The following is a 71,845-nucleotide window of genomic DNA, read 5'->3' as shown; positions in this document are numbered from 1 at the left end:
TTGGTAAGCCTGTGTTTTCCCCCTCTCTGCACTGTTTTAAGCAGAGGGGGACAAGAGCCTGAAATAAAAGTATATTTGAAAAAGGAAGTTCAGCATACAGATACAAAAGTTTTGCATTTACATAAAGAACAGTTAAGAAGAGGATCCAAATTCAAGAATTTTCTTTAAGGAATAAATAAGAAGTGGAAAATAAGATGAATTCCCTAACAGATACAACAAATTGGTCTCAAGGTGCTTTGTTTGGTCTGCGAAAAAGTGAAGTATCCATCTGGAAGGCTTAAGGTATGAAGTTATTGATCTCTCATGGGTTGTAATCTTAAAAATAAAAAAGTCCAATTTATACAATATCTTTTATTTATAACCTTTTCTTTCTAAATAAAACCTAGTGGCTCGCATAAAAGCTGGGATTATCTTTGCATTAGCCATTCACTTTCCTGGAGTGCTGCACAAACTGTGACATTTCTCCCAAAGAACATAGGGATTGTGGCTCAGCTCTATAGCTCGCAATGAAAGGGTCTGCTGCTGTGTTTTCCCTTTGTGAACAATTCTTCATACTTAAAAAAACAACCTTGAAACATCTTTGAAAATCACAATACCGGTAATTAAAAACGTTCCGAGCACATATCAATAAACCCTATAGAATTTTGCAATATCAGTAACTGAAAAGAACTACCATTATGGCGAAAATATGTATTTTTTTCAAATGAGCATGATGGTCTCACTAAATAAGTGAGTGAGTAAATAAAACATTACAGTTCATTCAGAGTGGTTTGGAACTTCTCAAAAGGTGGGGGCGCATTTTTTGTGTACATGGGTTTGGTCTGTTCCTGCATGATTATGGACTATATTTGCATTTTTATTGTAAAGGACAGTATTGCTTATACAGTATTATGCGTTTCATCCTTGGAAAGAGTTTGAAAATATAGTATTAAAGGAATTTTAAAAAGTAAAACACAATACTTTCTTAGTATAATAACACAATGGGCATTCAATTGGTTATTAACCCTCCTCTATCTCACAGATTGATATAATTGAAAGCCCATTCTGGTCTTGAACACATCCATTCCAGTTTAAGACAAGGTCCAGTTTATTGTGTTATTTCTGGGCTGAGTAAAATCTCCTTGGCGACAATAAAGCAGCTCAGCTGGATGACTTAACACTCTGCACCTAAAACTGCAATAAGCACAGCTGGACTGAACTGCAAACCCATCATACTGCCTGACAGTTTGATAGACGTAGTGGAGTAAAGAGAAATATTGATGGATAGAGACAGCAGATAATTGTTTTTAAGAAATGACTCTTGTGTAGCCGTATAAAAATCCGTTGAGCTCTGCTCATCAGAATACATTTCCATTTCATTACACTCACACCTTTCGTATTCCCATCTTTCTGAGGACAACCCTTAGACTCCCACCATGTTTTTAATTGCAACTCTAAAAACCAAACAAACTCCCAGTGGAGTGAAAACAGAGCCCAAGACAAACTTTGTAAGTTTGTTTCTATTAAAACCAAATTCCATTGTGGACACAACTCAGCATCATCTAATTGTCAAGTGTAGCTACCTGTGATTTAACTACCATGCTCTAAGGCAAAGGATGATCAAACTGTACTGGAAACAAACACGAACTGGAAAACAAGACTCTATTTACGAAGTGCATTTACAAAACAAAACAACAGAAATTAGCCCAAAACTGAAACTATGCAGTAAACTCACCACTGACAGTTCTTTCTGAATCAGAATGTTAAGAAAACCCAAACTCTGGAATAGCACACAGGTAAGACTAGATTACAGGTGCAAACAATGACTGAGAGCTGCACCATGAGTGTCAGGTTAAAATCCCAAAGCTCTGCCCCCAGTTTCTCTTGATTGACAAGTGAGAGTCCATTTTAGCCAGGGTCTGCGACTCCACCCCCCCCCCCCACACACACACACACAAAATGGTGGAACAGACAGGAGACATCGAACACACAGCCGTGAGAGTCATAATGGATCTACAAAAGGTCATTCCTAAGAAATAATGGACACAACATGCAGAAAAGACACATTCAATACACAATTAAGAAATATAGCAAGGTAAATGGGCATATTAACAATTATTAATGGGAAGATGGATGGTGATGAACCTGGATGTTGATGATACAGAGCACGTGAGTAAACAGTCTGTGTAATGTGAAAGACCTTTTAGTAGGATGTGTACTGACGATAAGAAGCACCCCCTCATCACACTATCTTTGGGCAGAAATTGTCTCACATTCTGTCCTGTTGTTGAAAGTAACTCACGATCCTGCACACTTAGGTAGCTCGAAGATATGGCTTCTATGAAGCAGGCAGGTCACACAGAGATGAGTCTGATATTAGAATCATTGGCAAAACAACGCAGACGGCTTGATGTTGCCGAACTGAATCGAACACGAAAACTGAAAAGGTATCAAAACAATAAAAGGTGTCTGTGCTTATGAATTCATAAAACTGGCAAAAGAATGGATTTTCCAGGGAAAGAGTTAGATGGGATTTTCACTCCCTGCAGTGCCTTTAAAAACATTTCATATTCTGACCACTTCTGGTCAGAAGTTTTCCTTTCTCTTAGAGATCATTGCAATTCATTGAATAAAATAATTCAGGTTCAATAGTTTTGGGAATGGAGCCTCTGATCATGCCAACACCAGGATAACAAGGGTGTATCTGTGTACACCGTACACTACACATGCTTGAATTCACTTATGGTAGATGATGCTCTTTGGCCTTAATTGTTCGTAACAGAAAAATGACTCATGATAATGTCACATATACTGTATGTGGTTGTTGTCAGTAGGTAGTGTTTACAGCCAGCTACAAATTGATTCATATCCCCAGTGAAAAAGTAACAAAAAACATACAGTTTTAGAACAAGTTTTTTTTTAATTCTAATCATAAGTGTTACAACTCATTCAATTCTGAGAACTATGTGGGCCACACCACCAACTTCCTTTTAATAAAATCTGACTAAATAAACCCTCAATAACATTTTGTTCTTTGGAAGCCTCTGAAACTGTTTGATGTGAGAGAGAAGCAATTATTCTGTAAGAATTACTGTAAGAATATTCAGAAGGTATAATATTTATTTCCCTTATTTTTCAGGATGAAGTGTTAATCAAATCTTTCCTTCTGTAGTTGTTTTTCTAAAATGTCATATTCTTAAATGGTATCTATTCTGTAGTTTTCCCTCACAATTATTATTTCTGCTTCCCAATAAATCTCGCTGTGTTCATAATTATGTTGTCTGTAACCATACCATTTTGATTAAAACAGAAAATGTGTATTTTAAACATACAAAACCTTGACATAATCCCTACCATGGCAACTTTGAAATCACAAAACTTAAACCGCAGAGCTGAGTTATTGCATGCTACTGTGATACACAACAGAGTCTCACATAGATAGTGGAGCAGAAGGCAAATAACTTTACAACAAGTGTAGAAGGTCTTCAGGAAAAACTAAAGAATTTTTCTTTTAATGTAGCTCAACTCTGATTACCACAAAAGTAATTCAGCACACAGAAAAATATCATTCTGTATTAATGTGGAATTCATACAGTAGGTCTTTGAATTCAGGATCAAACCTGAAAATACATTAAAAAACACATTTTATCTGGAATCTCTACTGTAGCATCCACAGAACTAATCTTCTTTAAAGAATGTGGAGAGACCCAGGGCAAATATATGAGCTCTTAATGGAGAAAAGGCAAAAAGGCTGAAATTTATTAATTCAATAATTTAATAATGGCAGACCACAAGCTTTAATTTGAAATATTTGAGTAGGCTATTTGCCGAGTTAATGCAGTGCACTTACATGAATTGTTTGCTGGTTTCGTTTAGTAATTCAAAGGGCTTGTACCTGCCATATTAAAAACTCAAGAAATTATTTTATTTCAACAGCTCTTCAGCTTTAAAGAGCAAAGTGCAAACATTCATTTACTTAGAACACTTCCTCTGCCAACATTACCCTCTTGCATAATACTTGCTGTAGAAGAGTTTTTTGATTCGGTGGGTGAAATATGTATAGATAGAAACTAACCCATTTGATTTGTATTGGGTAATGGTTAGCACTGTCATTTTGTGGTTCTGGGTGTGAATCTGGCTCTGCCTGTGTGGAGTTTGCATGTTCTCCCTCACATGTTCATATGTGTACCCGTGCAGAAGCAAAAGCAGCTCACAGAAGGAGTGTCTGATACAGTGCCGTTTCCCACCTGAGTCTGTTCATCACCAGCTGATCAGCTGTTATTCCTGTGTATTCAGAAATAATTGGCAGCAAACTGAGGGGAGGCTGTGTGAAGTACTGTAGGCTGAAAGTTTTGGAAATGGCACCCCACTTGAAGTCTAGTATTTTTGACATTCAGGATTGATTTAAAAACAAGTTAAACGTCTAAAGAAACAGTTTTAGAGCTCAGCAAGAATTAAAACCAGCAGGTACCATGGTGCTTCAGCACCAGGACTAGGAGTCACAGCTCTAAGGACAAAGTGGTGAATAAAAATAGGTGAAAGGATGGAAATTTGTTTTGTGGGAAACACTTAAACATTGACCAATTTAAGTTTTAAAAAGATCTAAGTGCTTGTTGTTTTAGATGTTAATACGAGTTTCTCATTATCCATTTTTTTGTCATCCAGACAAAAAATACAAATTTTCATCAAAGTGTTAAGATTTATGGTAAAAGTGAAGAATTTAATCCAAATTAAGTTGCTAGAATTCAATTATTCAGTACTATTCAGATCCTTCAGAATTTGAACAAAAAAGTTCGGTCACTCTAAAATCAGGAATCAGTTAAAAACACTTTAGATCGTTCCTAAAAGAATGTCTTACAAAAGCAGGTTAAAGGAACTGAACCCCTTTAGTCTTGAACTGAGGAGATAATGGAGTGACCTGACGTATTTCAAATCCTAAATACATCACGAAAGTCCCAGACCCAGAGTGCTGCTTCTGGAATGACATGAAACTGTAACCTGAGGGCATACTGTATAGGACTCTTAATCTGGAGTTGTCTTTACAAAGGCCAAGGAGCTCTTGAACAAACGCCTCAGGCTTGTAGGTGAGTCAGAACCAGTGGGATCCATTAGGAATAGCTTGACTAGTAACAAATTAAGTGGAATCAATAGCCGGCTTTTTCCACTTTTAACTTTTCCTGCGGTCTAATTTCTGTTTTACAGGTGAAACAAATTCATATATATTTCTATCGATCCATTTTCTAACTGCTTAATCCAATTCAGTGTCAAGGGGAGAGCTGAAGGCAGGGTACCCCCTGCACGGGATACCAGTCCATCACAGGGCACACACAGAGACAGAGGCAGACAAGCTCACAGCAGGGTCAATTTTCCTAGAAGCCAATCCCCCTACCAGTATATTTTTGGACTGTGGGAGGAAACCAGAGCACCCGGAAGAAACCCACGCAAACATGGCGAAAACGTACAAATTCCATGCAGATCGCACCCCAGGTCTGGAACTGAACCCAGCGCTGAGAGGCAGCTACAGTATGCCAACCATTGAGCCACCATGGTGCCCAAAAATATATATTTTGATTTCCACTGTCTGTACATAGATGTGTTTGTACACCAGTGTGTGTATGTTTGTGTCAGCTTGTGCAGTCATGCACATTGTTTCTGCTTTTTATTCTTTGCTGTTTTGAAATATATGGTCTTTGGGGGGGGGGGGGGGGAAAGTGTTTACTACATAGCAAACATCCTGCATTGATTACCATTAAACATCACATCGTTGCTCATATGTCTTTCCTATGTGCAAACCTTGTTCTCTATCAATTATCAATTTATTTTCACTGCTGCTCAAAGTCTACTTTCCTTTAATTGCCTCCCCATTGCATTTGGCTAGCGGCTTCAATCATTATGGACCATTATTTCAATATGATTTCATTTCTATTCCCATCACATACACTTTAGAGTGAACTATTCAACTCAGCAGTGCGGTTGATATTATGTCTATAGCGGGCTTGTTAAGATTTTAAGCTTTTTCGTAGTGTTATTACTGCCCAGGGAGACACCACGTGGCAGACCAGCACTCTTTGGCTTTGAACAACACACCTTGTTTTTTAAGACTTTCATGGTTTTTGTTACTGTCAACGTAACAGCGTGAGTGAGACAAATCATGGGGAGGAAGCAAATTTATGTCGCACCACACTTTCAAAACGGTGCAACCAAAAATACTTCCCCCTCATAATGGTTCCTCTTTTGGGACTTATCGCAGCTGCTGTGTTGATGTTCTGTGGGCTGTAAAAAGCACAGATAACATGGCCAACAGGTGCAGCAATCCAGAATGAGCAACACAACTGACATGGCTGTTGTTTCATATCAGGAACTTCTCTGCTTAATGCTAAACAAGGGCCAAACAAAAGATGACAGTTTTGCTGAGTTTTGGGACACGTCCTTGAAACAATTTCTGAAACCAAGATTTGGTCTGTGAGCTGACCTAAATGAGCATTTCGGTTTTTTTTTTTTCTGTTGTGGGTTATGACCTGTTATATCACATGTTATCTATTAGCTTTCCAGCCAGGTCAAGAAGAAACATCCATTTCCCACTTTAGTCCAATTAAAGCTCTTTACTTATTATGGGTTAACCAAAAGATTAAAGTTTCCCACTTCAAAAAATCAATTTTAAATGTAAGAAGTGCATCTCGCCTTGAGGTGTTATCAATTTGCTACCAGAGAGGATGATGCTGCTGAAACTTCAGCTCTTAATGCTTCAGTTTTCATTTAATTGCCCTAGAATGAACAGTTCATGTATCCTTACAGAGTGCATCTACAGGATTGAGCAGTCGGTTTCTTAGTTAAAGGGCCTCTTTCAAGCCTTACATTCAGCTATTTCCATCACCTGAGTTGCAGAAACATGAAAAGATGATGACACACAGCACGCACAGTGTAGTTTTGACTTGATGAAAGGGATTTTGCTTCATTGCTTTCAGGAGGAAAACAATGGTTGTTATAGAATCCCACGAGAAGAATCCACTTTGCGCATTCAGAGACAGGCTAAATGAAATATGAGGTGGGTATAAGAAACAAGAACACTGAGAAATACTGCACTCAAAAGAGACTGGAGGTGCAACATTTTTTTTTGCATTCTTGTTAAATCCTTAATTAGTCCAAACAAGCAAACCAGGATAATTCAGAGAGTCCCAAAGTAATTAACCTTTCAGATATCTGACTTGCTGCTCAATATTTATTCATCCTGAGTGCAAATGCACTCAGAAAAGGTTCAGTGCATAGGAGAATTTGAACTGTTTTGGCTGCCTGGACCACATGTACAATGTAGTTTTGAAAATGCCTTATATCGAAGTAAAATGGCTTGGATGTTTTCTGGAAAGTGATGCCTGGTGCTCTAGTCCTTGAGCTACTGTACTAAGCACACCTTTCACTAAGTGTAAGGAGGACGCAAGTGGTAACTAAGGAGTAGTGTATTTAGGACATATAAGCACAGGCATGTCTTTGCACAGAGCATTGTGGGTGTCTGGAACAAAGTTGTTCACGTTCTCTTAAGTCCTCATGTTCTGTAGTCATTTGTCCATTTTCAATCCACTTGTCCTGGACAGTGTCACAGCTCTGTTCTAACACAAAGCAAAAATTAAAAACATGAAAGTTCAGGTATAAGCAAATCTGAAGGCATCCAAATCCCTGCCAAAGGGATTCACTCTGTAATTCAGAGTGAATTCACTCTGCCAGAAATGTGCCAGAAACTGCCAGAAATCTTTGGGACATCTTGAATGATAGTGAGCCAATTTGGAGGTCACTTCAAAATAGCTCTGAGGAAGAGTAGATAACAGTGCAGGGTGCTGGTGAAGACCCTATCTGGGTGTCAAAAGAATCATTGCATCCAGTAAGATCTTCTCAATTTCAGTCAAATCTGTGTAGCAGTTCCAAGGATAGTTTGAATTGTGAGGACAAAATGTCAGACGTGGCTGTCTTCATGTACAAAGGAAGGAAAGATACACTCAGTAGAACAATACGATTAAATTTGAAGTTAATTGTCCAAAAAGTTTTTAAACATCAAGAGATAAGTGTTGCAATACTGACAACAGAGAGACACCCTGGATTACGCAACAACCACATTTCCACGAATATTCATGTTATATGACACTGGACCCCAATTTTTGACACAAATTTAATCTGTCAAATTAAATCTGATCTAAATTGGTATCTGGTGTGGCATGCATTGTGTTCCTAGTATGATGCTATCACATTGCCCATTGTCATAAAATCCTTACATTTTCTATAAGCTAATGACTGGCAACAGTAAGCGTTTTTAGATTTATATTTGGGAAATGGAAAAGTGATTATTAATATGACAGATGTAGGTGAATACTACAGACAGACACACTTGAAAGGAGAATGTATCTTTTCCACAATAGTTTTATATAAGAAACGATACCAATAAGAGGAGCTAATTGATTCTTCTTCAAAGAAGCCTTGGTATCAGCTTCCACAATATGGCTGGGAAGCTTGCACCATACTCCCGCCACTCTCTGTGTAAGGAAGTACCTCCTGATCTTGCATTTAAATGCACTTCCATTTAGTTTCCACTTGTTCCCTCCAGTTTGTATTTCACTGTTCATTCTGAAGAATGTGCTGGATTGACTTAGTTTGTCTTCCATAACTTTGAATACTTGCATCAGGTCCCCTCATAATCTTTTCTGTTCAAGACTGAAAAGGTTCAGTTCCTTCAGCCTGTCAGTGTAGGACATTTGCTTAAGTCTCATAATGTATCTGGAAGAGAATGATCTCCAAAGTAATCTCTTTTCTTCAACGTGCTAGATGGAATTGCACCCAATATGCTAAATTAGGTCAGTAGTGTGTGATACAATTTTAACATAACATCCTTTGGCTTAAATTCTACACTTTTAACTATATGTTTCCTGCTCCTGTAGTGTTTACTTAGTCTTCTATTTTGGCATAAGCTGCAAATTTGACTAGTCTACTAACTGTACTATAATCAAGTTCATTTATATAGACCATATACAGTATATTTATATATACTAACAGCCCTGGTCCTAGTACTTACCCCTATGGTACTACACTAATAACATCACCCCAATTTGAGTTGTGCTCTCAGATTTCTACTTGTTAACCAATTCTCCATCCAGTCATCACAGGCCTTATTGCATTCAGCACTGATCTCTTGGTGTCATTAGTGAACTTGACTAATTTACTAACCACCATACTATACACCAGAATTGAGAGCACTGATATAAATTCAGCATTGTGGTGGTCCTAATACAGGTGCAAATGGTACTCCGTGTCTTCTGAATTTCAGCATCTACCTTTTAATGCTATGTTTTATTTTATCCAATATTTAGTTCAATTCAAGTTAATTTAAAGATACTGTATTTGAGAATTAATCTTTTATGAGGAACTTACTGTAATAAGTCAATCAAATACTCAAATCCTTCTAAAAATCTACAGTAAATACACCATATCATATATTCTGCGTGAGTCCAATAATGTTGTTGCTTGTTCAAAGAACTCTAACATATTGTTTAGCCAGCACCTGTCTTTTCTAAATCCATGGTGATTATTCTCTAGTATCTGATTTCCATATAGGTGAACTTTCCGTTTTGCCCTAATAATTATGTCCATAACTTTACAATAGAAGCGACACTTATTTGTCTGTATTGGTTCAGTTTCCTCACATTATGATGCATAATACACCAGCAGTTCTCCAGTACCTGGCTATGAGCCCTGTCTTGAAGGCTGTTGGATGAGTTGCATCAATGGCTTCTGAATGACACCACTCATTTACTTGAGTAAAGTTGGTAGAATAACATCAGGCCCCTGAGATTTATTAATCTTGAGTGCTCCTGTACCTAAAACCCTTCTGCTTATTCTCGGCTGATACCATCTGATCCAGCATATTGTACTTCCTCTGCCTGAGGCATGTTAAGTTCTTCCTTAGTAAGAACTTGAGCGAAAGACTTGTTTAGCACATCAGCTATTTCCCTCACATTGTTAGCTTCCCGTTATTGTCCAGGGTACTGTAAACTTTATTTCATCCTGGACAGTTCTTTTGCTGTTGTAGTACTGAAAGAACTTTTTAATTTTTCTGTTTGCCTCCATTGGAATATTCCTTTCAATTGTTCTCTTGGTATTTCTAATGACATTTCTACCTGTGCTTGTAATGTATTGTACTTTTTTTAACTAGATCCCTTATAATTTATATGTGCTTTTGTTTACCTTATATTTTTCCCAACTGTTTTGTTGAACCATTTGAAATACTTCTTTTTAGCTTTTGATTTATTTCCTCATGGGGTACATTTGTTGTGTGCCAAAAGACCACATTCATTTTCATACTTATCCTGTCCCATTTCAATTCTTTTAAATTGTGTGATGACACAATATGATCACTTTTCCCTGATGGGTCTTTCATATCTGTTTACCTCACTATGTCTCATTTGTTTAATAACACAAGATCTATACAGGAATTTCCTTTTGTAGGTGCTCTGACAAACTATATAATAATGCCATAATTTCACTTTCTGTTGATTATTGTCTATCGGCCTTTCCCAGTCTATGTGAGGAAAGTTGAAGTTTCTCATAACTAATTTATCTTTTGCACATGATTATGCAGAGCTGAACGAAAATCAGCATCTCCATTATGTGGTCTATAGCATACTTATAACTTTACATTTGGAATGATTTTTAATACGTCTGCCCCACAGAGATTCAGAGTCTCTTAAATTGCTCTAGTTTTATTTCCTGAGTCTGAATACTCTTTTTGTACGTAGTGCTACCCCACCCCCTCTTCCGTATCTCCTGTCTCTCCAGAACAGTGTGAATCTACTAATATTTCATTAATCTTGATTATTTTTTTGGCTAGCCACATTCCTGAGTTTTCAATAACATCATAATTGCCTGCTTTCGTGCTTTAAAATGCAATCGTTAGATTACCCTTTAATGATAATCACTGCCATTTGTTTTTGATTGGATATTAGAAATTTTCACTTCTACACACTGGACAAAGATGAGACACTAACAGCATGAGGCAAAACACTGCTTTTTTAGGAAAGGAAAATAAATCCAGCTTTTAGCTTAACCACCTTGATGAATAAGAAACACGGGGAGAACCCCATGAGACAGCAGTCACTTTAGAAACTAACTCCTGCTGCTGTCTTCTTCGAGTATTTACCATAAGCACTCAGCATGCTTGCCAAATTGTCCACTACCCAAATGTTAGGAATGGCTGACAGGTGATATTAATGAGGGCAGCAGAAGACTCATGGAAAATAAGCTTTTGCATGCAGACATATTGATTTGGACCCCCCATGTCTTTTGTTTTGGCCTGTCTCTGGAAGGCAGTTAAACACGCTTTAAATACAATTCACAGCAGACATAGAGAAGGGGAGTGTGGAGACTCATTTACAGGCACACAGAAAATCTTTTTTGACATCCAGCAGCAACCACTGTGTTTTAGTCTGACCCCCAGAATGCTTCATACAGCACTTTGCACTCTTAAGTCCAGACACAATACTTAAGGGATTTTCTTAGATGCATGGTGGAACCCTGGTACCTCACTATATGATTTAGCTATTTCCTCTATCAACACTGTACAGGCAGGAGAAAACTTCACTCTTTCTCTATGTGCTACCTGCACCTTTACTGCTGCGCCCTGGTGAGTCAGCACATCGTTTCATATGTGCAGTGATGTGAGGTTTGCTAAGATAACGCAGACTAGCGCTAATAAATGTGTCACTTCTTGCTGAGAACAGGGCAATCGTCTCTCTGCTTGTGTGCGACTTGGAGAGATCTTAGCGTGACACATTCCCTGTGGGAGGAAAAAGCACAGTCCAAGGAAACCAGACATATCTGAGAAGGCGAAGGCAAAGTGAAAACAACGACAAACCATCTGATTGGACTGAAGAGTAACGAAAAATATAAGCAGTTTAATTAGAGGTTTGCGGACTCAGTGCTAGGATCGTCTTTGTTTTTTAGCTTCGCTGGAAAAACATTGCGATGAGCAGCTTTCTCAGTTCTTTGTTTTATTTAAGAACAACACTCGGATTTCATTTAAAAACACCACTCGCAAAGTACAAACATTGCAGTTGATTGTCTTGTGTTGAACAGAACCAATACAGTATGTCTCTGTAGGAAGTGAACAGCCTTCTTCAGTATGCTTTCTGTTTCATGTTCTTAGTTTTAAATGCAGAGGACACTTGAACCTTCAGATCGCCTAATATTCTTGTGAATGTTTGAGGTAAACAAGCCTTTTTATTTTTTTATTCCTATGATGAGACAGATGGCATTTTCATGTGGCCTTCACCACCCGAAGCTCTTAATACAGTGAAAGGGCATACCGGGTTAAAAGGCTTGTGAGATAATTGTGTACTACTCTTTCTACTCATTTATTCTAAATAACGTTTCTAATGTGAAAATAACCAAAGAGACAGAGATCCTGACAAACATGAGGTCAATTAGTTACTAGCTATCGAATGGACTAAGTGGGATGAATGTCATTTGAAACCTTTGTCTAATTTCTTATGTTCTTAACACTAAAGCATCTTAATGTTAATATTTTTTCAGTTTTGCTCTATTTTGACTATTTGCATGTCTTAAAGTCATAAACGATTACATTGAAGGAGATGGCACTAATTTAAAGCACATTATACAACACAGGAGAAATAGCCCCTAGACAGAACAGTTAAATGAGAGACAAATGCAAAGTGAAAAGTTAAAATATTTAAGGCCTTTTTTATTCTTTCTTGAGTGGCAACTTGTACTACTTTTTGCTGTGTGCCAGCAATTACCCATCTAGCCTGTATAACTCCAAAACTACAGAGGTCTTAAACCTTTTTTGTAATTTTCATTTTACAAAAAAGGCCACCCAATTTGAAATCGCTCTTTTTTGTCTCAGTTCACAGCAACAAGTCTTGGAGTGCATGTGGAGAATGAGGACAGGCTGTCATGCCACTCTCACCCACTCTGACCCAATCAGAGCCACTCATCTTGGGACAAGCTGAAAGCCCCATAATAGCAGACAAGAGAGCTCATGGCCCTGAATGGTGAGGTGGTTTGTTTCTCACTGACACTGCCAGAACCACACACCAGTGACACCTGAGTCACTGAGCACAGCAAGCTCTCAAAGTGAGCACCTTCACTGCTTCAGCCACTCAGCACACCCAGTTCTTCTGACTTCATTGATTTCTTCAGGCAGTGTCTAGAGATCATTTTAAATCTGGACTCCTTGAAATAGAAAATCGTTTTAATTTAAGTAACTGGGAGGTCACTTGTAATACCAAGTTGAAAGATGCAGAGGAGCTCTGTCAGACTAGGGCTGGAGATATCTGCTACAGACAATATAGTCAGATAATTTTTAGATCTCTGCTTATGGAGTCAGAGATTAGGCTGGTTTCCATAATTGTAAGCAAACTTATCCACCCTGGATGGGATCCCAGTCCACGGCCAAGCCTAAACTGAGCAAAAACTGGTCCCCGTTCACAGAGCTGGGTAGCCAGGTTTAACCAAAGTACTATACCTTGCTCAAGATACAACAGCAGTGTCTGCAGCAGGGTCTTGAACCTCCCAATTATCTATGATGCCTCCATATAGATCATACAAAAATCAATCAGTAGCAAAAGACAAAAAAACAGAACATCAAAAGCACACAGCAAGCTTTTTTTAGCAAGACGACAGTGTAATTTGCCAGACATCAGCCTAAAAACAGGGAAGAGATGGGAAAATAGCTATCTGAGCACAACCCTTTAGTAATTCAGAGGCTAAAATACAACCAAACTTGTATTCTTCAAATCCTTCCAGCTCTTCAAATCTGCCTCAATCCCCACTCAACACCCCCAGCCTTTCAAACAGACTTTTTAATGAGAGTTCAGGAGAGGACGGCAACTATTTCCTTCACCTAACACTATTCTAATTTGTAAAGTCACTTCATCACCCATACCACACTAAGCCTCTCTCTTGCTCACATGTATCTTTCTGCATCCATCCCATGACCACCTGTGCAGCTCTCGGTCACTTCTCTCTCTGTCTGGGGGGTCCTGACTGTCTTGACCTTACATCCAGGTGGGTTAAATTTCTAAGCCTGAACTCCTCAACAAAATTCCTGAATGTTCTCATTGGGTGATATTATTCCTCAGAAAGTCTTGATTACACACTAGTACACAATGTTTTGCTTGCTGAGGGCTGTTTAACCTGTCTCACTTGTTACCTGAATAGAGCATTATCCTACCTGAAAAATAACTGCAAGTCTTCAGACAGATTGTTGTGCAACACATAAGGCACAAGCCACTTTTGGTATAGTTATAATATTATTATGCTGTATAAGATGCGCTACAGGTCTATCTGCTGTTATCTTTCTGTAGGTGGAAGAGGATTAGAATGCTTTTTGATCTACTAATGTAGCCACGTTTTGCCGTTATTTGTTTTAGTTAAATATGAGTAAAACTTAGCCTAACAGACAGATTGAAAAACTAATAAAAACCGACAGGTCTCAGCGGAAAATATGGAACAAAGTGTAACAAAACCCAACGAAAATGTCGGTCCCCTCTGAGGGCAAACGGAGCTTTGCACAAGCTCTGTTATTTGTGGAGGAATAAAACTGCCTCACTTCACAACAGAAGCTTGAACAAATTGGAACCTGGGAGGACAAACCTCTTCGCAATGTTTAAAGTCATCCATCAGACAGAAAAACCCACACACCACACCAACCCTTCCATGTCGGTATGATTAGATGGCATTTTCCTTCAGTTTCCCCGGCGCTGGGCGAAGTGAAGTTGAGGTAATTCAATTTATGAACCAGGACTGCAGGGGGCCATTTGGTCCCGCGGACATAAGTGTATCATCTTTATGTAAAGAATCGTTTATGGGTTTAAAAAATAAAAAAAAATCAATGCTTCAGCAGGAAGAAGGAATTGATTTCGACCAAGAAACGGAAGAAATCGCTTGTGCATATTCTCTAGGAATTAGTACAATATTACTAGACGGAGATCTTTTCTAAAAAATGTAAATTTAATACTAATACTAATCGTCCCAGTGTAACCACCAATATTAAAATGTTTGCACCACAGAGGCGTACAGCAAGGACAAGCCATAAGGGCTGCAGAACACGTTTTGCACAGGCTCTCCTCCTGAGACCCCCCTGTCGACTGTCTTCAAGGTACTCTCAAACTTTCCATGTCTTCAAACGAAACAAAAAAATCCTCGCAAGTACTGTGCAGTGTATTTCGATCACTTTAAGATGCTTTGGTTGAGGTTACCCCCCTCCTCAAATGAATTTATATGTGAGGGAATAAATATTTGTACCGTTTATCCTCCAGAGAATGTTGCGCTTGTGTAAATCATTGCAGGGGAAAATGACCAAGTGCGGGCGAACGAGAGGCAGGTGGCTCTGGCTGCCAGCTTACGGGGGCATTTTCGGTCGCAGTTCCACTTCTTCCGACTGCCTGATTATTGACGGAAAGTACGCTGTGAACTCAATTTCTTTTTTCATTTCCTCCCACCCCATTATAGCCGAGGCCTCTGCAAATTACAGATCTAAAAATCTGTAGGTCACGCTGCAAAACAGGCTGGAAAACATTTTCAGTTTCTATTGTGACAAAAGGTTTGCCGTACAAAATAGAGAACGTGAAGATGGCGGTATAAAGAGATTACTACTGTCATTTGTGTAGTTTTGCGGCATTGTAGATTCAACCCCCGCAACAAGAAAAATAAAAACCGAATCAATTTTAATAAAAAAACTTTTTCCATGACGTTAGTTCAGAGACTGTAGAGTGACTGTAGATTGTAGATCATATTTCCCTAATATAAAGCGCTTTCTGAAGGCGATGTTGGGGTGCCGTACTAATTTCACAGACTGGGCACAGACTTTTTCCTTAGTCTGTACACGAAGGACATCTTCTGGTCACACCTGGTTATGTCCAAACTAAAGAGCCGCTTCTCTAAATCGACGAGAAGCTTCGCATTGATGCGCTGGGTGGAACCCCGTGCTTGGCCAGTGAGGATTGCGTTTCGACTGACAGTACAACCTATTTTACAGCTCCAGCCAAAAACCCGAAAGGTGACCATGACCATCTCCCATGGTTTCATCTTACCTGGCCAGGCCATTTTAAAATACTCTCTATCATAGGAACCCCTTTCTGAAGACCACTTACTGACTTTTTACACTTCAAAATGTTTTTAATGAGAAACGGCCTTGATATTACTGCTTGGCATTGTCGGATTCACTCCAACATTACAGCAATGTAGAGTCTGGAATAAGCTGATGCTTTCTGTCATGAGTTGATGCTTATATACGGTTATATGAAGGCGACCTTATTTGTCATCTAGACCTGGTGTTTGATACAAGTTTGGAATAGCCAGTTTAATTCCGGATGCTGACAGAACACAAAGAGTTTCTTGATCGCTGGATGTTATCTGACGAGAATCGCTGTTTTAGCAATTTCACGTTAACGGCCCGTGATGTTCAGCCAAAGCATGTGCAATTATTGCTTCACAGTTTCGCAAACGAAAATTCGGATTTGCTGATTTTTTTTCCAGTCTATCGACATAGAGCTGTGATTCTGTCCATAATACGATTTGTGAAAAAGTATTGGTAGAATTATTGTGCAAGAAGATTATTCTGAGTACATGTAGTAGACTGAGCTTTGCAGATCTCTTACAGAACGTGTACAGGTTGGAGCAGTTAGGGTGGCTTACAGTATGTTAATTAAGCATTTCCCTTATTTCCATTTTAGAGCTACTGGTACATATCGGCCACCGGTTGGCGCTGCAATTGTAGATAAACTGAGTGTTCCTATATACAGTACATGTATAACTGCACGGAACTGATTAGCCGGCACCTTCGTGTTCTTCTATACTTAAAAAAATCAAAACTATAACTTACCAATTAATCGTAAACTACCATTCGAAATCAATCAATTCGAGTAGAATATTAATAGGAACAAGAACAATAGCGATTAGCAGGATAGGTCAAAGTTTTGATTTAATAGCCGTAGAACAGAAAATGAAATAAATCTGAAACTGTTTACGTCAGGTGACTAACAATTCTATCTTTATCATATTAATAGCTATGTGTCAGAATACAGTCTAGATCTTCCTTCATTTCTACGTAAAAATGTGGAGAATTGGTGCGATATCTTTCCTGCAGGGGGATTCGTGTTTCATAAGACTCTTCCATTCATTCGTGTTCTGTAAGAAGATTCTGCAGAGGAAAATAAATTCCTAACAGTAATCCGAATACGTATCCATATGTGTCGTAAGAGCTTTTTTGAAAACGTCTTTATCAAAAGCGACTTTAACAATTACTGTTTGCACAGTTTAATGAGCAACTACGTTACACAATACAGTGTTATACACAACATGTACAGTTTATTTAGTATACACATTCTGAATACAGTATCAAAAGTTACAGATGAGATTAAAAGAAACTAATAAATAGAATCCCAAAACAAAGTTAAACCTTGGTAATATTTATTCAGACTGTAATGTAATAATGTTACTGTAATTAGTAATATAGTGATATTTACATTCCTACACAAAATAATTTCAGACTACCATGACACTAATATAGCTGCTAAGCACAGAAAAAAATAATGCAAATGTTACACTCCTCCTCTGTGAAAAAACAAAAGAACTGTGTATCAATGATGTTCTGTCTTTGAGTGTAACTGAGAGTTTTGAGGAGGTTCTGTATTGTTTTACCACACAGCCTACAATATTTTTAAAGTAACGAGCCTGTGGGAAGTTTTGCATAATATTCATGGAAATGTCTTAAATTTGCCAGGGGGGTCACCTGGATACGACTGTTTTAAGGTATTGGAAAAAAAAGAGGATGAGTTTCATCACCGTGTAGTAGACCACAGTCTCCCCTCTGCCTGTCCTGGCTTTTCATGTGTGTGTCAACTGTTCATCTCCTGTTCATTGTCTTTCAAGGGCTTGACCATTCTGTTTGCTGTTGACTCGAGTGTCAGTGCTGGCTGTGACTGTGCTAGATGAGACTAGTGTCGACATTGTCCTGAGGCCATGCCCACTCTATCTCCAATATTGTCTTTCCATCCTCTTTTCTCGCTTCTCGCAGATCTTCAGAAATACCTGAGAGCAGCCAAAACAAAATAAAAAAATAGAGTCAGAATGTGAAGGGGGGACAAAGAATACTCAGTGTTTGTCACTTTTGAACCTGAATGACATGTCGTGACAATAAGAGCCAGAATTCGAGAACTTGTCCTTCCCATCAGACACCTCTCCAATAGTCATGGCCAATTACCAACATCATGTGAGAGGAGAGTAAAATGTCTTGGGAGCTCACACAGTGCAAATTACAAACCATTTCTGCCTTCCCAAACATCCATGGAACAATTCTGACGTAGAACGTAAAACCTTAAGCTGAAATAAACATTTTTTTAGAAACATCAACATTGCAGACATATGCTTTCTAGTTAAATTTAAGATCCTGCGTTCTTCTGTACATTTAACATTCTGAACTTGGTTTTCACAACATTTATAAATGTAAAAGTGGGTAATAGTATAAGTGAGTAATCTCTACATCTTCTAGGAGCATCACTTTATCAACACCTCCAGAATTTGAGTCTTTTTGCTTTGCCCTTTGCTTAAATCCTTTGCCCTGATTTAGACACAGAAGCTCGATTAAGAGTGAAGGAACACCAGACGCCATGACCAGGGTTAAGGAAGGAACAGCACACGTGACAATGGCAGGGGAGCGAAACTAAAAGGGTCATGTGACCTAGGGCATTTGTACCTTGTTACCTGCACAGTGAATGAGCTCTTGCTTTCTAAACTCCTCTACAGTATTCCATTTCTTTCAGTAAGAAGTGTTCTGATCTAGACGTGTCTTTCCGTATTTCTAAACAGTCCAAAAAACGCAGACCCAGAATGTGAAAAAATACAAATATACACACAATTTTAAAATCCCATGAGGCAGCTCTAATCTATGCAATTAATTCTTGGAATACCAAAAGGAGAAAATGTGAAAAAGTGATACAGTGCACTAATTCTGTAGTGCCTAATTCTGGTCCTGGAGACCCCCAGAACTGTTGGCTTTCTTCCCAACTGAGTTCTCAGTTACATTATTGAACCCATATTTGATCTTAAAAAAGGATTAAGAGATTGAACTCATAAATTGGTTTCAGTTCTTTGGTTTGCCTTGTAGCTATTGCTTTTCGTTAATAACTCATGATGTGTTGCTTGTGAGTAGAGAAAAAAACTTACGGAAGCTCTGATCTGGTTAAAAGACCTGATGAATGGTTGAAAGATCCAATCGAAGCTTTAAAAAAGAAGGTCAAATTAAAGCATTGTGTTGGGGTCTACTGATCTGTCTGGGGTTAGAAATGCAGATGACTGCTGGCCTTAATATCTGCAATGAAATTCTAGGGACCCTCATAGTTCTCTGGACCCCTGATTGTAAATCGGCAGCAGCAGACATCTATTTCCTTTAAGACCTGACAAAGGAACTGACAAAGGAAATGTCTTATGTAGAACCTGAGCATTATCAGAGAACATCGCCTAGGCTGCACTTACCGCGACACAGGCAAAGGAAAGGGCTGTCTTCAGCAGGCCCACAGCTGTGAAACCAAAGACCACCACAAAGGATGGCACCACTATCACCTGGTCACACAGCTCAGTGGAGTTCTCTTCCCCAGTCAAGAAAGTTGTGATCATCTGTTGAACAGGAACAGTGGTGGACATGATGGACGTCACACACTCTGAGGAGACACCCCCCCCATCACAAACAGTAATTACTGGCATGTTACTGTAAATAAATGTTTCTTATGCCAGGAACAGGGCATATATTTGTACCACCATGTACAACTGCAACAGCAAGGCAGGTCAGTCTCACACTATACTGTCTTTCCTCCCTGAAAGCTCTGCAATCAGTTCTGATTCACTCCTAGCTCACAGTATGAGGTACAAAGTCATTGCTGTCTGTCTGGGTCTTTCTAAGATTCTGTAACAAAACAGTGGAGTCTTCACATCTTACCTCCCCAATATCTTTCAGACTGATTACAGCCAGCCTTCGGTAGGATTGTCTGTCATTCATTCAAGATAATGAAGCTTGAACTATGAAGCAGTGCCTCTTGTTATAGCTGTACCAAAGACACTCATACTGTTCTCTAATCACCATTGTGTATTCGCATAACAGTTCAAATAGATACTCAGTCTAAAGAAGTTGTTTCCCAATATAGGAGCTGCTCTGTGGTCTTATTATATGATATTACTTACAAACCTTCCACTTTCAAAGTGATGAGTGAGTCCTGATTTTGGTGCCCCAGTACTGCGTAGAGGGAACACTGATAGATCCCCGACTCCTCAGGTTTGACACTGGGAAGGACAAGAGCTTCTCCAGAACCAAGTCTGGCCTCCTTTGCCGAGGCGTAGGGCTTCACTTCGTTATTCATCTTCCTGAGAATCCCTGTCCGGTTGCCATCAACCTGCGCCAAAGCAAATCAGCAGCACATATGTGATTCTATTGTCTATGTGTGTGGAGACTCGAGCACCACCTTGTAGGAGCGGGAGAAGACTACCTTCAGATTGGTCGACCTCAACCCTCACCTGAACTACCAGTGGTCAGCTCATACCATCTTTAACATGCAAGAGACTATTCCATTTTCTATGCTGCCAAGGGCCATGGTGACACCTAAGTCACGAACAGGAAGTTAGTCTGTACACAGTGAGTGGTGGGTATGTGGAACAAGCTTCCCACCACACCGGTGATGCTGACTTGGCACGATTGTTACTTGATCTGACCCACAGCCAAAAAAATAAGACCAAGCTTCCACTTTTTTTAATTCTGTGTCCTGCTCTTCTAAGCAAACTACTTTGAAAGTTTAATCATATTACACAAATCTGAAGTCTAGGAATAGGTTATTTTGCTTCTATGGTGGAATTAATTCTATGCTCTGTACATCCCCTGTTTTTCCACTTCTCTTTAGATTTTGCACACCATCAATTTATTCTGGAGGAGAAAGAACCTCTATACTTGCCTGGGAATAAGGAAAGAGCATTAAACCAATAGGCTTTAATATCAGTGACATTCTTATTTAGCAGATGATCGGCCAGTGTACAGTAAGCTACTATCTCAGACACTGTCAAGTGTCCAGATTATACTGCCCAAGAAGTGACAAGCCCACAACAAGAGACTGATCCCTTGATGCAGGGGGTTGGGATGGACTTGATAAATCTATATAATATTTTAACAATGTAAGTAGGGCACCCCATTAGTGTGTAGGTTACGCACAAAGTGAACACTATGAATTCAGACTCTACAGTATATCAGTATATCCTCCTCCATATTCATTCATGTTCTGCAAGTAACCATTCAAATTCCACATTACAGTCTGAAGCATGTGGGGTGATATCCAAACCAAACCGCATCAAACAGAGTTCCTCACCTGACAATAGGTTTTAAACTGTGCAATATTATCTGTGAATAAGAGCACTGCACTGGGTTGTGGTGTATTAACTTTTGATAATTTCGCCAGCTCTCTTTTTAGCTTTACAAAATAGTCTGTACTTCTCACCTCAAACTCAATTGTCAGATGGTAAAACATTAAGGTCAAGGAGTCTGAAATATCTTTTTGTTCTTTTCTCAATTCACAAAACATCATCTATAACTATTCGGTGTTCTAATCTGATTCACTTCCTGTAAAACCATATTATTAAGAATTAAATTATTTTGACAAAGATGTTAACTTCCTATTCTATGAAAATGGCCAGACTGACAAAAGTTAAGCTACACATTGTGCTTATACTCGCTGGTGCAGAAATGTGTTATGTTTTCGTCACCAAAAATCCCCGACCTAGAATTTTGAGATGACCAGAAAATACTTTCTGTTATCATTAGAAAGGACAGGAGTTTCTGGACTTACAATTTGCATTTTTTTGTATTCAAAATAAAGTACAAAATTAAAATATTCAAAATATACTTAATTTTTCAACCCAGACTTTCTTTCCTGTTTGTCCCTACTTTTAAATGGCAGAAAATCTGCACCCTTTAGCTGGTGAAATGGCACACTGAAATGAGATGTGATTCACGACACTAGATTGATGATTTCTACTAGTGAAGACAGATCCAATTGTCAATTTCTTTAGTATTGTTGTGTCATACAAATGACAAAGTTCAGGTGTCTGTGAAGCAAAAGTCTGTTTATTTCATATGCATATGGAAGTCCGGGTTGCAACCACCAGACTTAAAAAATAAGTAGGTGAAGATGGTCCTTTATACCTTAAAACAAAAAGAGTTACTATGACACATTCTAAACAAATGATAAGACAGCAACACCTGCCAATTAATTATATCTATTGTAAGTTGCAGACTGGACAACAGTTAGTTCTTTTCATGTTCTGGGCGTACAGCCAGCTTACCAAATACATATCCCTTTATCTTACTGACCAAGGACAGGCAGCATCTTTATATATTTGAGCGCAAAGCCAACTTCAAGACACTGGACTGCATAGTTTGCAAAAATACAAAACCAAGAAATTATATTATTATCTCACTTCCCAGTGAGAGCATTATTTTCTTGATAAGTGTGATAATTTCCTGTTCTCTTAAAAAGCACAAACTGACAAAGGAAAAACTCTACTTTTTGTTTCACTCATGCTAAGGGACAGGGATTAAGGGCAGAATTGTAATAGTATGTGTGCTCATTGCTCAGCTTGCTGCCTAGAGATGTAACACAAGTAGTTTTTTAATTTTCTTCAGGTGTTTCTAAACAGTAGATCTGCAGTAGTACTGTGTGATGCAATGAAACTACAATTTGAATTTCATTTCAAAGCCATTTCGTCTTTCGATTTAAGAGAGCTGACTTTTACGTGTCCCCTTTTCAAACAATCCCCTCGAGTAATTAAATGGCTTTTTGAACCTATTACCCTGTGTTTTGCGGTGCTCATTCTGAGACCACAGGAAGCTGCTCCCCTTTACATCAGGTTGTAGGCAGTTGAGCGACGACAGTCAACAGAGATACAAACTGAGCTGTAGAAACACTTTTCTTAATAACGAGGGAGGGCACTTTGAGACATTTTTGGCATTTTGCATTATCAGAACTGTAATAGTTACTGTAGTGTATCACATACACAATGGTATTTCTGAGAAGGTATAATTTATTTTGACTTTGTTATATAGAAGAACAGATTCTGGGCTGCAGTGTGGCACAGTGGTTAGCATCACTGCCTCACAGCACTCGGGCCCTGGGTTTGATTCCAGACCTGGGGTGCTGTCTGTGTGGAGTTTGCAAATTTTCCCCATGCTCTTGTGGGTTTCATCTAGGTGCTCTGGTTTCCTCTAGCAGTTCTAAAAAACACACTGGGAAGTTATTTGGCTTCTGGAAAAATGAGTCCTACTGTAGGTGTTAGTGTGTGCCTTGAGATGGATGGTGTCCCGTCTAAGTGCACCCTGTCTTGCACCTGTTACTTGTCGGGATAGGCTCTGGTTCCCCAGACCCTCAATTGGAAAAAGCAGTTAAAAAATGGATGGATGGGTAAAGGGTGCTTTTAAAACACAGGATGTTTTTACCCTGATCAAATAGCATTGGAATTAGGTAGAAATCCAGTGTACAATGGCTGTTCACACCAGGAGGCTCTGCAGTACATTAGGTTAATATTACTACTAGCTGGTCCATAATGGTTTGCATGTATTAAAAGCCAAGCGCAGTGCACAGCTTCATTGAGCTTTTCATTAATAACTTCTAATGCGCTGCTCGTGTTTGTACTAGTTTTCACATTAAGTAAAGGCCCACTAACATTATAAGCACCTGATATACAGTATACCTCTGGTAACATCATTCCATGCTAGACCACACTGAAATGTATTGATATTCTTACATACCATTTTTGGATCTGCATTCATTTTCCATTGGACTTATGATTTTTACATATGCCAGGAAACAAATTAACGAAAATATCTTGAAAAATAACTATAGCTAAGATCAACTGTGCTGTGAAAAGATCTTAGACTTTTAAGACATAGTCAGGAATTATGATAAATGCACATTATGAGCTTCACTGGTACTTTATATTATTACAAGGAGCCAGGCTATTTTCCTAGTAATTATATTCCTATTGATTGGAATCTTTAAAAATACCATCACAAACTATACATGAGCAGTCAATTTGAAATGTTTAAGTACTAATAGGCCACACTTACCAATCAAATCTTATTCTCGCGAATGCCTCGTCATTAATATCATTTGATCCTTTTTACACATTCATAAAGCTAAAATGCTGCTTTTTAAACTGAACTATGAGAAAACTCAATATGGATTAACTGATATATTTAACAAAATGGCTAAAACCTTCATGGAAAATCTCTACAGAGTCATGGTACTGCTTACAAAAACAGTAAAGCCATCTAAAAAGTTCTTGCTAATCATATTTTGTTCAATATAAAATGCATTTATCATTTAGAAACAAATTGTTTTACAACCTGTGAAACCTCACAGGCCCTATCGAATGAAATTTCAAGTTTCAAGTACCTTATACCAGTGGACAGATCGGTACTGGGTGGCTCTCTGGACAGCAGTGCAAGGCAGAGTGGCCTCTGTATTGCAATCAGCCACAACCAGATCCTGGGTTTTGCCGAATGGTCTCTGGAGCACCACAGCCACACACAGAATCGCAGCTGAAGGACACAACAGTGGAAAAAGACTTTAGGGTATTGTCATGTTTGTCATCTTGGAAGCAAAATAAACACAGCGAACTCTAATCATTGCTTGCAGGCTCAATGCAGAAAATCCAATGTAATAAAATTATCCATCTGATATCAGAAAATTCACCTCTCATAGGGGTCACTGTGACCTAGAATCTATACCAGAAGCACAGGGTGTAACGAGGAACTAAGTCATTGCTTAGACACACACAGGCCATACAGACACATAAAATAACTGATTTATAGGTAACTGAGGGACACAATTTAGAGATACTGTGACAGCATGTCTTTTGGTGGTGGGAAGAAACAGGAGCAGCCAAGGAAAATCCAAAAACATGCCGGGAGAATGTAAACACTTCACACAGAGGAATCCCAGATCCCAGACCTCAACAGCTAGAAGGCAGAAGCACTCACTCTCAGTCACCACACTGCACCCGCATCTATAAATCTGCTGGTTTTTCTATAAGAATACTTAGAATGCTTTAAAATGTGATTGCTTTTAATACCAGCTAAAGGTAAAGACTGTATAACAAGAACATTACACATCTTCTCAATAGATATTGCTACTGTATTGGCAGCAACCATTATACCTGTGCAATTGTTTATTGAATTAAAACACTCAAGCATTGTACTTTAAAATACTGTTACAAATAGGAGATAACAAAAGTAGTTAAATATCAGAAATAGGCTGATTGGATTGATCCATTAGTAAATTCAATAATCATAACCCTTAAATGGAAAATTATTTAGCAAATAATATGCTCAAGAGGTTGGTTTAATTAGAGGCACCTGAGTTCTTTGCTCTCTGGCATAAACATAAACATTCAACATACAAGTTCCTCTATTTTCAAACTTACCAACAAGGCATCCCAGAGGCCTATGTCCTGACCACCCAGGAAAATCCCAGACTACTACCAAGTATTATACTCTTACGTAACACCTACACAGGCCTAGTCTGCCTTCTAAACTAAACAGCAAACAACCTACAGTTAAATCTCTCTCTCTGTAAACCTGAACGGCACAAAATAATTGGGAACGTATCTCCCTATTCTAAAATGCATTCACTCACTAGGACAGTCTCTTTTAACTGAGGGATTCGCTATACAGGAAATCAGAGGTTCCTAAAAACAACAGAATGCCTCTTAACAACTTGAGTCTGGTCTTTACCGATGATCTGGACAAGGACCTCCCATCTTCTGTCTGCCTCTCCTCTCTCTTGTCTCTTCCCTTTTCTCCTCTTCTCTCTCTGTATCTGCCTGTTTTTCTGCTGTGTTCCTATGCTGTCGGTGACACTCTTAATAAAAATTTAATTAACAAGGGTAAACCAAGATAAGCCTTAGGATTGCTTTGGATCAGGAAATCTCAAGACCCCTACATCTCAGCAACTTCTCCTTACTTTGAAGCTCCTGTGAACAGCCAGGTGCCGACCATTGTCCCTTAGATTCTGACACCTCAATAGCCAATTCCCAATCAATGAACATGACAGTATTATAATTCACCCACTTTTCAAATGTTCTACTTATTTTACTCATTTAATTCACTATAATTGGGTTTCTTTCTAATTAGATGTGTGATACTCCCGTTGATTGTCTGACAGGTAGCAGGAATGACAAGAACGTCTTTCTGTTTGGGCGCATTTCTGAAAATCTCTCGTTTTAACATGTCCTAGAATTGTGGTGCTGGGTGATGATCCAGTGTAGGTGAGGTAAGGCAACTAGATTTACGCCCTGCTTTTGTAGTTCATCGAAAATAACGCACTGTGGTTTAGACCTTCTTCAGCCTGCCATTTCCTCTCGTCCCTTTGTGCGTGGCATTCAGGAGGTTGTTTCACTTTGCTTTACAGACGTGTCGAGTAACTGCTCTAACAGTAACCTCAATGGAACCCACTTTCAATACATTGTGTAATAGATTACACAACTTTTAATGAAGTTAGGACCCAAAACTGTTGTGTTGTGTTGTTGTTTTGATGTTTCCTCTAGAAAACAATTTGTCCCGATTTTGAAGGTGCTTACCTAAACAGTGGTATGTCTGTGGAAGAAATGTAAAAGCTACAGTAACTCACCTAGGATTGTTGAAGAAATCATATTTGAGTTCTTGATTTTTAAGTCTCTTCCATGTATGTGGTTGTTTGCAGCTGTGTGTTTGTGGATTCAACCAAAACAAATTGGCTGCCATAAAAACTACTGCCAAACACAGCCTGGGACACTTCTGGAACGAGATGCGGACTAACTGGTTTCTGGGATTAGTGATCAGTGTCACTTCTAAACTCTGCTTGTCTATGTCAAGTGAAACGCTTTTCTCCTTGCCTTATAATTGTGAGACATTAAGCAATTGTCCAAGGATATGTTAAAAGTGACACTGCACGATTAAAGAGAAGCACCACATGATGAGGAGTCCAAATTATTCAGTACACGAACTGGCAGTTCCAGTTCTGCAGGTTTACTTTTTTCATTAAGTAACTGACTTTGCCTTTTGACTTTGTAGCCTAATAATTTGATCAATTAAGTACTTAAAGGGGAAAAAACAGTCAACTCCATGTAGGGGATCCCGCTGGCAATAAAATAATATGCAAAAAACGGATCATCATGCTTTTGCAAAACTTTTATTGGAACCTTGCATGAATCCAAAACATCTGGATTTGAATTAATACACAAATATTAATGCATGCAGTTCTCAACTCAGAATTCAATAAAATACTGAAATAACCTCCCGTTCCTCCATGCCCCTGGCATAAATGCCATCCTTCTGCACAACAGTCTGTGTCAGACCCTGCAGGTTTGGAAAACTGTAGGCATCTGTCTGTCAAATCAGATTTCCTTAAACCTTTTCTTAGCACGGGTTCTTAATATAATTTTTTTAATCTCTTTATATAGTGAAAGTACTGTATATAATGAAATTATGTCATATATTTTGTATATAATGAAATAATATAACTGAATATTTCAAATCATAAATCTTTTAGCACGTCAGAAAAAAAATGAAATAAGCAGAAATAACAGAAAACATGTTCTTAGAAGGCATTAAAAATTAAAAATCTCCTTTGAGAATTCAATATACACTCATGTACATTTTGGTCCTGAAAAGATTCCATTTAGTTCTGTAACCTACTGTAACTCCCAATACAATTTATATGATTTCCTATTTTTGCAGGAGTAAAAGCATTTTAAAGATGTAAAATTATTCCTGCCTTTTTAAATTAAAGAGGAAGCTTCAGACTTTACCTAAACAAAAAAAAACACAGAAACTGCTTCAGCAAAATTAAACTGAACAGCTTTTGGGTTTCCCTGTTTTCAATGCCACTTCTACAAACCTCAGCAATGAAACGAAACCCCCTTTTAAAATGGAAACCAGACTTAGAGACACAACTCTTCCAAGAAATAGGTTAATTTCATCACCATTTCTGTCAAGCAGAGTTCCATCAGTGACACATGTGTCAGATCTAAGGGCAGTGGTGAGGTACAGAGGTTAGAGTTCTGGATTAGAAGGTTGTAGGTTCACATCCCATGTGAGATACTCTTGTTTATCTCTGAGCAAGGTACAATACTCCAACTGAACTTCATCAAGTCAAATATGCAGCTGTAGAAATGGGGAGAAATTAAAGTTGGTGTTTTAACAAATGGCAGACAAAATAAAAACAAAATTGGTTTTCTTCACTGATCTCATTCAATATAAAAACTTCAAATAAAGGTGATTATCATTTCTGGGAAGTTTTAATATCTTTTCATTTAAATTTGCACTTCTGTTTCGGTAATTGTTGCCTTAATTTAAAAATTTATTTAAGCTTGCCATGAAAATGGTCTGTATGGAATATCGTCATAATCTCAAAGTAATTGGGTTTTTTTGCAGGCCTTCAGAATTTCTGAAAAATATTATGGTGTCTGTTTAATGTTTTTATAGTATTAAAAATCTCCTGCTAGTGTCTAGTAGAAACTAAATTCAGCCTCCCTGAAGAATAAATGCTCTTTCATGAGTACTCATTTGGTATTAAGATGCAGTTAGTTTGATCTTGGCAACAGGCTTGTAGAAGATTGCTTCACATCTGTTAAACCAGCCTGAAAACAGAGACAGTTGAGAAAAGTGAAACCTGGGAAGTTACCTAAAATTCCACTGTTCTCCTTTTGTTTTTTGTGAGATGATTTTTTTTTCTTTAAATAATAGCAAGTCGTGTTACAAAAAGGGGTTACAAAACTTGAGCATTACCACAAGGAAACCAATCGGGATAGTCAATAATGAAAGTAAATAATACTCCCAGAACTGTAAAGATTTTCCCGAATATAACCATGTGGTTGGTATAATTAGAGGTGTCCAAACTCATTGTTCTCCTGCACAGCTTTGGTGAAAAGAGTAACAAATCAGGCATACTGATTAAACGTTAATGACACAAACTATACAGCACACAACCTAAACATACACCATTTGTTACACCGTTTGCAAACAATGAATGCCTACGTCCTGACCAACCAGAAAAATTGACTGCTACCCAGACTGCTACCAAGTATTTGAATCCTATATAAGGCTTAAGAAGCCAAAAAAATAGAGACACACCTGCCTTCTGTACCAAACGGCATACAACCTAGAGTTAAATCTCTCTCTACATATATCTGGATGCTACAAAGTGATCTCCCTATTTCAAAAAATACATCCACTAACCAGGAGAGGACATTTTTAACCTAGGGATTCCCTATGCAGGAAATCAGAATTTCCTAAAAACAACAGAATGGCTAGCTCTCTTAACATGGTTAAGATATTTCACTTGAATCTGGTCTTAAAGGCCGATCAGAACAAGGAGCCCTGACACTCTTCCCTTGTGTCTTTCTGTCCTTCCTCCTGCGTTCTTCCTCTCTGTCTACTTACCTGCCTTGTTTTATCCTCTGTTCCTCAGCTGTTGATGACTCTTAATCATTTACCCAGAACTTAATTAACCAAAGTAAACCAGGCAATTCCTTTGATCAATGTTCCTCGGACCCATGTAAACACTTCAGTTCCTTTCTTGCTTTGAAGGGTCCAATAACTACTGATGCTGGCACCAGCTAGACGTTTGACTAATGTCCCTAGATTCTCAAGACACCTCAAAAGCAACTTCTAACTGTAACAGAAGATTTTAGTTTTTAAAAATCAGCACTAAAACACAGATCCATCTGAAGCAGACTCTGTGAGGACCTGCTATTGATTACACCGTATATGTCTTCCAATTTTAAAAAACACCAAAAGGAAACTCAGACCAGCATTCTCCAAGCATGAACATGATGATCTCTGCCTGGACTAGGTCTGATATAGGCTGGATGGTAACGAGACCTGTATCTTCAATTGAAGTTACTGATCCTATCTATAGGCACTGTCAGGCACACAGATTGAAGAAACTGTGGTAGCTTGTGACAGGTTTAGAGGAAAATATGTACCACCTGCATGCCCAAAGATAGACTCCCACAGAAAAAAGTAAGAAAAAGTAAGTGCACTTTAGTGTAGTGGTTTTTCAGCGGTTTTAAAATTGCCAGGTGTTCTGTGTTTGGTATTTGAGTTGAAGTTAAAATTGTAATTATTAAGAATCAGTATAAATAGCCATGAAACAGATCTTAATTAACAACAGAACAGCGAAAGAGACAACTCCACTCTGCAACTATGAGGGAAGATGCCCAGAGAATGAAGTGTTCTGCTTCAACGACCAGCAGCCCAGTCTAGAGAAACCAGGGGACAGGCCAATTCAGGCTGATAGAGAGTCACCACACCCGCTCAGGCCTGTCTCCTATCTCTGACCCATCTGTGTAATTACTTTAATGATAGTAGGAAGCAATCATCTGCACATTTTGGGAAATAATGCAGGCAGGCTTACCATCTGCATGAAAATGCTCTGTATGTCCACTGGCCATTCAGGAAGATGTTGACACTTTGTACGATGATTTTACGGTTTGTGGGCCCAAGAAAATATGAATGGAGACAGGGGTCCTCTTGGACTTGGACTGAGAATAACTAATGCTTCAGGAATCTGTTCTTCTGTTGGAAGTCTTGGAAAGAGCCCAGGGCAAAACAGCCCTGAAAGTGTTGTCGAAGAAATGAGGAGGGCCAAGCCTATTCTAGGGCACTGACTATGAAACTGGTTTTAAAAAACGCGAGTAACTAAGAATTCTGACACTAGACAGAAATAAAGCCCTACAGACAGAAATAAAACTAACTAACTGAGAAAGAATGACACCTATTACAGCTCACAACTGAAAGGCACGGTTTACACAGCCCATACAGAGATGGACAGTTCTGAGCTGGGGTATTTTTTTAGTTTTTTAGGCTTTTTTAATACCATTTTATATTTATGATCATCTTCTGCATTCAGGTTGACATCAATGTCTGTCTTTCATGACAATTCCTCTTCCTTTTTCAGAATATGTAATGTATATGTAATTTCTAATGTTTTTGTTCTGTTACTGCTTGTGTTTTCTATTGTAGCCAATTGGACATGGAGAAATTTCTACTTTCCCTTTTCCCCAAGTAGAAAGATTGGGGTAACTAACTGATCTCTAGCAGACAGGAAAACGTAAAATACAATATACTGTATCAAGTACAAGCTAAAGGATTCATAATACTGCATTTTAAATTGTTTTTCTTTCTTGACGTGAGACTAATAAATTGCAGGATTACATGGTAAATCAGATACTAATGAAAACTCTTTAGGCTGTACACCTTGAATCCGTTTTTGTGAGATCATCTGCCACTTCACCTTAATCATTACTGTAATTTGAATATGATCTGACTGCTAAATATGTCAGTTAACGATCAAGTGGATAATAGCGGCTAATTTCACAAATATAGAATCGGTTACAGTATTATACCAACAAAGACAGTCAAACTAGTAAAGACATAAAAACACAAACATCCAGAAAATGGTATTATGGTATGGTATGGTATTAAATAAATTGTTTTCCCAGAGTCCCGGCCGAGAATCTGAATACTTTGACACGACAAGAGTTTAAAATTGAAGTTAAACTGAAGGAAACAAATTTGTGACCAACAACACAAAAAAAACTTGCCTAGATCTCGTGTGCAGAAAATACAAAAGCCCACAGTATAAAATGTGTGAAATCCGTTTTACATCTGCCCGCAAGTTGTTAACTTTATTATTAACGCTATTACGCAAACTATAATATATAATCTTAACAAAGGTATTAAATCGTTAATTTTCACATTGATTTTTTAGTACAAGGTAAATTTCCAGTCTTTTCTCAAAGTGCCCAGACATGCATCAAGGCGCAGGTCTTTCCCAAAGACTGCAAATGGCATCCAAAAGGCGAAAATACTCACCCCAGTAGACAAGCATACCTGCCAAGAACGTTTTCTTACAAAAAAAATACACACTAAGTTTTTGATGTGATAAAGGGTCCCTTCTGGTTAGGTGCACTGCAATACTGCGATGAGTAAGAGAGCCCATCCTCCTGCTGACCGCAGTTTTCCTGTAAAGATTTCTGTACCTCCTTTCGAATTTGGTATATATTACGCAACATTGTCATACACCCAAAGAGCAATGCATTACCATTTGTACCGTTAATTCCAGCACAAAATAGTTCAATGCAACTCTATCATAATAACGAAGAAACACAGTATTCAAACAGTCATATACTCCAAGTCAGTCCCTTTTATGAGGCGTATTAAATCATAATTAAATACTTGGTTTGAAACACTTGTGGTCGTGCGGTCACTATCGGCTGCTGCTTAATAGACTAGCATTCGTAGGTTCAAATCGTACGGAATTGCTGTAGGGGTAGTTTCTAATTGCTCAAGTGCTCATTTCACTGTGAAAAGATGTCACTCCTCAAAAATGATATTTCAATAAGCAAGACTTAATAAACTAAATTACGAAGCAAGGATATTTAAAACCAAGGGTAACAGTTGGTCTGACGCTGGTCTAAGAATTCGCTCCTCTCTCACACATGATTTTAGTCTAGGCTTTGTAACTAAATTGTGACTTGACGTCGAAAGAGCTAAACTTACCGACTTTAATAAAAAATGCCATAGGAAACGGTGCACACTGGAAGCAGAGCGGGACCTGTGAATGCTACTGTATCTTCCGTCAGTCGCACAGCTGGAAAACTGTGCCACAGACTTGATAACCTCAGCGTGACACGTTTCTTGCCTTTACTACCTGTTTTTTTTATTATTATACAAAGTAGGTGGTATAGGGGGATGTGAATTTGTCATCAACCAAAAATAAGTAACGGTGGGCGGAATAAAAAGTGTTTCTGACTTTTCAGATTTGTTAAAACAGCTGAATCTGCAAAAGCTTCGAGAATCCCTCATTCTCCGTGTCGCTCTCACAGAATCTATTTCCTTTCTTCCCCTGTTTTTCTCTGTAGTATAAAGCGCACAGGACTGGGGTTTAAATGATGCCTCTTGGCGCATTTGTCTTATCCTGTTATATGAAGACTCGCATCATTCCCGAATCCCGGCTCCTCTCTTTGCGCAGCGTCTTACTGAGCTGGAGAATTAATCATTAAGAAGAGCAAGTCCGACATTTCCGAATCGAGAGGGGGCAACTCTGTCGCGCTGTGTCTTGCGTTTTTAGATTTTGTTTTCCGACATTTTCTAAAACCTATACAAAATTGCCATCTGCGGTTGCCTATAACTGCCCACATACTGTACCTCTTGTCGATCATCTTGCTCTTAGAATAGGGAAACTTCCTGAGGACGGCTTTTCTGTTGAGGTTGGAGGAAAATATGACCGAGTGCAGCAAAGAGACTTAATGGTATACATTTCTGCTGACATTTAAACAGCTTCTTACTACCCATAGTTTCCCGTAAGAGGTAGTAACTTAGAAACGACACATTCTAACCTTAAGGTAAAGATACGTCCTGTACTTTATTAATGGCGAAGAAAAACAGAAACAGAGAAAAGCAATGTTTCAAGTCAATTTTAATTTTAACGTCATAGGACTGACGCATTTATAATTCTAACACTTTATGCGAGAATCCGTTTTTTCTCTCCTTCTCACCGCTAATGTTATGGCAACTAGAAGACCTAACAGCAGCAACCCTGAAACTGCATCAGCAGAGTCCGGCAACTTCAGTGCTGCTCGTCGCTGGATGTCCACTCCAGGAGACTGGTGCAGAGTACAGCCTGTGACAGAGAGGAAAAAAACATCACTAGCTTCCAGCAAGTCACTTATGTTCCGTAAGCCTCCCAGTGTGCTGTTTAATGAACTATGAGTCGAATAGCTGGCGCGACTCCTGGTTATAGGGAGCTGTTTAACACCCTCCTGGATATGGCTTTTAATAAATCTTATAGTACAACAATGAGGAAACGTAAGAGATTATGGCTTGTAATAAATATTATACTTTAAGAATGGGGAAATGGTAAAAAAAAAAATGAAAATCAACCACAATACTCTAATGGTTTGTTCTTTTTAATTACTCATTTCTCCTGAATTTGGTCCTAACACCATGGAGTCAGCGACATATTAAGAGGTGAATAGTGCTTTCAGGGTGGAGTGTCATACGAATGCATTCAAGTAACCTCAATCTCCCTGTGTTGTCCAGGGGTTAGAGCATTTAGCAGAACTGATCAATAATAAGCATTTCCAGGTTGGGAGGGTATTGTAAAGGAAAACCTCATTTACACTGTGTAATACTCACCATGCACAGATACAAGCGCATCTCCTGTCTGAATCTGCTCTCCCACTGGTGCCCAGAGCACACAGCGGTACAGACCCTCATCCTCCGCTCTAGGCAGCGGTACGACAAGTGAGGAATCGGCATCAATCTCATAGGATCGGTTTACATGGATGTAGGGTCTTGTCCAGTTGCTGAGGAGGTCTTTCAAGACCAAACCCGACAGCTGGTTTTCACCCAATACCTGGAAGAACACGAGGAAAAGACAAACAAATGAACCAAGTCATCAAGAGCAACAAGTCCTATTTTGACTCATGTAAGGTTACAGAACTTATCATTCAGACAAAACTGAGAGCATCATCTGTAGTTTAAGGGAGAGACAACATGGATTTTAAAAAGTCTTGTTTAACTTTTACATCAGATTGCTTTTAAACGGCAACAGCAGTTAAGGATGCAAGGCATGTCAGATTTTATTTAGATATTCAGAAGACTTTGATTAAGGTCCTTATAAAAGATAAGCATTGAAAGTAATGCATGTCTCTGGAAATGGAGAAGGAGTGAATGCTCTGAATGGAGTAAACAGTGAAATACCACAGGGATCTGTATTTGGCTGGCTGTTCTTCCTAATTTATTTGAATACTACAGATTCTGGTCGGTAAACTCACTCAAGATTGCAGGTGGCAGCAAAATAAGAAGATGATTAGAAAACACCACAAAAGCTGCAAAGCAGATTCGAAAAGAGTTTCACAATATCCAAAACTAGAAAAACAGCAGGCAGATGACATTTTATAGAAGAAAGTTCAAGGTTAACACATGCAAGTAGCAAAAACAAACTGTAGATATAAAAGGGGAAACACAGATCTGGAAAAAAAACTACCTAACAGATAGACATAAATGTTTCAGCAGACATTTCCATCCCTAGAGAAGCAATAAAAAGGCAAATACAATCTTAAGATACTTAAATCTATCGAATTTAAATGAAAGGATGCTGTGTTAAAATTGGTGCACTGCCCTAACAGGACCTCATTTGGAATATTGTGTGTGCTTTTACTGCTCTGTAATATTGGTGATCTGACTGAAGCATTCAAAATCCTTAAGGGAACTGACACAGTCAAACCACTGGATGTCTGCTTAAACAGCAGGGAAACACAAACTAGTGACAACAAGTGGAAAGGATGAGGAAATACATTCAGAACTGGGAGCAGAATAAATTGTGTTTAGGGTTGTGAAAATCTGGTTCTAGCTGTCCAGCTGTGATGTTGAAGACCACAAAAGGTTCAGCCATACCTGTTGGACTAACCAGATGGCCTCCTCTCATTTGTAAGTTATTTTATGCCTGTACAGTTACTCAATGCTCTCTTTAATTACAGGGAGCCTTTCCTACTTCTGGTGAGCTTCTGATGAGAACTTTGGCCTCTTTGCATTTGTGAAACTCTTTTATACTCATAGCAAATATGTATTTCATCTTCTATATTGTAATAATAAGAGAGGACAAAAAGTCATTTGGCCCCTCTGAGTATTGCTTGATGAGTACTGTATGACGTTTGTGATATGATGGTTGGCCTCGATTGCTTTTAGATAGTGTAACATGAAAGGGTAGAATAGGAAGTGCAGAATACAAGGATTGAATGAATGCTCTTCTGCATCGACAACAATTTTTCTGCAAACAATTAATTTAGCAAACTATGACTCACAAAGCAACCCACGAGGACAAGACCTGCTAGCAAAGTTTCCAGGACCAACAGCTCACCCCCATTTACAGAAAACAGCCTAGTGATCTCTGAACAGGCTCGCAGCCTGGAAACAATCACTGTGAGGTTGCCACAAACTCCTATCTATCAGAATCCATCTGCAACCAAAGCAGTAATTCACAGATTCTACCCGGTTTTCCACTCTGGTAGACCTACAACCCACAAGTAAGATACAGTTTTTACTTCTATATCTATACCACATATCTCCATCACTACAATATTAGTACTGAACCATACTGTAGAAGGCATTCGAATGATCTCAAATATCTCAAAATACAGCAAACAGCTGCAACAACAAATGCCCTGCTGCAAGTGTTAAAGGAGGAAAATAAAGTCAACTCCTGTCACGTTAAAGTGTGAAGTACTGTAGTAAGTTTTGTCTCTCAGAGCTGGGAAACCCTTGCAGTTTGTCTGTTCTGTGGGGCAGACCCAGCACGCTGCTGTGCTTACTGAGCTCAATAAAACTGAATCTGCACAAGATTGTCTGTCTGCTCTGTCACGGATGGCAGGTCAGCCTCCCGCGGAGAGTGTAGTTAAGGCCCTATGCGAGGCAGCAAATCCGGAAAGGAATTGGAGACGGACTTCAGGGAAGACACACGAAGTTAATTAGTGCTCAGAGTGGTAACAGGGAAGGGCAAGTATCTGATAGCTACCAAATCCAGGCAGCTCAAAAGGGGAATCGGGAAACAGTCCGTAGATCCACACACGGGGGAAATCCATCCGGAGACAACGGGGGACAAGAACACATGAAGAACAGGAACTACGCCCTCAGGCTTCCCCTGAAGACTGCAATCACCTTCCAAAGCCGAGCCCCGCAGGCAGGAGGAAGTAAACTAAAATAGGAAACCTTAGCCAGAAACACCTAGAAGTAACACAAGTAATAATTAAAAGGACTATCAATAGAGGATTGGAGCGCCCCCTGGAGGGGGGATGCCTCCTATGATGAAGAATTTCCCATAACAGTAACACATATGAATATGAGCATGTAAGTGAAAGGTTTAAGTTCAGATATTATTCAGCCACAGAGCACTGTAATTGGAAGAACAACCCTTATTAGCCAGTCAGTCTTTTTGACACTTGGTGTCTCTCCGCATATGTGAAACTGAAACTCTGTATTTCCTTGCAGGTTCCGTCATGAGAGGTCACACCTGGGTGATCAGGCCAGCTAGGACACACTGGCCGGGTGCCACCACGAAGGCGCTGTGGGTACAGTGCCAGCGTGTCTGCCAACGTCAGGGCTCAACCCATGCTGCTTCCAGCGTCACTGCTTTCTGCCAGGCTCAGGTCAGACGAGTCGTTTCGCTCCGAGCTGGTTTTCAAGTCAGCGTGCGCTCCAGTGACTTGTTTCTCGTTTCTCTCTTCATAAGTGTCTTGACCGTCACAATGCTATTTCACATTGTCCTTGATCCACAACCTGCAGGAGCTGAGATGGATGGCAGAGAGATTCTGTTGTCTTTCTCTGTTCTTCCTCTGCCCTCTTTGTGGGACTAATCCTTTTCTTCCCAGCTAGTTCTCTCAGCGGGAGTGGGGAACCGCAGCTCTTCAGCTCCTCGAGAGGCTTTTTAAAAATGCCACTAACCTGACACATCCAAATCATTGTCTGCCTCATTCTTCAGCAGGTCTGTCACTGACTCTGTCTTCTCACAAACATCCTTAGTGCTTCCTGTCATCTAACTGAGAAATATTTACATAGATACCTCTTCATTTCCTTTAACCCTCCACTAACCAAGCTGATACATCACTAGTACAGTTCTAGCTTAAATTCTAATACATTTCCCATTGAAGATGAGGAACCTCTTATTTTCACATGATTTATCTCTTCCAAAGATTTTCTGTCAGCCTGGGTGGATAGAAAGGGAGAGAACCCAGGACCTTTGAAGTGAAGTACCTACCCTGTACCAGCTAATCCTGCGATAGTGCACTCCTTTCTGAGGCCGAGCTGTGCAGAGCAGTCTCCCTCTCTGCGGACAGTGAAGTCCTGGTGCGACGACAACTATATTCCAGCAGATGATCAGGTGACTCAGCGTGCACAGGACTACAAGGAGAAATATTCAAATGAATAAATGATATTCTCAGCTTTCCCCTCTTAACACTGCCACAGCCAGCAAACCTGCCTGAGACTCAGCCATCCAGATAAGCAGACATTCTAGACCAGAGTTTTCTTTTGGTTTTGTTTGTGTGGTGCGGTGGTTAGCATTGCTGCCTTGCAGTGGTGGGGCCCCGGATTCAATCCTTAGGGTTTATGTTCTCCCTGGTGTGAGTGCGTCTGTGTGTGCCTTGCAACGCACTGGCGTCCCATCTAGAACATACCCCTGCCTTGCACCTGTTGCCTGCTGGGATAGGCTCCGCCGCCCCCACGGCCCTGAATCAGAACAGGGGGTTGGAAAACGGATGGACAGATAAATAGAAGAGGGTTAACTGTGAACAGAAGACTCATGAACAGCCAGAGGACACACCCAGTAAAAACATTGATCGCCCTCTGGTGGATATTGATGGAAATAAATATCCCTCCATTTGGGACACTACTAAATTTTATTGTTCCATGGTGCAGTTCTCAACAGCTGTTGTAACACGACTGTTAACTTTATAAATACATCGATTAATCTCCTGCAGTATTATTAGTAATATTGCGCAGGGCTTTTCTCTCAAGGAATGGCAAAGCTTTTAATACGGCATATAAAAAACCTCACTTGTACTTTAGAGGAGCAACTTCTGTGTAGTCTTTGTTTATTATTTAATGTATTTTACAATCATAAAAATTCTGTTCTTCATCAACTGGAAGCAACCACTACCCTAATTTTCTAACAGTAAATTAACACGGGATGTCAAACCTGTAACAGTTCAACTGAACGATTACGACTGAAATACCATCCCCAAATTCTAATAACAAAAACAAAAGAATATAATATCTGGTTCTGGAGGCGCGACTACAGCTGTTTCAAGCTACATTTTTTTTTCTCGCCAGCAGAGAGGGTTGAGTGTTATTGTAGCTCCTTGAATAATTTTACTTTCGCTTTGCGCTGTCTGCTTATTTGGTCCGCTGTCCCTGCCTTCGTCTCAAAATCAAATAAGTGGGAAGTGAAAAACTACGTATATTAAAGTGCTTCCATTTGAAACTCTTCTTTTTATATATGTGCATTTCAATGTGTTGCTTTTGACGTAAGCATTTTAAGGTGTCATTTTCCATTTCCTCCCAATTCTGACATACAGGTTAGGTGAACAGCACACGATTTCGCAACCGGTCTTGTCGCTCACGCCAGTAACAGAAATGTCTCACCGGGTTTCATTGTGGCTGGGGCACACTCCTTATGCACCGGACCTCGGACACAAGCCGGTGAACAGGATCCGGAACAGAACCCGACCGCAAAACTTTGCATAATCACATAGGAGCTTACTCCTACCGCCTACGGTTTAATTTTTGTCCATTTTACTTATACATCCTTTACGTGTATGTTTAAGACTGTTGCGTTGAGTTCTACAAACATGATATTTTACAGGTGTTAAATACATTTTTAAATTCCACAGTTCCGGGTGACAATGTTTCCAACCATTTCCGGGCAATAAGGTCTGAGCCAATATCTCGCAACTTCAAATTCCCTTCGGTTTCGTGTTACAGAATAACACGCCACACATTTTAAGATGCATATTAATGTAATTATACTTATGAAGTGGAAAAAGCAGCTAATACCCATTTTCAAAAACGATCTCTACGTCTGACCTCGATACTCTAATGTTTTCTTAAATCTGATGGTATTTTGTCAAAGGTGCAACTGTAAGATTTAGTAAACGAAAGTGAAAGAGACAAGACTACGAGCATGAAGGAGTCGAATGTTTAGAGAACACAACTTTCGCCAAGTTATTATTTTCATCATTACATTCTCTAGCACGGGTGCTGAAACTCCGATGTACTGATAAATGATCGTCCAGTAGCTGAAAGTGAAAAGCACTGCTAATGATGTACTGGCCCTGTTCAACCCACTGAATTAGGGTGTGGTTAAAAGTGAGACTACAGATCTACTTACTGTCACTATGGAAGTAATGCTATATAAAAGAACAGCTACCAACTTAAACGTCGAGATTTGGGACCGATTTGATGGTGTTATGTTAAAACGAAACTTGACACTTTCAGCATCTATATGCAAAACCTCGTCAATTGATCACTTTAAATTCCAGCGCCTGTTATTGCATAGTTACACTTTCCCAAGCTCCTCCTGAAGTTTGGTCATTGTAATCATTTAAAGAGAATGCTCGATATTCTACGCTCATCTGTTTAAAAGCAACTAGATTTCCCCGTTCTGTTTTAATCAGTAGCGTTTGTGAAAACATTCCTACCCATTATAAACAACCGCGATTTCCAAGAATACCCAGATTAAAACGTAGAATTTTTTTAAATATTCACACCTCGCTGAAATTTGAGAAGCAACCCCATGTGAAAATTTAATGGGAATAATGGTTGCCCGCCCATAGCGACTGGACGCCTCGGTGCAGTAGTCCCATTTTCACCGGCGTTTTATCGCTTCACTCTTTCGTTCTCGCAACGAGGACCTACCGCACAGCCCGAGAAGCCTTTCAAGGAATCTGCAGAGGTCCTGACTTTCCGTGTTCATTAAAAACCCCAGGGCGTTTCTGGCCCTGCCTTTAGCAATCATGGCCTCCTAATAATCCCCATCTCTGAACTGGCTTCATCACTCTGTTCTCCTCCCCACTGAGAGCTGATTCTGGCGCACTATGGCTGCTGTCGGATCATCCAGGTGGGGCTGCACACTGGTGGTGGTGGAGGGGATCCCCATTACCTGTAAAGCACTTTGAGTGGAGTTTCCAGAAAAGCGCGATGTAAGTGTATTATTATTATTATTATTATTATTAAAGTTTCAGGCTTCTTCACATGACTCAAGGCTGTTTGGAGTTTGCTCACCGTATGAGTATTGAAATGTTCTAGAGTGAGAATAACAACAAAAAAAACAATCTGTGAAATTACGTTGGTATGAAACAAAAATCATTTAAACTGAAATGCCATTCACATCCTTTTGTCATACAAATTCAGAAAATTCAGTAAAAAAGTTCAAATATTTATTATTTATGATTGAATCAAATGGTTCAGCAGTAACCACTAGTTTACAATAATGCATGACAAATTAAAAGCTATTTTTTGAGGGCTTTAATTGCAAGTAAAATTTAAGGGAACAATGCATATTGTAAGGACAGTATGCATTGTGTCCTTAAGCTATACTTACAATCTGACCTTTCAAAAAACAGGCTTTAATTTGCCAGCATATAAATACACAACACCCAAAAAGACTGTACTGATGCATGAAAGAAAACTCACTGAAGAGAGACAAAGAGCGCAAAATACAACACAGACCTTTGGGAAGTACATAATCTTGAGGAACATTTTTACGACTCCATTTAGGAAACCAAAAGTATACGAAACATTTTGAATCAAAGTATTTATCCTGATTTACCTCCAGAGTCTCATCTTGTACATCGAGGAGTTCTTGTGTTTTAGTTAACCGAACAGTTGATGCGTCTGCTGGTTCTGGGGCTGTCAGCCCAGCGTTTCCACCTGCAGTTTGTTGTACGCACGTCCCTGTGTGCGTCTCCAGAGGCTGGCAGCCACTACAGCCACTATCACAAAAACACACAAGCATACTGCTCCCATGACGCCCACCATCACGGTAAAGTCCCTCTGATCCCAGCCAGAGGAATGGCTTATTCTGTCTGGCTTCTGTGGGGTTATCCTTGGCTTGGGGCAGCCTAAAAAGCATAAATACAGAAAGAGAGCTGATGACGGGGGGAGTTTTCTACAAGATTGTATCCAATTGTGGATCTGTGTAGTATCACTGTAGTGTTTAAATTAGTGGGTCTATTCAGACAACTGAGCAGCAATGTGACTCAGTGGTTAGCACTGCTGCCTCGCAGCACTGGGGCTCTGGGTTCAATTCCTGAGGTGCTATCTGTGTGGAGTCTGCATGCTCCTACCATGCTTGCATGGGTTTTCTCCAGGTTCTCTGGTTTCCTTTCCACAGTCCAAAGACAGACTGGTAAGTTAATTGGTTCCTGTGAAAACTGGCTCTCGTGTGAGCGTGCGCTTTTCTGTGTCCGCGTGTGCCCTGTGATGGATTAGTGTCCCATCCAGGGTGTATCCTGCCTTGCATCCATTGCTTGACAGGGTAGACTCCATCTCCCCCATGATGCCAATCTGGATGAAGCTTTCAGAAAACTGTTGGATGGAGGATAGATATCCTGACAATCATATTAAGAAAACAGCTTGGAGTCATGACATTTGGCTACCAGAAGGGACCATGCAGAAGAACCGTTTTATCGGCAGGTGTCCGGGAAATGTTGTTATATATAGGACCATCACCTTCTCTGGGGAATCCAGGATATGCCAGGAAGTATCCCGTTTCTATATATTTTTTGTCAATACTCTAACTCAGCATCTCTGATTGTGGAGCTGTTGAATCGGAACATTTCCGCAATGGGCAATCGGGCCCTCCTGAACTCACCCACGGTATGGAACGTGGAGAGGCCGTCTTGAATCTGGTGGCCCAGTTGGGGCCACAGCGTGCAGCGATAGCCCCCACAGTCCCCCGCTGCCGAGACGGGCAGGAGGAGCGCGAGGTCTTCCCCAATCGCGTAGCTGTGGTTGGCCGAGCCGTAGAGATACGACCTCCCAGTTTCCAGGTTCTTCAAAACCAAGCCGACGAGCCCTTCTTCTTCGACCTGTACGTACCCAGGACAGGAACAGAACAAGCCCGCTCTTTTTTTAAAGGGGAACTGCAAGGCTATTTGTAGATTTCGGGATTCGAAAGGATCATCATTTCAAACCACAATAAAAGCAAACTGTGCACAGTAACTCGTAAGACCTATCTTGCTCATGGTCCGACAGCCGTGTCCCACCCTAGCTTTGAACCCACACCCTTCCAGTTAAGAGTCCAGAGCCCCTGACTGCTAGTACTGCAGGTAGACCAGTAGGTGGCGCTCTTCATTCTGGAGCATTTCCAGACTAACACCCCAATATGGTGACTAGGGAAACTGTTCTAAGAGGATGTTAAACCAAGGTCCTTACTTCTCAATTGATGACGATCAACCTATGACACTGGGGATGTTAACTCCCGGATCTGGTTATAGTCCACTCAGGGTGTGCACAGTCTGACCTCCCACTTTTCTAAGAGATCTACAATGTAATGGAGTTGCTGGCTATTCTGCTATTCAGTGACAGATGAATGAGTGAGTGACACTTATATACGTGAAACACTTCAGGATTCTTTGGGATGACAATTGTGTTTGTAACAGTGCTTAGTTTTTCATCCTTTTCAGCCGAAAGTGTAAAAATGCCATACCTTGTACCAGCTCACTTTTCTGTAACGTACTCCCGGCTCCACCTGGGCAGTGCATGGTAAGCGATTTAACCCATCATGGTCTGCACACACGTAAACTACCCATGTCAGATAGGACGCTGTGGGAATATTCAATTGAATATTCAACTATATTTTAACACGATGTAGGTCATGATTTGCAATTTAAAAAATTGATGCTAATCGCATTTTTGCCAAATGTCCACGAATTACACTTACATTCCCAGATATGTTTGTGAAAGTTAACAACACGTTAAAAGTTAAGGCACGGGCCCTAACGATTCTTTCCAGTAGATGACGCAGCATTCAATGTTTAATTTGCCTCTCGTTTCAGTCCTGCTGTTCACCGATACATAACTGGTCGGGCAGTTATTCCAGTTACCAAACGAAACGCCCCGACAGTATGATCTTTATGGGAATTGAAACATCGGTGATACATAAAAACGTAAATATTGTCGTTGTAATTATGATTACAAAAAGTGGCCAGTAAGTTTCGTTAAATCAGTTGTAAACAGATCACCATAAACCCGAAGACTGCATGAGGAAGTGAGCTAATCTTGATTAAACATTGTAATATCAAAGTCTTTATTCTTATTAAGTGACGATGCGTCTCCTTTTCCCCACAACCATAACCACATAATCGGCTTTAAAAATGAACTGACAGGACCATGTAGCGCAAAGATGGAAAACATACACCGATGGAGAAAAAAAACTTCGGTTTCAATTCAGGAAGTCTGTTGTTTACGTTGATTATGCGGCAACGCAATCGGTTTTGAGTGCAAGCGCTGAAACCATTCGCAGCACACAGAAAGTTGATGCATTTCAAATCCTTGCTGCTCCTGCGTGCTTTACTGGAATCTTCCCTTTCCCAGGTTATGTATATTTGCACCCCTTTTCATACTGGTTCAAACTGGTTCCGTTTCTGCACCAAGACTACCCCCCACCCCCACTGCAAAGACCAGAGACGTAAACAAACGGGGCAACACTCGTGCATATGCCAAAATAATGTCACGATAAGCACGTTCACATCTACTTACTTAAATGCAACCTCATTGTTCGGTTTATGCACTTAATTCGGTGTTCGCTTTGGTTTGCACCCTCCGTTCACGGAAGACCTGGTATGTTTGCAAAATCTGCTTCTCTTTTGTTTCGCTTTTGCGCACGTCACAGTCTAAAACTGCAATGCCGTGTCTGGCCACATTAACTCATTATCGAAACAAAACCGGGCCGACTATGCCGTACGATTATGTAAAGAAGAATAAATTTAAATTATTTGCTGGAATTCTCGATCATGGTCACTTCCTTGTAAAAGTCTTCACATTCATTCTCGGAAAAAATACGACGGAAATACCCATCCATTCAGGTAGCATAAGTCTACAGTACTAGCCTGATAGTTCAATTATTTTTTTTAATAGTGCATGGGGAAAAAAATCAAAGATTAATACCTAATGCAAACGATGTAGAGAACAAAAAAAGTCCAACCTTAGACCTGAAGATTGAAGATTTCCTATCCTGCACAGTGTCACAGTAACTACCACGACTCCAATTTCTTCGGCTTGTCCGTCACCCGACCGGCATCGCACCCGGCCCCCCTCCTTCGTGTTGCGGATGGTGAGCCCACATTTACGGGTCCCCGTAGTCCCTGAGGCTCCACGGGCTGGTCGCGGCCGAGATACGTGGATAGCCCAGCCCAGCCCGGCCACCAGGCGAACCCCAGGCCCGGCTCCAGGGGTGGGGCCCGGGGTCCCGGGTCCGGGCAGAGTTCTCTCGGGTATTAATAATAGCGACGTCACGGGGCTGCAGTGTGGATTGTTCTGTCTGGCCCCTCACCTTAAACCAGTCTGCCAAAGCTAACCCTACCCGCAGCGCAGGACTCCCGACAACAGGTCAGGTGGGGCTACAAATATAGGTATTTTATTTGTGGAGGGGAGTCCCCATCACCTGTAAAGCGTTGTTGTTGTTGATATTATTATTATTATTATTGTACCAAGACTGGGGCAATCAAGCCTCTCTAGTGTCTAAAGATCGATAAAATGGAACAAGTGAACTGCGATGGATTAAGCAGGCGATTTGTTAAAATCGAAGAGTTTGGAGATTCGTTTGGAACGTGAATCAACACACCCTTCATTCCCATAATTGAACAAATCGTTCGCCTGATTAATGACTCCCAATCAAAAAAACAACAACAACTTTAAATGCCATTAGTGCTGACTGTTTGAAGATCTTGGAGAAAGGCGTCACTCACCCTCGCTCCCTCATCCTAAATGAATGTCTGGGCATGTCCAGCGCATCCCCGCTGCCCCCATTCGTTTACAATTCCTACAATGCGCAAAACTCAACGTAGCAGGAAACATTCGGGTTTTCTTCAAAGCGCCACGAACTTCAGCTGCCTTCGGGGCGCTCTGAAACCCCATCTTGAGATGCCAGAGACCCCACGGCGGAGTTTCCTCCATTCAAGAAGCTCCAGAAACATGTTCTCTGCTCTCTCAACTTAAAAGCATGGCGTTCAGAGGGGCGGGTGAGCTTTAATGTCCACGCCTTCAAAAAGAGGGCTGGGTTGTGCAGAATGGTGAGTGTTCCGCCCCTCGCTGCATAACAAGCTAACTTTCCTAGTTTTCAGTGCCCAGCAGCGGCGACGCGCAATATTTGAAGCTTGGCTCATTGGCGGCTGTCAGGTTCTTTTAAAGGCAGTGTGTGCTTGCCATCTAGTGGAAATAAGATGAAGCCCTTCCTGCCCTGTTAACAGCAATACTGGACTAGCTTGCAGTGCCGTGACCGCTACACCTGCCGTTAGTCTGTTCACCCCAGTTGGTTTGAGCGGTTGCGTACTTACGTCCGCCAGTGAGGCTTCTGAGAGAAGACGGCAGTCTTCCCCAATCTGCTGGATCTGCAGAGAAAGAGCGAGAAAATAATGCTCTTATTTCGCCAGGGTGTAATTGAGAGCTTCATTAGTCCGACAGGGTGGTTTGGCGATTTATCGGTCCAGTTAAAATAATAATTTAAAAAATCACCCGTTTCTTTAGATCCCTTTCATATTCTTAATTCTCAAATTCAGCTTCTTCCCTCTGGCAAACTGTTCATTTCTCACAAACGTAGATTACAGGAATACACATATTCATTTGTTCCCTTATCTATGAAAATAATTACTACAAATAAATGGGAAGGATAAATGCAATTGTGTCAGTACAAACGGATCATGCTGTAACAAACTGTATGTGTAATATGTCATGACTTTGTTATGGAAAAAGTAAATGTTTATTCTTTATATGTTTATTATATTAAATATTATATGTTTATATATAATATTATTAAATATTATATGTTTATTTATGCTGAAAGGAAAAGAAAAGTGGAATAAACCTTTATCTGTTCCTGATGCAGCTATCTACAAGACAATGTTATTATGAGTTATGCATTTACAATAGATGTGATATGTAATGTTTTAGGGTGTATTCAGAGATACAGAAATGCTGTGTGTCCTTAAAAGGTTTTTCCAAGGGCACAATATTGTTTATTTTCTATTCATGTCCTTTGTGAAACCGGCACATCACACTGACCTAAGTCCTTTCCTAGATCCATACAGCCACTGCAAAAACTGGACTTTGTATTTTGGACTGTGGTCCAAAAATAGCAAACAGTATGAAGTATTCTGAATTTGTTAATTATTCAGGTCAAGTTCTTCCTCCTGCTAGAAATTCAAAACACCAGCACTAACTCAAGCTCTGCATAATACAAGGCAATGAAACTCAACTCAGAGAAAGTATTTAACACTATTGTTATCACGCTTGCCAATCATGTCAGAATGTGATATTTGAAACTTTCAACCTGAAGTAATTGATCAATTTGTAGTTGAAACAGTTTTCCCTAGGACAAGTGGCTTTTGTGAAAATGTATTACATTCATGAAACTGAATGTCACTTTTGTCACATACAGTACATTTTAAGACCCTGAAATCAGTGTTTGTTCAGCTCCTTATGCGGTATGTTTTTGTTGGACTTGGTCTTCAGTGTGAGTCTTCTTTTATCCTATTGAACAGTGTGGTTGATATGCTGAAGTGCTTGCACACCGCAGTGAATCCAATGAATTCTTTTTCATTGTTAAATTCATTTTACTGTTGCTTTCCTGTATCTGGTTTCTAATTCCTTTCTTTTCAATATTTTTATCTTCCTTTGAAGTTGTGAGACCTGGATTCTTCACAGTACTTAATTCAGCTCAACCTTCATAACTGGCTTCAATCATGGAACAATTGAGTAATTTGAAAAAATACATTAAATTTAATATTAAAAACCTCTTAACGTTCTAGAATTCTAAGGGCAATTATTGTTGAGAAGATCGAACCCAGTCAAGTGCATGTTGCTAGGGTTTACTAACAGTTTTAAAAATAGTTATAGTTTTACTAATAGCAATGAACAAAGCCTCTTACTAACATTGCCATACGGTGTCGTGGCTCTGTGGCTAAGGATCTGTGCCTGTGGCTGGAAGGTTGCTGGTTCAAATCCTGCAGCTGGCAGAGGCATCCTACTCCATTGGGCCCCTGAGCAAGGCCCTTAACCCCAACTGCTCCAGGAACCCCATATACAGTAGATGGCTGACCCTGTGCTCTGACCCCAAGCTTCTCTCCCTGTTTGTGGGTCTCATGGAGAGCAAGTTGGGGTACATGAAAAGACCAGTTCCTAATACAAGAAATTGTATATGGCCAATGAAGTGATCTTATTTTATATTCATTATAAACCTTAATACACAAACTCTTAAATCAACAAGCAAAAGTAGTAACCACATCTAAGTTAAAAATTTAGAGACCTGTCTGGCTCTCCTGCATTGAGGTCACCATCTTTGCTCTCTCAGCCTCCCAATTCCAAATATACAGAGATAATCGGTCAAATCTAAACTCTGGGGCAGGGAAATTCCCAAATTTGGATCTTGGATCTCTAAGATTTCAATTCAGTCCTCCAGCCAGTTTCTTTGCTATTACACACCTGCAGTATGGTGTCAGTAGTAACAAACACCAGATTTCCAGGTTTTAATGAAAGCTGAACCAGGAGCCAGTGACTGAACCAAGAACAACAGGCTGATCATACCTTTCCTCAAGGCTGTAACTGTCGTGTTTGCTCCTCTGCAAGAACCAAGTAAAATAATTTATATTGCATCACATTTAAAAAGAAAAAAAACAACAAAATATCCTGAAATGACACACAATTACTTACAATGTACCCTTGATAAATAAAACACAACTGTTTATTTACACAAATAGTCTCAAATACTGGTCTTCCACATAAGAGGACAAAAATATATATACAGTAATGGTAAGGGCTCAAACATCTTCATAACTGCAGTGTATTATTAAGTATTCGCATGTTTCAAGATCTCAAAAGGGGAAAATAAAAGTTGCAAATGCATATTTACAGCCAAGTCTAAGCTTACAAGACTATTTGTTTACAAGATTCGCATCAATGGCACTAAAGGCAGAAAAATTTCAACCCTTCAAGTTCATCTTAGACGTGTCCTTCAATATTGCATTAAGTGACAGTTTGTGAAAAACAAAAACCCTGATACAAACTAAACAAATCCAGAACCGTTTTACCCTATATCACATCTGCCAGAAGAACAGTAAGGATTATTAGGAACATTTCGTTATGAGGATTCCAGACACTTTCTTCTGGTTTTAAGAGCAGATGCGACAGAAAACTTTTTTAAGCACTCTGAATAATAACCCTTGTGCTGTTATTTTTCTCCTCTCTCAAAGTTAAAACTATCTACAGGATGTCCATACCGTTAACAGTGGAAGTTTAAAGCATTTTAAAGACAGTACCAGTTTTGATTTTTGTTTTAAAAAAAGCATTTTGGTCATCTTTGTTTTTCCCAAGTAATCCAGTATTGGCTTTGGTTATGCTACTAGAGCGAATTTAAGTGACTGATGAGAGCAGCAGAGTAAAGAGGTGTGCTTTGCAACACAAAAGGATCTAACAGATGGCTTGGCTTAAGATGGCTTAGAAGAAGCTTCAGATGACAAGATAGTACTGTCGTTAAATTACTCGTCGTGGTTCAGATTTACAAGGCCAAGGTGAGGTGTGGGTGTCCGTGCCACCACATGCCTGCTGGCCATGTGGACGTCGTTTAAGGAGAGTGGTCAGCGAGACTGAGAATTCACAGAGGTGACCGGCTCTGTGAGACTGTGTGCTGGGCTTGGGCAGAACAGTCGAGCAGTGGACTCTCTCGAACACGAGCCTCGGATCTCTCCACTTATAAAAGCAGCGTGTTTTGAGATGGCGGGCGGCCGATGCTCATCTTTACGTGGGTCATACTGTCCCTTCTCTTCCTAGGAGCGATGATAAAGAGTTTTTTGTTCCAGGATGAGCATGTTTAGGTTTGAACTGGTATGTGGTGAAGCACTGCAGGTGGCCCTACGAGGTTTCTGAGAAAACGTGTTTCATTTCAATTGCACTTCGAGGGTAAGCTGCTCTGCCTCTTGTGGTCCTGATGGTTTAATTTTTTTTGCATGTTTTGACTTGTCTTGTGTGTAATCTCTGTCACAATGCACCTGGATTTGAAGGTAATGCTGTACGTCCATGCATGTATCACTCTATTTTGTGCTAGCCCTGTAAATACACACACAGGTGTATGAGTGCTTGTGTGTATATGCATTTATTTAAATATACACACACACAAGATTTATTACCAACTGTCAAACGCATGGAATATCTGTATATCTAGGACATACAAAAAAATATACAAAAAAGAAAATTCATCCATTTACTTATTTTGGGTTCATTGAACTTAGAAATCCACAAGCAAAACCGTTCAGAGGTGGCATTCCTGGACCTCTTCAGCAATCAACCCAGTTAAAAAGGGGTCAGAAGGCAACCGCCACTCCAGCCGGGGTCAGAGGTCAAAGGGAAGTGACATCACTGCTGGGCGCCAGCTGCAGCCGGCACTGGTGTGCCCAAGGTGTTGGTGGCAGAAATGACCGGAGAGCCAGCCAGAGGACCAAGGGGAGAGGAAGTTGGCATTGCAGAAATCCCTGAAAATACATGTAGCAGGCAACAGTTAATAAAAGAAACGATGATAGTGTGTTGCATTTATTGAATGTCACTCATCCTGAAGAATGCAATAGAGGGACTGCCTTAATTCACCTCCGATCTGCCATAGTCTCTGGAAAGGCACATGATCCACACATGCCCAATATAAGGAAAAGCAGGGAATGACTGGGATAACTATTCTTGAGTGAGGGCATTTAGCTAGTCAGAATGAACATGAAGGAAATTAGGTAATGAAGAAGAGGACCAGTACTCTATTGTGCCACAGTGCCAAGCATTCTTTCATGCCCGTGAGCAGGCAGGACTTTGGTTTCATATCTATTTGAAAGAACAACAGCACAGTGTCAGGTTTCCATAATCCGCCTTAGACTTGGAATAGTCCAGCCAGAGGAGGGCCCACCATACTGTTCAACCACTCCATTTCCAGCAACACTCTTGAGCCTCATATCTCCCACCCAAGTCTGATCAGCACAGTAATCACCACGTCTGCATTGCTCTTAGACCTCCTGTCTTCTCAATACAAAACACTCACAATCAAGCTGGTTTTGTTACCTCTTTGGAAATGAAGGCCCTATCTATTCAAGTCTTTTCATCAGCATGCAACATTTTCAATCATTTTCTTAACCTTTGGTTCATGTTGACATTACTTTTTCCAGAAGGATTCTTTGATGTATTATACACGACATTAAAACTGTTGTTCTTTATACAGTTCTCAGAACACAAGTACAGATAACTATCAACAATCAACGTGCTTTACCAGTCAGAGTAATGGTTTAACATTAAGTGGCTAGGCACTGATTATCTGATTATCTCTGAGCCTTACCTAAAAGTCACAAAGCTATACGATGAATCAGAGATTTCAATGTTACTATTTCCTTATACTATGGCACATGGATTCAAAGTTCCAATGTATTTTAAGACAAAAAAAAAACAAGGGTTCTGAACAGACATATCACCAACAAGGTTTTGAAGCTGGGCTACTGGAAGATATATCTTGGAAAGTGCCTGGATCATTTCTTTTTTTAAATTGGAAAAAGGGTGCCGTCTTACATGAATATTATATAAATGCAACTTTTTATTTTTTAAAAGCTTCACACACCTTGTAATATACATCAGATCAAACAGGAAAAAAAAACTGGAGGTGATACTCCTAACACATCCAGAGAGGGGACAACAGAAGAGACTTATGCTTCATCTTGGCCTGCATGGATCATGCCCCCCGCTCAACACCCACTGCCAGTCTGACCACACTGCCCTTGAGCCCGGGAAGGATGTGCTTCTCACCTGACATCATGTTGGCTGAGCTCACAGGTGTGTTGCCACTGGGCATGTTGGCAGACCCTCCCATTCGAGACTGGTCTTTTACGATAGGATCTGCAAAGACGAGAAGCCCACATCAGCACTCACCAGAAATCCACACCCGTCTGCTGAAAATCCCAGCAGTACGGACTAAAGTCTGCCTTGGGCTGACATGGGATCAGGCTATGAATCCGACAGAAACAAATGATTAGACATGCCACAGTTTCCTTGTTATTGGAGTCTGGAGGAATAGAAGCCTAGTTATATTTTTCCTGTAATGGCCAGCACCAGCCAGAAAGCAAGGAAAGAAATATGAAATCTACATTTATCGCACACTTGATGCTGAGATAGGAAAGCTGTACTTAATCTCTTTAGCTTTCCCTTTAATAAAGCCTTTTCCTTCAAGGCAAAAGGTAATGCTGATTCAGCTCCACTGGAAGGAGGCTATAAGTTCTTTAAATGCCAATATGCTAAACCTGCAGCCCTTATATAAGCTGTGCTTTAAAAAGGAAGAGGTCAAAGGCAATATTTGTATTTCAACAGCAGAGGACAGCATTTGCTAAAGAAAAACATAGCCCTGTGGAGACAGCAGGACATTCACAGAAAACAGTGGTCTAACAAGACTGGAAAGATCCAAAGCAAGAAATAAGCACTTTTAAAATGTACAAAGCCCTCAATATATTCACAGCAACGAGCTGGGAGTCCTAAACGAGGACGCATGAAAGAGGTCTAAAAAAAGCTTTTAGATGGGCAGAAAAAACATTCTTTTTGAACACCGCAAAGTGATGCAGCCCAACAACAACTCTGCATGATGGCTTAAAAAATACTTTCTGAAATTAATTAATAATTGCTTACACTTATATAATGCTTTTCTGGACTCTCCACTCAAAGTGCTTTACAGGTAATGGGGACTTCCCTCCACCAATAGTGTGCAGCCCCACCTGGATGATGCAACGGCAGCCATAGTGCGCCAGTACACTCCTCACACACCAGCTCTCAGTGGGGAGGAGAACAGAGTGATGAAACCAGTTCAGATATGGGGATTATTTGGAGGCCATGATTGGTAAGGGCCAAAGGGAAATATTTACACCCCTACTCTTTTCGAAAAACGCCCTGGGATTTTTAATGACCACAGAGAGTCAGGACCTCGGTTTTACATCTCATCCGAAGGACGGCGCCTGTTTACAGTCTAGTGTCCCCATCACTATACTGGGGCATTAGGACCCACATATACCGCAGGGTGAGCGCCCCCTTCTGGCCCCACTAACACCTCTTCCAGCAGCAACCTTAGTTTTCCCCAGGAGGTCTTCCATCCAGGTACTGACCAGGCTCACACCCGCTGAGCTTCACTGGGGCTGTCAGTGATGAGTTGCAGGCTGATATGGCCGACGGCTAAATTCTGAGGCATCTTTCCGTTACTTTATCAATAAACAATAGAAAGTGAACAACCCCATAAAAATCAGAGCAGACTGCGTATTATTATAATGCTTTGCACAAGTTTCTGGCACAAAAAATGCCCCAGCTTTGACAACGTGCAAATAAGACGGAGGTTGCAATTACACCTTTAAGAGCAGCCAGGCTGCCAAAAGGCTGGAAACCAGAATACCCAAGGTCTCGACACACGGGCCCTGGGAGGGCGCTGTGCGAAGAGGCCTGCTGACTTACAGAAGTAAGGGTGCTCCATCGCCTCGCGGGCCGTCAGCCGCGCCTGGTGGTCGTATCTCAGCAGCTTGTCCAGGAAGTCCAGGGCCTCAGGGCTGACCAGATGCTGGTTCTCGCTGTGAACGAAGCGCTCCCATCGCTTGCGAGAGTGCCTGGGAGACAAGACAGTTCAGACAGAGGTGAGCTTACACGGGAGCACGTCGCCACAGACCGCACATGAAAGGGAGAGCTCTGGTCTCGAGCTCCAGTCCTCCGCATTCAAAGGCCACCACAGTTTTTATTCCAACTGAACTCGCACGCTCTTGATCTGGTCGATGTTCATTCATTTTAAGGCTAACTAGGCTAAGTGTTACTCTCCCCATCCCCCAAAATGGCCGAATTTTCTCACTCGGAATTCCTACTCATCTGGAGCTTGGGTTTGAACAATTAAAATGAAGCTGTCGTGCCAACAGAGAAAAACGAGAGAGTCTGTAAGCAAAGGGAAGGTGAATCTCAGGTGTGTAGTTTATACTTGGAGGGTGAGTGTGCACAGAGCACTGTCAAGGCAGAAAAAAAGTGACGCTGTAGAGGCATAATGACAGTATCAACAGACAAGCCATTGGATTCACCATCACATCCATATCTGGGACACGATAAAATTAACGTAATGTAAGTACTACATATAAACTCAAATGATAAAATGGAGGACCAATTTGTTTTCCAGTACCCCCAAAGGCTTTTAATCCATTCAAAATAGCCCTGCTTCTCAATGATGGCACACAGTTACATATTTCAATATTAAAATTAGTTAAATATTTCTTATGCTAAAAGTTTCTGTTCAGGAAGAACAGAAACCAGAAAACTCTTCTGTCCCCAGGGACTGGAGATGAGATTCCCAGTAAGGAAAGAAGAATTTTTCTAGGTTTCACACTGCTTCAAAACACACAGACACACCCTGCAGGTTTTGCACAGTGTTTTCACCCACCTTCCTAAAATGTCATTGAACCGAGGCTCCAGCTCTATATTGTACTTGTCAATGTAATCGTAGAGGTCTTCAGTCCCCAGGACTTTAGCTATTCTCACCAGCTGTGGAGGAAAAACGAAACAAAACCATTTTTGTAGGTGGACAAAAAACACCCACCACCTTCCTTCAATGTCATTTTTCTGTTGTCTTCTCAGGTGATTTCAAATGCTGCTGAAATCGGTTTTAGAGCTGTAAAGGTAATGACTGGGACACGAACAGGCAAAATGAGACACTACTCTGCTCCAGTTCTGTCCTAGAGGGATCATTGCTGAAAAAGCTACTTCCCCCAGTCCCTTCACAAATCAAGCAATTGTGCAAAAGTCCAAACTGGCTTCAAGGAAAATGGCCCTGCAGTGAATGCCTTGTGTCTGCTGGTTCCTGGGATAGTCTCCAGCTTCCCTGGATAGATGGATAGTTCCTAAGGAACAGGACGTGGCTTTAACACTTAGATCTCTCTCTATACCTTTTCACAGGGTCTTGTTAGCATGACTGTTACTGCACTCCTGTATTCAAGATATCTTTATTTGCCATATACATCAAGTGTATTGGAATGCTTACTCGTTCAGCTGTACCCAGTAACATTAGAGGGAAAAAAAATAGGCACAAATGACAAACAGACATGGACAATAAACTTAGACAATAGACGTTATAATACAGCCAAGCCAGGACATAGTGCAAACAGTGCAGTACCTTAAAGTGCAGGTGCTAATTTGAGCTGTTTATGATGCGGACTGCTTGGGGGAAGAAACCGTGTGTGGGGGCAGTTCCAAGCATACCTGGTCGTAGTTGTCGTGGCCATGGAAGAAGGGCTCCTTTCTGAAGATCATACTCGCCAGCATGCAGCCCAGACTCCACATATCCAGACTGTAGTCATACATCTGCACCAGATAAAAATATTCACCTTGACCAAAGGGTGAACACTACGTGGGCTCGGTTAATAGACCAGGAATGTTTTTTTTGCTAAAACAGTGGTTATTCGTTGAATGCCTCCAGCACAACAAGGAAAGTCTATTAACAAACCTGCAACACTATAAAAAATCTCAATCCTCAAGTCAAAACAGAACTGTTTTGCATCCTTTCCATGCGTGAAAGCAGGTGCCAGATTTGCATTTTAACAAGATTTAAGTTTTGCCTGTAATAAGTTATTTTTTCAATTTCTTATTACTAAACAGGCATAAAAGATGGCATGAAAAGCACAATGAACCATAACATTGCAGATGCGCGCCTATGGATGACTTTCACCAAGAGAAGTGTTCAGTTCTTTTCCTGAGCTGTACTTCATGTCAAACGTCAGAAACATGCATCGCATCACAGCTGTGTTTTTCTCAGCTATATTTACAAGTCAGAAGGACCAAGCAAATCTGAGCCCGTTCTAACAGCAACCACACGGTCCATCTCACCTGATAGTCTACAAGGAGCTCCGGGCCTTTGAAGTAGCGAGAGGCAACCCTCACATTGTACTCCTGCCCAGGGTGGTAGAACTCAGCCAGTCCCCAGTCGATAAGCCTCAACTGCAGAAATGCACAGATAAACACAAAATGAATATCAGCCAGTCGGTGTCAAATATTTTGACAGGGTATGATCAGGACATCGATAAAAAGCTGACAATGAAAGCTGGCAGGAGAGATCCATACCAATCACACTGCTTTCACCGATCTATTCAATAAACATTCAAAAAGGCTCTCAAGGTACCGCACTCGCTTTCAAAGAGATGAACAGCTGGATTTGAAGCAGAGACCCAGTGCTAAACACTAGGGAACACAAACATTTTAGCACATGTGCATGGTACAGCTGTAAAACTATTTGTGCAGCATCTGAGCTGCAGGAAACGATTATAGTTTGGATGGTGCTTTTTACGAAAGGGGTTAGAAAGACACCGTGGGTGATTCACATTTAAAAGACAGAAGACCAGCTGCAGGAATCTCTTGTCTGGTTTATCAGCTCTGTGCGGGAAGGAATGTGAGAATCTGAAGCACTTGGCAGGAGAGGAAATCTGAACATAACCGGGATTTCAGGTTTTATTCGCAGCAGCTAATCACAAGGAAAGCCTTTTATCTACAACACCAATTTTCTCTTGATGGCATTAACAGGAAAAACCGGACTTAACAGCAGACTAAAGGAAAAAAAAAAATAAAAGACTGTCCACGAACTGCGGCTGCTACAAACCAAATGCAGAGTGATTTAATAGGGCAAAATGATGGTGCCAAGAAGACGTTTTTGAACCCCAAAGTTTATTAAACTGAGTTTGGAAGGTTCCGCCCTTATAAAGATCGGAAACATCATAAGTTTGGTCTTCACCATACAGGTTTGTGAAAACAAGTCATGCCACAATGTAAGGAAATCTCTAGGGACCTCAGAAACAGTTATTGATGCTCATCAGCCTGGAAAGGGTTACAGAACAATTTCAAAGGATTTTGGGCTCCGCCAATCTACTGTCAGACAAATGGAGAAATGTCACTCTATTCAGGAGCAGATGTCCTACCAAAATCTCTCCAAGAACAAACTGGAAAATCATCAAGGAAAGAACCCCAGGGTAACATCCAAGGAATTGCAGGCTACTCTAATCTTGTCCAATGTGACTGTTCCTGACTTAACTATCAGAAAACAACTGAACAAGAATGGAGTTCATGGAAGGAGATAACCCCTGCTCTCCAAAAAGAGCACTGCTGCTCTGCTGAAGTTCTCAAAGGAGCACATAGATGATCTTATGGAACAATGCTTACTGAACAGACAAGTCACAGGTGCAGTTCTTTGGCCTCAAAGAGAAATGGTATTATCAATGAAAACCCAACACTGCTTTTGAAGAGAAGAACCTCAACCCAGCCATGAAGCACAGTGGTGGAAGTGTGAAAACAACACTGAGAAACCAAATTACATGAAGTTCTGAAAATCTATTGTCTCCATTCCCCCCCCCCAAAGGTGCAAACGAAGACACACCTTAAAAAAGTTTGTTTAGAGGAGAACGTCAAGCCATCCATGACTTGAACCAAAAGTGGATCTGGCAACCAAGACAATGACCCTAAACATACAAGCAAATCAACAGAAGGACGGCTGCAGCAGAAGACATCCCATGTTTTAGAACAGTGTTTTACAGAAGTCAGGAGCTGAAACCCACTGCAATATTGTGGCAAGACCTCAACTGAGCTGTCCATGCAAGGCAGCCCTCAGGTGTAACAGAGCTGAAGGAGTTCTGTAAGGAGGAAGGGGCGTGAATTTCCTTCCTCAAAACCCGAGAAAGACTAATCAACGGTTACAAGAACTGAAATAATGGAGAAAATATATTCTGCCCCGCCCGAATGCCTAGTACTCCTGAGCAGTTGCACCAAGGATGAAACATTATCAAACAAGAAAGAGATGGAGTTACCTTCCTGTGCTCATGGTCAATCATCACATTGTGGGGTTTGACATCCCTGTGCATGATGCCCATGCTGTGGCAATAATCCAGAGCCTGTGAAAGCAGGGAGCACTTGAACAATTACAGGAACAAAAGAAACCACTACCAACATCCTATCTGTTGTTGAGATACTGTCATTTATATTGTCATTATCACCCTGACTTGATGGACTCCTGTGAGATTCAACAGGTATTTTGATTTGCTGATAAAACTATTCTCGAGTTTTCCAAACTCCAACTTGAACTGGAAACTGAACATTAACGCTCTGTTGAAATGACACTGGGAATTACCGGTGAGGGCTCCGAGTTCAGATCCCAGGTGGAGCAACAGATGGAAGTGGCCTTGCACAAAAGTGTCAACCAAATATGACCACATTTACGGTCACCAAGATGCACAGCCAAGCAGGGGCTCTATTAAAATACCTGGAAAGATAGTCCGTCCTAACTTATCAGAAGGGATTTCAAATGACTTCTGTTAGGCTGGTCTTCAAGAGCTACATTGGACTTCTTATTTATTCTCGTTCCATTTGTGCTTCTTATATTTAGTCTTTTTATAAGGTTATAATTTTACGAGGAATTCTCAAACTTCAAGCTGCATGCATTCGGGGAAATGCGTGTTAATACTTAGAATTGGTTGACATAAAAAATATCACATATAAGGGGTTATGTAATCAGTGGAGTGCCACAGAGATCTGTACTAGGACCACTCCTGAGTTCGTATAGTTAGTGAACTAATCGTGTTTGCGGATGAGTGTTTTAGAAGTTATCAAATGTAACTAGTCTATTCTAAAGATTTCCTAACTGGCACTGTTCTGTTTCAAGTCTTAACAACTGGAGACAAATAGAAAACCTGCAGGGATGTGGTTCTTCAAAACTGGACTGGGTCACAGCCTTTCAGCTCTGACCCCTGACCAGACCACTGCTGAAAATCCCTAAGCTGTTTTGTGCTCGGGTTCATACAAAACATGAAGAAATAAATCTTAAATTTGAGGTCTCCTGCCAAGAAGACAATCCCACACCTACCTTTAGGATCTCGTACATGTAGAATCTTATGTCGTAGTCTGTTAAGGTCTGATACAATTGCTGTTGGTTGACAAAAAGAAACATGTTACTCTCACTTTGGATAAGACTGGAAGTGTTTTTCATTTTCTAGAGCAACTGAGAAAATATTGGATTTCTTTTGTGACGTATTGGTATGTATTATACATGGATAAGTAAAACTGCAATGCATCTGAGAATGACAATCACGACATTTTATCGTTTAATAGAAAATGAAGATATATTTTAACCAATCGAGTTTCAAATGAAAAACCAAGCTGACATTAAAAGACAAAATCCCCTGCCCATTTGAGAATCAAGAGCAGAAAATGCTGCTCAGCTTCTCTGACTTGCAGAGTGGAACATACTAGCTTGGTCGCTCTGGGCTAAAATGTCAGATTCTCATACTGAACTAAGCTATTTGTTTCCACTCTATTTCACTGCACTGCTGACAGGGTTCATACAGTACGCACAAGTCAATGAATGGAACTGTGCATCTTGATATGCCTCTTTCTTAAAGAAAGATAAAAACAGGTAATTGGTCCTTTCAGCAGTTCCTCAACATGCATAGGTCTCTTAGCAGAATCACTGTAAACAGGAAAGTGCTAATATCCCTGTAGCGATAAAGTCTGAAAGGATAACTCAGTCCTTTAAAACACAAAGATATCGAAACCGTACTGACCCAGAAGCAATGTTTTTACGAGTTAAAAGGGGATTCATGCGATGTTCTGGGGACTGAAATGAATGAATAAATAGAATCCAGTGCAGCTGTGCTACGCCACATTTCCGCTCAGTCAAGCAGATTTTTACCGCGACTTTGAATTAAACGCTAACGAACTTCTCTTCACTTTTTTATATCTACGGGAAAATGTGTTGCACCTCCTCTGAGATACATTCATCAGTCGTTTTAGTCGCTTCATTGAGCTGGAAATCTTCAAGTTTATTTAAAAGAAATGTGTCCTTGCGCAGCGCAACATGTCATGGGAATTTCTGGGAGGTTCTGACAGCCAGAGACCTTTAACAAAACTGACAGACCCCAAGGGCAGGGAGGACCATGATCTTGTACTTGACATGGCAAACCCCCTTAGCGCAAAGGGCCGCTTGTTTAGCAGTTTCATAATGACCCTGTCAGGAATTCATGTGTGGAGAACTAGGTATCACATCTCCTGACATTCAGTCTCAGTTCATACCATAACGAAAACCCTAGGAGTATTCACGAGAGAAGACACAGATGAGCCTCGCTTAACTTTCGAAGGATATGATAGAAACACACTGGAACTGCCTAAAACACAGTGGAAGTTAATTAAAAAGCATTAATGTATTTAAAACTGAGAATAGGATGTACTTCTTTACCCCAAGGTCTGAGGGAGCTTGGAACAAGCCACCTAGACATGTTGTTGAAGCCGATACCCTGTTTTCTTTAAAGAAACGGATGGATTCAATCTCTAAAAATCAGTTAACTACTAACCAGGGCTGAATGGTCTCAGAACTCCTCTCGTTGGTAACAATTCTTAAGGGGCTGCTGACAGTGCTGCTATACAACTTCATGAAATACAACCTCCCTTCTCTTAAAGGCTAATCAGAACGCTGCCGAATTGTAAAGAATAAAGATTTACCTTGAAATCTGTGTTGTTAACATGTTCAAACACCAAAGCAGGTGTCCTTGACTGAAGAAAATTAAGAGAGAAAAAGCTTTAATTCTAAATGGGTAAAACTTACACATCCATAATATACAAGATCAGAGGTTCAGGATTAACCATTTTTATAATTATATGCTTAAAATAGGCATAAAATTGCAAACAATCCTTTACACGACATGTAGGAGCTACCCTGTTCAAATGATAAATTATAGAAATTTGAAAATGCACGGTTTAATAGATTAAGGGGTGAGACCTGAGAATTCTAAGCATCTTACAGTTACTGTGACCAAAGATTAGGATAAGCCACACGTACCTCAACATTGTAACTACAAATAAATGACTAATGATCTTAAAAAGCATGTGAAAAAAATAAATGCTAAAGGGTCTTAAAAAACACTCTTTCATAATTTAAATGTCAAAGAGAACGTAGGTTTTAAATGCTCCTTGGAACATAATTTTGAGCAACTCTAAAGTCCAATGCTGTTACAACTACTGCTACACTGCTAGTGCTATCTCACTGCAAAACCTGAATTGAAGCATAATCTTTCCATAATTCACAGCACCCCTTGAGATCGAAATCTGGGGTATTCAATCCCGGTCCTGAACAGTCACTGCATCTGCGGGCTCCAAATTGACACTTAAGCTAAATTAACAGGACCTATTCAAGTTGTTCTCATGTCTTCAGGTGCTGTTGTTTTAAAGAAGCCTAGAAAAAGCACCAGCCTTGCTGGAGACAACTAGTCTTAATGGAAATTTCAGGGACCCAACGAAGGGCAAAACAACAGATATTTTGCTATGTTATGCACATTTCCTACTAATCAGGTGCAGCCGCAACAGTATAACTCTCATCGGGTGGATGGTGAATTGTCCTTAATCGCTGTGTCCAAAAACATAGACACCTGTCCTGTCCCTATGTCACTCACCACAGGGTCTTTGACGATGTCTAAGAGAGTGATTATATTGGGGCCTCCTCGCAGATTCTCCAGAATCTTAATCTCACGCTTAATTTTCTTCTTCTTTACTGGCTGCGGAGATAGGATTTGTCAGATTAAAGACAGAAGCACGCACCGGAGCTCTCAACTGCTGTCGTCAGCCGATGGCAAAAGAGGTTTAAGGAAACAAGAGTATTACAGTACATCCCTTTCAAAATGTTGTTTTTAACAGCTCAGACTATTAAAGCACATGTGATGCACTGGCCATTTGAAGCAGACAATGGCAAACAACCACAGAAATACAACAGTCCCCCTGATCACTGCTTCAGCTGAGGTTATACAAGACATCTGCAAGGTTTTATGCTAAAGAAAAGCCTGGCATGTAATAAGACATTTTGCTCTACCTACATTCCTGAACGTGCAGAGCCAATGCTGTTAAAGACTGATACCATCAGTCACCAGACAATGTGGGTGATCCGATGGTCACTCAGATGCTAAAGCAAAGTCTAAAATGCTACTTCAATGTTTATTTATAGTTCCTGGAAACTGGAAAAGAGCATGCTTCAGTGAATTGTCCACAAAGCTGTTTTTTTCTCGACATCTTTTGAGGAAAACTTTGAGAACGTTGCTTGATTTTACCTGGGATATTTGTCTTTCCTAAAAGAAGTGCTGACATTATGTTCTTTAAAAAATTCCAAAAACTTGTAATGGCTCCAATCTGTGCTCACTGACCCATCAAAAGGTCAGTCACAAAGTACAAAAGTACAGACTGCAATACAATTATTCAGAGCTTGACTCCATCTTACCTTCAGTATTTTCACAACTACTTTTTCATTATTTGTGATGTTGATTGCTTCAAAGACTTCGCTGTATTTGCCTCTGCCTAATTTTCGTACTAACTGGTAGTCGTCTTGGTTACTGCAAGAACAAAACCACACATCAGCGACATTGTTAGCTCGGTAGAACGGTTAAACTTTCTTCCAGGTGAAAATAAAATCTGATCGAGTTCATAAACACTCAAACTGAAAAGCAACTTGAAAAGTTTGTCAGATTTGCAAAGCATTACAAGTTGGACGAGAAAAACATCTTCTACATTTCCTTACAGTTCAAAGAATACCGTCACATATTTAACTTCTGCTCAGTCGGGTACTTTGGTTTGCTGTCAATCACTGATGGCATACTTGCCCAACAGACTGCACCTGATTTTGCTATTGCTAATGAAATAACTTTTACTCTCCTGACCAAAATGAAAGCTCTTGCTCCATTTCTGGTAAGCAGCTCGGACTTCCAAAAACAGGTCAGAGCATGAACTCAAGGTGACAGATCTATTTGAAATACATGCACAGCATTAATGAATCATCATCAGGTTTGAGGACGAATACACACACATCACTTTTTATAGACGTTGGCGTTTGTAAACAGCAATAAAAATGCTACCTTTATCTGAACCTTATCCCAGTGATCTTGAGGTCACCAGTGCAGCACAGACACTCCCAATGGAGTGAATTAACAAGGAGTTCCAAACTATCAGTGAGGAGGAGAACAGAGTAATGAAACATGTTCATAGATGGGGATTATGAGGAGACCATGACAGGTCAAGGCCAGGGAGGAATTTGACCAGGACACCAGCGTAACACCCCTACTTTTTTCAAGAACCGCCCCGGGATTTTTAATGATCACAGAGCGTCAGGACCTCGGTTTAATGTCTCATCCAAAGGACGGCACCTTTTTTTTTGCAGGAGTGTCCCCATCACTATAATGGGGCATTAGGATCCACACAGACCACAGGGTGAGCGCCCCCTACTGGTCCCACAAACACCTCTTCCAGTCGTAACCTTAGCTTTCCCAGCAGGAGGCTAACACCTGCTGAGCTTGTGAGATGCAGGGTGATATAGCCGACTTACCCCCACTCCACCACATGGGACTCGTAGTCCCAGTACTCGCGCGGCCGGTGTGTGTTGACATCTGTGTACACTCTGGCCCTACTCGGTACAGGTCCCGACATGTCCGACAGCTTGGCAGAGGAGGCGGGGCGCGGGGGCGGAGCCGTCGTGGGCGGAGCTCAGCTCGGTCGCTGTCCGTCTGTGGCACGCCGGGAGGGGTGGGCGGGGCCTGGCCGAGGAGGGGGCGAGGCGGTCTGGGAAAGACGCACAGAGAAAAAGGATGGGAGCCGTTAGCACATTCTGGACCGACTTTTCAGAACAAGATCCTTACACCAGCAACAGAAACCTGGATTATGGGACATTGCCACTGAGGCCACCTGTGGTGAATCAGTTATGCCCTGCTCACCCAAAAAATGTACTCTTCAGCTCTAACCCAACTATAAATAATCTGCTAATTACAGAAGTGCTCACAATGATAAAAAGCAGCTGCACTGAAGACTATCCCTTAATTCACCACTAAGGTAATTCTCTTATTCGTTAATGTTTAATCACACATTCAGTCTGACTAAAAAATAACCACTGCATCGCTGAAGAGTAATTACAGATTTTTAGAGGCCAGAGTACTCCACTTAACTCCGCCTAAAATTCTTAAGATGATATGATTCGAGATACAGAACTTGTGATGACTGTTAAAAATCCAGAATTTTAATTCCTCAGACCATATGCTGAATAGATAAATCTTTAGAGACTGTTGATTTAAAGGTGACCTGCTGGACTAAGCCTGTCCATGGTCCCTGTCTGCTCTAGATGTGAACATTACATTAAAGCCATCTATCCATTTTTTAAGAACTTTATCCAGGTCAGGGTTACAAGGGAGCTGTAGCCTATCCCAGCAAGCAACAGGCACAAGGCAGGATACACCCTGGACGGGATGCCAGTCCATCGCAGAACAGACACACCAACACACACACTCATGCCAAGAGGCAATTTTCCCAGAAGCCAATTCACCTACCAGTATGTCTTTGGACTGTGGAAGGAAACCCGAGCACCTGGTGGAAACCCATGCAAACACAGGGAGAACATGCAAACTTCACACAGATAACACTCCAGGTTCGGAATTGAACTTGCAACCCAGTGCTATCCAGTGCACCACGGTCTGCACCTCTTTTACATGAACCACTAATTTCTACAGCTAGTAGACAATATATTTACTATTAACCAGGACGCTTGTTAAATCTCCAGGTCATCTGGAAAAAAAATCGGAATACCTTTCCGCTCTTATCTGAACACATTAATTGCTTAACGGATGCATACATTACAAGTGTCCCATATCTATATAAATGTGATTTCGGGAGACTTGCAGAACTTAACAGATCAGGGCCCACCAGGACCAGGGCTAGAGACCCCTGATCCAAGGTATGCTGTAAAACATTACTGTTATCAAATCTCTCTAGTGGTTATTTATCCAAATCATTCAAGCCAACATAATTTTTAGTCTGTATTCCAAAAACAACATTTTCAAAAAGCTCAGTAATGATAGCAATGTACTTAATAAAGCTTCAATGAATCTGTGGAAAGATTAACCACCTCGGAGGCACTTAATTTCACAGATCACCTGCTAATTAGTACTGTACATAATTAAATGTTTTAATCCCTGCAATCTGAGTGACTCTGCCTCCATACCTGTTTAAAATCTTCTGAATTGACTTAATTGAACCATCAATTCAACCGTTTTGATTCACGTTTATCATTAATTTTGTTACTAATTAGGCAGAAATGAATGAGAAACGAGCAAGGCCTGAGCCACCCAACAGTCATGCTATAAATAACGTATCTGTGTCGCTTTCAGACTACAGTGCAGATGGGCTTGGACGGTTCTGTTTATTCCGGTATGTGTTCAATCGTTAAGTAGGAATTTGAAACCTATAAAAACCCTAAGAAGTAAAAGTGAACAACTAGGGTTCTGTGCAGCTGAAAACTGCTTTTAATGGGGATTCCCTCCACCACCACCAGTGTGCAGCCCCACCTGGGTGATGCGACGGCAGCCATAGTGCTCCAGTACTCTCACCACACATCAGCTCTCAGTGGGGAGGAGAGCAGTGATGAAGCCAGTTCAGTGATGGGGATTATTAGGAGGCCATGATTGGTAAAGGCCAATGGGAAAAGTGGCCAGGCCGGGGTTATAACCCTACTCTTTTCGAAAAACGCCCTGGGATTTTTAATGACCACAGAGAGTCAGGACCTCGGTTTTACGTCTCATTCGAAGGACGGCGCCTGTTTACAGTATAGTGTCCCCATCACTATACTAGGGCATTAGGACCCACATGGACCTTAGGGTGAGCGCCCCCTGCTGTCCCCAATAACACCTCTACCAGCAGCAACCTTAGTTTTTTCCCAGGTACTGACCAGGCTCACACCTGCTTAGCTTCAGTGGGCTCCCAGTTGTGAGTTGCAGAGTGACATGGCTGCTGCTGCTGTAGGAAACAAGTTTCCTACAATTCTAGATAGAATTGGCCTCTATTGATGCATAACCACCCAAAAGGCAGTTAATACGAACCAAGTGGAGTTACAAATCATTCACTTAGGTCAGGGCATATGAATATGTGAAACAGCTACTAGACAAAATGCCACAACAGCACAACAAACTAAGCAACAAAAAAATCTAGAGCACAGTCATTTACCAAAAGGCTAAGTAGCTTCATTTCATTCTTTGCTCCCAAATGAGAAGTTAGTAGTTACTCATTAAGGATTAAATTCACAGGTCACTGCATTAGAATTTTAACCTCTTGCTTACATGTAAAAACAAAAAGACAAGGTGATTAACACAGCTCTGGGCCAGGAATCTGGTTCGAAAATGAGGCTTGTCAGTTTCATCTCCCTGCTCACGGCTAAGACCACACCCGTGACAAAAATACGCAAATCTCATCAGTAATTCTTCAGATACCAAGGTTGATAAACCACAGAATTGCATCAGTTTGATGTTAAGCTGGCGTTTTTTTAGACCTTTTTCATGTAACATGAAACAAAGTTCATGGCAATCTAAGAAAAGCTTGTGTTAAGACACAAAAGCCTAAAGTTTACACAATTTTAGGATCTGCTCCAATCCTCAAAAGCTCCTCATCCGAGTGTGAGAGATCCTCAACACACCGTCATCAGTCTGAGCTGCTGGCGGTGGGGTCTGGCCCTCGTTAGGAAAAGAGCAGCTCTAATTAAATTGAACGCTGCTCAATGTCACAGCGACCCTCAACGGAGCCTTGCTCAACCCTGACCGCAAACCGGTCCGCGTTTTCCAAGACTCTAAAAAGCTAGACCTGTGGGAAAGAGTAACACTACTCCAGAGAAGGCTTAAATACGATCGTGCCTGCTGAAAAAAAAATCCTTTGACAAAGAACCTACAGTAGATTTATCCGATCACAGACCTATTTTTTATTAATTTGGCTGGCGCTTTTATCTCAACCAACTTATCTGACCGACCCAGTCAGAACGAGGTCAGTGGCTCAAGAGCACAGCAGTGATGCTCCCTACACCCACAAACAGAACCTGCAACTGTCCAGTCCAGGGCCCCTAACCACTCCTCCGCAGGCTGGGCCTTGCAGATGTACAGACACCTGCACAGACATCAGCTCGCACTGTCGACAGTGTTTTTGCGAGACAGGAGCTTGGGTGCTGGAGACCAGGAGCAAACAGAACCAGACTGCAGCCAGTAAGAACCAGGAACCACTTTTAAAGCAGTACATGCCTGTTCCACACCATTTCCCATTTTTCTTCACCTTTATAAACTTAGCAAGACCAACGTCAAACACAGCTTTATGCCACCCAATAGCCAACAGGTCTCAAGACCGTCAGCTGCATTTCACAAGACAATCCAATGCAGTTTCCTCTGATTCAGTATTCAATAAAAAAAAGACATGGAATCAAGTTACAGGACACAGTTAATAAATGTACTGGCTAAATCAATATCCATGGTGGTTCAGCTCACATTTTATTTAAAAAATGCCTACAGCCATTTTCCAGTTTTAATGTACTCGGAGGAAATGACAGGTATTTTCATCCCACTTAATTTGTGGAGTAAGTTTTTACTCAATCGCGTGCTTCACTCATCACATGCCAGTTATCTGCTTTCCCATCTGCTTTTCTGCAGGCCAATAAGGGCCTTCTTATTCTCCAGCTGGCAAACACAATCAAGTCCCCGTCGACAGCAGTCCACTGGACACTGGATCACTGGGACCTTCTGAAACTGAATGGCAGCTCCTGACGCCATGAGGTGAAACCGGAAGAGGGCATCTTCATTTTTTTACCTCCCCAAAGAGGGGGAATCACGAAAGCCAGGTTTGCAATGCCCAACAACCCCCTGATCTTCTTCTGCAGATCAGGCGGGAGGGTGCCTACACTGACCTGCAGGTAAGAAAAGTATGCAGTGGGGGACATGGCCCATTATAACAACCCCTTATATGACAGAAGCGGAGAATGTGGCCGGTTATAAAGAGCAGCCTTCGTACAGTCTGGTTACATGTTGCAAAACTGCTCACCTGCTGCACGTGTCCTGTAAATTGGCAGAGAGACAGCAAAAGCTGAAGGATTGTGGGTTACTTGTTTTAGTTTCTGATTACAAATGTGTGGTTATGGGTGGCACGGTGACCGATTGTTAATCAATCATTTCCCGACCACGTCTTTCAATTCAGAGTCACGGGGGACTATCCTGGCCAGCAACAGGCGCAAGGCAGGATACACCCTGGAAGGGACGCCCGTCGATCGCAGGGCACACACAGACACAGACACTCACGCCTAGGGTTAATTTCCCAGTATGTTTTTTGGACGATGAGAGGAAAGGCACACAAAGACAGAGAGAACATACAAACTCCACACAGATAGCGCACCAGGTCTGGAATTGAAACATGGGCCCTAGCACTGCAAGGCAGCAATGCTAACCACTGTACCAATGTGCCAGCCCCCCCCCAAAAAAATGTCAGTTTGCAAAAAAAAATACTTCCAATGTCTATTAGATTACAAACATTTCCAGGTAATTATATCTGGTCACTTTCTCCCTTAACGAAATTGTACCAAACAATTCTTCACACACAGTCGTGGATCATCACTCCAAGAAATAAAGACTTGTTTCACTTTGGAGCCTGTGCTTGAATTAAAGTGATGTAGAAGCAGTTTTGTTAGGGACAGATATAATTTCTCATACGATTGATAAAGGCCGGGAGAATGATGGACGCCCAAGCTCGATGAAACATTGAAATTCTTCAGTTCCTGATCCCTACAAGGCATTAAAGGCACAGACAGGTGGTAATTACCTGCAGGAAGTGGGGAATGACGTGGGAATGCGATACCAGAAACCATTTCCTGCTGTCACAACAAACAGCCACAGGAAAAAGTTAACACCTACTTGAACCATACCTAATCTGACTGAAAACCGGTCATGAAACAGCAGCGGCTCCAGGTGAAATTAATTTGAAAAGTGCGGCTATTTCTCTCACCAGATTCCAGAGATACCTCCGTCATACCTGTCATCTCATTGCTGTTTGTTAACCTGTGAGGCTGCCTAGCGTGAATCAGTTTAATAAACTTCAAACCACAAATAACAAAGCACTGTGTAACATTCACTTCTATGAAATTAGCTGTTAAAATATTGATCACTATTACCAGGACCCAGTAATATCAGTATCTTTGTCACAGGCTTATTAAAAGAACAACAAGACGCATTAAAGATGTTCAACTTAAAGATAGGTGTTTGGATTTTAGGGATTAAAGATGGCACAGAACCACGCTCAGGATCAGGTACAAATTTAGGACTAGTACAGCCGAACTAAGAGAAGCGTGATCAATCTCCTAGCCTGAGGAACAGAGAGTGAGCCTGTCTTACAATAATGTTTTAAGTGTTGTATGAAAATGTCCAATAAGTTTGTCCTGTAAATGTCCATAAATGCTCTGTTAATTGCATCTGCTTTGGCAACCCTGTAATTAATCGGTCATGCCAATAAAGCTCTTTGAATGGGAATCTGAAAAGCATACATGGTTCTGTTTTTAAAGATATAATAGTAAGGGGTCTGTCTACAAGCACAAAATGAAATGGAAGGAAACTGCTTGGGCCCAAAGAAAGGAACAGATTGTTACCAAAGTCTGGCTGTCCTTCTTTGGAGAAAACAGTGTGCTTGGCTTGGGTCCGGAGAAGCACTGAATGCAAGCGCTACAATGAATCGCCATAAATAAGGACGACTGAGGCTCAGTCTCAAAGAATAAAGGATGCAGTTTGCCGGGCCACATCGAGATAATATTTCAGCCATGTCTCACAGAAAAAAAAAAGAAACAATTTAGGCTTAAATAACAAACCTAAACAAATGAATTAAGAGAATCAACAGATTTTCAATCATACCTTTATCAGAATGATATTTTATCAAGATCATAGATTTAGCTGAGCGATAGTACAAGCATTGTTAAATCGATTTTTGCTTTAACGAAAAATAAATTAAATGCCGGCCGTGTGTTTAAGCTCTGTATTTAGAGACTGCATTTAACACTGAGCGTTTATTCCGAACAAAGTGCATTTACAAACGTTTTACAGCGCTTATTCAGGCAATAAACCAGCTGGAGCATAAATATTGATTCTTCTGGTAGAGCATAATTTAAAGCTAAGGCATATAACACCTTCGGTTAAGGCACTATTTTTTGCAGACGGAAAATGTCCCAGAAGTGCGCTATATACCCCCGTGCACTCATCTCACCCCCCATCTTTATCGATTTCAGGGGAAGCCTATCTGCTCCTGACCGTCCTGTTGCGAAAGAGTTAATATTATATGTATTTTTTTCTCTCTCTTACACACAGAGACATCCATCCATATACCGGATCGGTGAGGTGTGTGAGCAGGCTGGGTTTAATGGTGTGCCTTTCATAGACCCGTCATTGTGGGGCTTGTCACTACTTCTCCCCCGCCGCTACCGGGTGCGCCCCCAGCCGCATCTCGACAAGCCCGGACCCAAGCGACAAGTCTGTACCTCTGCTTTAATTTCTCCGCGGCACTTCGCTCCAGCGGGGGCTGCGAGTCCTCTCCCTCTCGCCGGAATCGCCAAAGATGATATTTCTGCTGTATCAGAGACAATATGGCCGGACCACACTCTCGCAGCCACAGGAAGCACGGCGAGGCAGCCAGGAAGCGGAAATGGAAGAGCAAGTACGGAGGAAAAAAAAACGCATCGACTCAACACCATCGAGTCTGAGAGCGGTGAGGGGCCGTGCTAGAGCGCTCGGTGCGCACTGGAGATGAAACAGCTTCCAGCCCAGAAAACACTTGTAAACATTCAATAATACATAAATCATCGACTTCTTTCGTGTCGAATGCTGCACTGCAGCTACTATGAGCTCTAGGCCCTTAGGGAAGCCAAACATCAGGCGACGGATATTTAAAAGTTGGTGACTTGTTGCAAGTTTGGGATAGACCAGTGGTTCTTAATTGTGTTTCATGTGAACCTCCTGTGCCCTCTTCGTTTTTGTTCCAGATGAGTTTTTAAATCTGAAGTTAATTGATTTCAGTTTTTGATTTTGGTGACATTTTAAAAAAAAAATTGCTTTCAGCTTTTCTCCACACTAACTGTGGGAGCGTCTAATACAGTGTCATTCCAATGAGTGAGGGTTCGTCTTAATCCAGTTTCTAACTGCTTTATCCAATACAGAGTTGAATCTGTTTAGTCAGAAATAACGGCAAACACATTCAAGAAGGACTGTGTAAAGTCCTGTATGCTGAAGCTATTGGGAACAGAAGAAACACATCTTAACAAGCCAGGCCCCTGTTTTTTGTTCTAAACTTGATCATAATTAAATACCTAATTATTTGGCTGACAAATAAAACTGTATTTTTTCAGAAATCACTTTTTTTGTCTTAATTAGTAGCCAGTTGAAATGTATTTCTACCATCAAAAGGACGCTGGCCCCAAAGGTTCTCAGTATATGTAGAACAGAGTTCTACTTCAAATTGACACAAGCAAGTGATGTAGAGTACTAGAATATCTTTATTGTTAGAAATTAAAACAACAGTTAGTCTGTCATGAAAATGATATCTTCTGTATGAAAGTTTCCAGAAAAGACCAATGATTTAAATGATACACTGCTGCCATCATTCATTGATGATGGCAAAAGTAACAACAGCTCCTTGCATTTTTGTAGGCTTTTCAACTGAAGGCATTTTTTTTTATCTAGGAGGGAACCCACTTCCTTCACTACTGTGTAGCGCAGCCATTAAGCACCAGCAGTCTTGCAATACAGCTGATCAGCTAAAGATCAATCATCATTTGAATTAAGGAGGAACTTACGAATTTAAGGCTGTGCAGGCTGAGCATGGAATTTAACCAGGACATCAGTGTTATCACCCCTTCTCATACGAATAGTGCCAGAGTGTCGCTAATGGACTATTAATGTCTCATCAAAAAGGACAGCACTTTCTGCAGGCCCTGGTATATTGGTTTGGTCCACACATATCACATACAACAGTATCCTGAATGTACTTAGAAATCTCCCATCCCAATACTAACCAGGCTCAGCCTTCCTCAGCTCTTGAGATCTGATGAGACCAGATGGGATCTGGAGAACTGTAACACTGCATTCACTGTAACAGTCAATGCAATGTCCC

At 40.7% G+C, this 71,845-nt stretch overlaps 4 protein-coding genes across 5 annotated transcripts; all 4 read right to left on the bottom strand.

Moving 5' to 3' along the window:
- Positions 1-17,320: 17,320 nt before the first annotated feature.
- On the bottom strand, positions 17,321-31,999 carry LOC148818091 (uncharacterized). Its single transcript, XM_088937624.1, has 5 exons — positions 31,925-31,999; positions 24,462-24,607; positions 20,216-20,420; positions 19,510-19,694; positions 17,321-18,066 (listed from the first exon to the last, which is right to left on the bottom strand). The coding sequence occupies exons 1-5, from the start codon at positions 31,938-31,940 to the stop codon at positions 18,007-18,009; spliced, it is 612 nt and encodes a 203-aa protein (XP_088793750.1). The 5' UTR covers positions 31,941-31,999; the 3' UTR covers positions 17,321-18,006.
- A 1,449-nt stretch (positions 32,000-33,448) lies between these two features.
- Positions 33,449-40,779, bottom strand: LOC148818090 (uncharacterized). Of its 2 annotated transcripts, none has more exons than XM_088937106.1 (4): positions 40,526-40,779; positions 37,869-38,011; positions 34,250-34,469; positions 33,449-33,734 (listed from the first exon to the last, which is right to left on the bottom strand). In XM_088937106.1, the coding sequence occupies exons 1-4, from the start codon at positions 40,623-40,625 to the stop codon at positions 33,568-33,570; spliced, it is 630 nt and encodes a 209-aa protein (XP_088793232.1). In that variant the 5' UTR covers positions 40,626-40,779; the 3' UTR covers positions 33,449-33,567. The 2 variants fall into 2 exon arrangements, with proteins under 2 accessions (XP_088793232.1, XP_088793231.1); XM_088937105.1 differs by having other exon boundaries at positions 39,254-40,765.
- Positions 40,780-41,032: 253 nt separating this feature from the next.
- On the bottom strand, positions 41,033-44,810 carry LOC148818089 (uncharacterized). The gene is made up of 4 exons (XM_088937107.1): positions 44,372-44,810; positions 43,320-43,435; positions 42,483-42,699; positions 41,033-41,730 (listed from the first exon to the last, which is right to left on the bottom strand). Exons 1-4 carry the CDS (start codon positions 44,385-44,387, stop codon positions 41,522-41,524), a joined length of 558 nt encoding a protein of 185 aa, XP_088793233.1. The 5' UTR covers positions 44,388-44,810; the 3' UTR covers positions 41,033-41,521.
- Positions 44,811-48,542: 3,732 nt separating this feature from the next.
- On the bottom strand, positions 48,543-70,361 carry csnk2a4 (casein kinase 2, alpha 4 polypeptide). The gene is made up of 13 exons (XM_088937104.1): positions 70,218-70,361; positions 63,240-63,472; positions 62,142-62,253; positions 61,327-61,428; positions 60,380-60,430; positions 58,749-58,808; positions 57,697-57,780; positions 55,733-55,843; positions 55,109-55,210; positions 54,294-54,394; positions 53,333-53,481; positions 51,653-51,742; positions 48,543-50,352 (listed from the first exon to the last, which is right to left on the bottom strand). The coding sequence occupies exons 2-13, from the start codon at positions 63,338-63,340 to the stop codon at positions 50,237-50,239; spliced, it is 1,179 nt and encodes a 392-aa protein (XP_088793230.1). The 5' UTR covers positions 63,341-63,472; positions 70,218-70,361; the 3' UTR covers positions 48,543-50,236.
- Between the last annotated feature and the right edge of the window lie 1,484 nt (positions 70,362-71,845).

Source organism: Atractosteus spatula, chromosome 19, assembly GCF_055471065.1.
Source record: "Atractosteus spatula isolate fAtrSpa1 chromosome 19, fAtrSpa1.hap1, whole genome shotgun sequence".
In the NCBI taxonomy this organism is placed as follows: domain Eukaryota; kingdom Metazoa; phylum Chordata; class Actinopteri; order Semionotiformes; family Lepisosteidae; genus Atractosteus; species Atractosteus spatula.
Note: the sequence above shows the minus strand (reverse complement) of the source record. Positions and strands in the feature narration are given on the sequence as shown.

Bases quoted from the DNA above. Each gene is read 5' to 3' on its own strand.
- LOC148818091 (XM_088937624.1), bottom strand. The intron at 19,695-20,215 runs GTTTGTAAGTAA...GTGTCTCCTCAG, and splicing joins CATCACTTTGAAAGTGGAAG to AGTGTGTGACGTCCATCATG. The intron at 18,067-19,509 runs GTAAGTGCAGCC...GGCTGCTCTCAG, and splicing joins TTTCCTTTGCCTGTGTCGCG to GTATTTCTGAAGATCTGCGA.
- LOC148818090 (XM_088937106.1), bottom strand. From the start codon at position 40,625: ATGATTGCTAAAGGCAGGGCCAGAAACGCCCTGGGGTTTTTAATGAAC. The intron at 34,470-37,868 runs GTAGGTACTTCA...GTGTTCTTCCAG, and splicing joins GCAGGATTAGCTGGTACAGG to GTATTGGGTGAAAACCAGCT. The intron at 33,735-34,249 runs GTGAGTATTACA...TCTCTGTCACAG, and splicing joins TGCGCTTGTATCTGTGCATG to GCTGTACTCTGCACCAGTCT.
- LOC148818089 (XM_088937107.1), bottom strand. The intron at 42,700-43,319 runs GTATGGCATTTT...GGGTACGTACAG, and splicing joins GAAAAGTGAGCTGGTACAAG to GTCGAAGAAGAAGGGCTCGT. The intron at 41,731-42,482 runs GTGAGTTCAGGA...TATGCTTTTTAG, and splicing joins CTCCACGTTCCATACCGTGG to GCTGCCCCAAGCCAAGGATA.
- csnk2a4 (XM_088937104.1), bottom strand. From the start codon at position 63,340: ATGTCGGGACCTGTACCGAGTAGGGCCAGAGTGTACACAGATGTCAAC. The intron at 54,395-55,108 runs GTATGCTTGGAA...TTTCCTCCACAG, and splicing joins GCCACGACAACTACGACCAG to CTGGTGAGAATAGCTAAAGT. The intron at 53,482-54,293 runs GTGGGTGAAAAC...CTTGTCTCCCAG, and splicing joins TTCAATGACATTTTAGGAAG to GCACTCTCGCAAGCGATGGG.